A 60948-nucleotide genomic window follows, 5' to 3' on the forward strand; every position below is an offset into this window, starting at 1 on the left:
AGCGTAGCCAGAAAGAAAGATGGCGAAGACTGTCGAAAAAACTTCCCCGAAAGTTCATCTTGTTCAGACGATGGTGTTGCCCTCTAAACCCAAATTATTTAAAAGTTCCAGTTCCTGTTTAACCTAAACAGACAGACTATACAATAAAGAACTGCTCCGGAGAGAAAGGAGAGTAACTGCATCGCAATCTGTAACTGTGTATGGAACTTGCACAGTGAATGAGCTCCATGCTTTTCTCTGCCATCAGTCAATTGCACCAAGTGAATGTATCGCTGTTGCCGCCAATTACACTGGTCAGGGGGGAAACAATTAGCTGCATTTGGTGGGGGTCATTTTCCTTGCGTAAACATAGTCGCTTTCGTTGCAAACTCAAAAAAAAAAGTAAAACTAGAGGTAACCTGAGTGTTTGCCGTAAGTAAGGAGGTTCCCATCTCAGTCCATCCAGATAATTTCACACCCATGCTGAGCATAAGGCTGAGATCTAGGGGGTTACTGAGTTTTCGAACAAAGAGAAAAGGGAAATGCCTGCAACTTGATCCCTGACGCTAATTAGTTTGACCCCAGCAATTGTGTCTTAAAGTAACACTGATGACCTTTAACCTTGAGGTTCTTCAATTATGATCTAATAAAAGTTTCTGAAATGAATTTTGCCTTTGCATGCGGCCCCAGGGTATTTGTGTCTGTTAACTTATTTGAGAGGAACCTGGGAAACCATAGAATCATTACATTAACCTTCATTTCCTTACTTTACAAGTTACAGATTCCTTCTGAGATCTAATGGCTGTTAATAAAAACATCAGTCACCTCTGACCTAGCAGCCTTGTAACAGGAGTAAACACACACACAGAGCATGCTTTACAGGGTGAAGACCGAATGGATAAGGCACATGCTCCATATTGCCCACCCAGGCAAAACTCCCATTGAAGTCCTACGGCTACGTTTTGATACCCTTTACGTTGGTTTAACTCCATTGCCTTCATTCCATTTTGACCATTGACTCCAATGGAGTTGCACTGGGGTAACTGTGAGCAGGATTTAGACCCAATTTGTTTAACTACAAGTGGCCCTTGCTTTAGTATTTATTGGGCACATTCTGAAAATGAATTATGTGTTACGTACTGCATGCTGGATAATAAAATGGGAGGACTCCATACTTCTTAAACTAAACTGGTTCTTTATTAAGAGAACTATAAGGAGGGATGCTGCAACTGCAGTTAGCATTCTAGCCATGTGGTCACAGACTGACTTCCTGGTGCCTCCTCCAAACTCTTCCCTCCTGCCATCTGTGCTCCTTCTGTCAAGTTCCATGCAGCTTGCAACATCTTTCTTTTTAATGGTTGTTGTTGTGCCTTTTCCTTGCTGACTTGCTAGGACCAGGAGTTACTAGTGCATAGCCCACTGTAGGGATATGACCTTGCTTGCCAGACCATTGTGGCTTCTTAGGCCTCATTGTCTTTCAAGTATGCTCATCTCTGAACCAGTCTCCCATTTCTTCTTTCTGTTATCTCTGATATTGGGGGACTTGCTTATACCCTGTTGCTGTCTTCATTCTGTCGGGGAGGCATCCTGTTGTTTCTCTGTGTTGTTCAAATATCCCATTTCTCTAGCCTCTCCTACATCAGTCCAGCTGAAGGCTGAGGCTTTTTCTAAGTCCTCTTTGACATCACAAAAATCCTCCACAAATATTTTGTGCACATACGTGCATTCTGTGCAAAGTAAATAAATAAAATGATACATTTAGCGAGATATGTCAAGGACTGAACATAACCCATTTGTTGCCTCACACGAAAATAGTTTGACTTCAAGAGAGCAGACAAAGAATCAGTGACGCTTGAAGCCATTCTATGATCTACAGCAAGGCCATGTGACTCCTACATTAGAGATCAGGTCCACGCTGTCCCAGTTTGAACACACAAGTCAATGGGGTTAGGGTGTAAACATGAAAATTACAGGCAAAGCCTCCAATAGAGGTTGAAGAACATGGTACATGACCTGACTCGCAATTCTCCTGTGCATGACACCAGGCACTGAGATGAAAAGATTTCAGACAAGGATCCAGAAACTCAGCATCTCTACGGCACAGTCGGGACCTGGTCAGGCACTCACGGAAAGCACTGAAGAGCCCATCATTGACTTCAGTGGGTCTTGGAGAAGGATGTCCATGAGCAGCACCAGCAGAATCACCATTACTTGCAGGACATAGAGGCTAAGGGAAGCAGCAGAACCCAGGCCTGGGAGTATAAGGTCCTTCCTGATTCCACAACAGAAGAGAAGGAAGCAAAGGATCTGACGTGACACCCACACCCCTGTGGTCCCAATCAATGGACTAGACTCTGAAGAAGCCCTCCTATGCTCTCATTCTTTGACACACTGCACCCTGGGGGACAGAATCTTAATCTTTCATGCTGATAATTTATTACCAAATTAAGAGTATTACACAGCGAACGTGCCAGTAACGCTTTTCCAGTGTATGTACAATACTTTGTTAATTAAAAGTATTAGGCGATATAGGGTCCATTGTTGTGAATTAATCAGTTTAATTATGGGGATGATTAAATATCATAATTAAAATAATAGCTTTCAGTCTTATACCAAGATGAAAGCTTTGGAGAATATTTTTTTTCATCCCTAAATGATAAACCATTATTGGTCCTCATCCCCCCATCTCCTTCCCATGGGACAGGAGAGCAGGAGGGGGACCTGGTTTGAAGTGGCTGGATTACAGAAAGAATGAAGCACAGAGATAGTAGCGTAGCAAAGGGAGTGTGAATTAGGTGCCTATTTTCTCCCATGCTGAGCCCATCAGGGAACAAGGTGCATCTCTTCCACGCTCCTGATGCAGCTGTGCCAGCTGTGGCTCCTGATGCAGCTGTGCCAGCTGTGGCACACTGACAGAGATTAGCACAGGTTGGCAGTGGCTCTAAATTATGACACCTGGCTAAGGTCCTACAGGACTTTGCATTAGTTGTGAATTGGCCTAGCATAGCTGCATCTGTCCTGTGCCCATGTTCCCCAAGCCAAGGGTGTGGGGTGGGATAGGCTGTTGGCACAGGAGCCAGTTATGCCACATGATGTCAGCTGAAAGCTTCCCCACACCTGCTGGCCAATGAGAGTTGGATTCTACCATTTTGCACCACCGAAGTGGCACAACATGGTCAGAACGGGGAGGGAAAATCTCACCTTAGATAATGGGTGCTTATGGCAATCAGATAAGATGGGCCAACTGCTATTTTGGACCCAGAGCTGTATTTTGAACTCCTGCAAGTCCTAGGGTATTTGGATCTAAGAGTTTTGCTTAAGACTATTATAGAGGGATGGGCAAAATCTGGATCAGCTGTGGGTTTGGATGTCAGCCCTTTGCCCCAAGCCTAGTGGTGGTTGGACCCAAGGTTTGGGTGAGATCAAAGTCCTGATGGTCCAATATGTTGACATAACATTTAAATGTTTTTTGGTTTTTTTTTCAAATGAAAGGCTAAGTGAGACTCTAGGAAGAAGCATTTGGTTTTCTTGACTATGTTTCCAAGCATGGGTATTCTGCTGAGGAGATTTGCCTTGGTTAGATGCCAGTTTTTAGCGCTCTCTTTTTCCCTTGGCAACTTTTGGCGAAAGCTGCAGGGCAAAAGGAAATATAGTTTAAAAAATGAAAGCGTTAAATATATCACACAGGATTGAGGCTGTCGTCTTCTGAATGTTGTGGTTCTTTTGCGCTAGTCTGGTCTCTTTCAAATCCTGTAATAACAGCCAGAGACTTTTTTAATTGGATATAATGGAAACTTTTTCACTCCAAGATGAAAAGATCTGTCCACTCTCTTCCTTTAAAAAATGATTTCTTCTTCTTTTATTCCCAGTCGTAAATCAAAGCCAGCCAAGGCTGTGTTAGGGGAGGCCACGGTAAGGATAAAATGCTGAAGTCTGGAAATGTAAATAAAAATTGCATCTGAAGCAGATTCAAAGAGTCTCCTGGAACAGAAGATTAATTTCAAAGAACAATAACTGAATGGACTCAATTAAGTGTAATGACAAACTTTCTAGTCTATGGAGGCTACGGTGGAAGGGGCCATGGTGGAAGGCCTGCTCTGACGGGGAGAGGGTCTTGCGCATGTAAAGCTGTAATTTTGCAGCTCCTGTCTGCTAGATCCCACTCACTACAGGGCAACCAGCTCTTCAGCTGGCAGAGCCTGGTGAAGCTGAGCCATATGCCAGTTGAATGATTGTCCCAACACTCACAGGCCTGTATGAACAGAATGGGCTCCATAGGGCCCAATCCAACTTTCACTGAGGTCATTGGAAAGACTCCTGTTGCTTTCAGTGGGAACTGGCTTGGGTCCCTTTTATTCCCTGATTTGGTCTGGAAATAAGCCCTGCCCAGACCATTCAAACCGTGATGATGGTTGCCTGCGCTGAAGTCTGTCACCAGGCTCACCGGAGCAACCCTGCTGGCTCCAGTGGCCATGGCACAGGTGTTAGTGAGGACAGAAATTGGCTCTGCGAAGGGAATGTTGACTCATTCGACAGACATAAGAGCAAGGCAGCATTGTGAAGTAACTAAAGGACCACGTCTCCCTGTAGACACCATTAGGGGAGTGCTATTTAGGGCCAAAAGTTTAGAAATAGGAGGTCTAGTTGCACACGCAGACATATGTGCAATTGCACGACTAGACTTGCATGGGATTTTATCACAGCTGTGCACAGAACTACCTGATTTGTATGAAGAAATGCCTGATCAGGGCACACACATGAGGGCATGCAGCAGCAGAAATATTTCTAGGTGCAAAAGTGGGCCACTAGCAATGGAAGATGATTTAAAAAAAGTCTAGTATAGAAAACTCCAGATTAGCCAATTCAGCCCTGGAGGAACTCCTCTGATGCCAGTAAAGTTGCCACAAAGGTGAATCTGGCATGAGCATGGCTTCCCAGGCAACAGCTGCCGTTAGGAATGAAGGTCAGAAGGCAAAATGAAATTAGGAAGAGGGCTAGGATAATTCATGCGCCAGCAAAACTGAGTTTTATGCATTACCGACCCTCAGCTTTTGTTTTACAACCTGGCTGTGTTTGGCCAAATGCACATGAACCTATCGGACAGGCTTCCCGCAGGTGACACGGCTTTTTGTTGTGAGGCCTCTCGGTTTTGTGTGTGTTTTTTGGGAGGTTTTGTTATTTGTTCTGTTTTGTTTTTTGCTCCCGTAAACAAGAGTGAACCTTCGCAAAGGTTAATTGCTGGGCTTTGCGTTTTTGTCTAGTGCGGCTCCTCTTAAAGCCCAAGCTCATGTTACACCAGCAATGCCATCTGCTCAGTGCAGCCTGGGCCTTGTGCATAATTCACTAGTTTCACATGTTGAAGTTCTTATGAGCAATTGTAGGCTATTCATGAGGAGGTTACCTCTGAGGCAAGGATCAGGTGACTGGTTATCCGACACCCTTCAAGGCTGACTTCTGCTCTGTTGTCCTTTTGCCCTTGTTGTTCCTAACTCAAGGTTGGGTGAGTTAATGGTCACTGAGAAGCCAGGGAGGTGTTGGGTGGTCCTGTCATTCTGCAAAGAAAAGGGGAAGCACCAACCATTTCCCCAAAGTGTGTCTGTTCGGGTTCTGCCTGAGGCTTTGCTATAGGTCAAAACCAAAACTCCTCCTTCCTGGGAAGTTCCCAAAAAGTCTCTTGGTTTGTTCCCCTGGGAAGAGTGGATGAGGAAAGGTGTTGTACACAGGGTGAGAAAAGTTTCAGCTTCAGCCAATGAATGAACCCCACAAAGTTCGGAGGCCTGGAGAACAATAAATAATCACGTTTATAGAGCTGCTTTTTATAAGAAGGATTTTTCCATTCATCAAGTCCCACAGAAATGCAGCCACCTCTAGGGTGGACATGGAGGGTGACAATCAACATTGTACATAGCATTGAGGAGGTGAGAAATTTTTGGTCCGGGAAACCTGGACAAAACTAACAAATTTATGAAAGGGCTGTGGCATCGTATTGATTGGCGTAAACAATCTTCAATCACATCTGAAAAATGCCCTAAATTTTACAGACACGTCCGACCCACCCCTGAACTTCATGAACCTGCAAACCTGGGACTGAGTTTAGTATTCTGCTCATCCAAAACTACAATGAACTTCGAGCTTCACTCTCCATTTCTCCATTCCTAACCTAGGGGCAGGTCCAAAAGTGACTCTAGGATCTCTTAGACTGTGGGGCCAAGCAAAGTGTAGGTTCGAGAAGTCTCAGGCAGAGTTCTAATTTTATCTGAAAGGTTCCCCCACGCCCTCAATTTTCTGCATAGCTGAGTGACCTTTAACATATATTGTATGTAGGTCACTTCTGTAGTGGAGATGGGAGGTAGTGAAGAATTGGGAGGTTCAGTTAGAGAGTTGGAGCCCATGGTGAAATTCAGACACAGCTCAAGGTTCTATTTTTATGTTGTTGCTGTTCCACACGCTCTGTGTCCAATGCACATGCTGGGTGTATCTCATCTTTGATGTCAGAATGTATAGATCAAGAGAGGCCACTGCTGGAGATGAGTGACGATTGCTGAGGTGTGTGGTGAAGAAGGTCATCGGGTGTTTTCAGTCTCTTTCAAATTAGCAGTTGGGTTACAATTGAGTACTCTATTATCAATGAAACAATAAGCTGCAAGTGGGGTCTCTCTTAACAAACCGGCAGATTCAAAGCGATTCACTGGTGAGACCGTCTCACTGTCACATTCTGTGTGTTTGATAAGGACAGTAAACAGTGGTGCTGGAACAATTTGTATAGTGGGGGTGCTGAGAGTCATTGAACCAAACTGTAAACCCTGCATATGATGGAAACCACTTCAAGGCAGGGGATGCTGCAGAACCCCCCGCACCCTGAGTTCCAGCACCAGTAAAGTCTGGTTACAAGAGATCTACATTCCACTCTATGGCAACTATTTACCTTCCTCCTTAAAAATTCCACCTTACCTGGAAAACTGCTCATACTTTTTAAATAGCAACACATTCATGCACAATTTTAAAGGCTTCTGAACCTGCCAAGACTCTCGTTCACATGATGTTACCTAAGTAATTAACAAGAAGCAATGGGCTTAATCTGCAGCAACGGAGATTTAGGTTAGATATTAGGAAAAATGTTTTAACTATAAGGGTAGTTAAGCTCTGGAATAAGTTTGCAAGGGATCTTGCTCCTGGTCCTGCCTCAGCATAGGAGACTGGATTTGATGACTTCTCAAGGTCCCTTCCAACCCAACATTTCTATGATTATATACTTTGAAAGCACTTCAAATGCAATATGATAGGGAATTTTCTTACTACCGCTGAGTGCCTGGGTTTCTTACACTAGGTAAGTCACCTTCCACGTGTTTTTACCTGCCAAAACGTCTGTCTCCACATCTGCAGGCAAGGATCTTTTCCCCTTTTTTCACCCTTTTTAAAATAGATCCCTCTCCATTAATATTTAAGGAAGGATACTACCAAATGACTTCTAGCTAACATTTGGCAAACAGATTTTTGATACACTAGGGTCTACTGAAATGATGATGCATCAAAGAAACAAACACTGGAATTAAATAAGCAAAAGAAGGAAGAGGAGGAGGAGATGAAGGCAGAAGGTCCTTGTAGGTTACATAGCTGATGCATTGGATGTGAAGGTGCGTTAATCTGTAATGATACATGGTACTGTAGCCACTTTAATTAACATATGGCCTTATCTACACACAAACTTGAACCAGTTTAATTAAACCAGTTTAGTTATATAGTCACAAACAGCTGTGTGACACTCTTATAAGAGTGGCTTATTTTGGTTGAGCTTATTTGATTTAGGCTAAAATGGTAAGAGAGCATCCACACTGCCTGTTGCACTGATTTAATATCACCCCTTTAGTTAAAGCAGTGAAACTCTCTGTGTCGATAAACCTTTAAAGTAGCAATTCGTTGCTGGGTCGTCAGCAGGGCCTGAACCCAATTACCCAAGGTCCAAAGGCCAGGCCTCTACAAGTGGAGTTTAAGGACTAGATTGTCAAAGGCACAAAAGAGAACGAGGTGCCCAAGTCCCATTGAACGTCACTGGGAATTGGGTGCCTAACTCCCATGTGCGCCTTGAACATCTTTGCCTCAGTCCATTCACTGGAAGCAGTAGCAGCCTCCTAGTCACACTCGGTCAGTGTGTGCACAGCTTTAGGGGAGAGATGTGTGAAGGGTCAGCAGGTTCCAAGCTCCCCTTGTAAATCAATGGGACGTGAGCCCCCAAATCCCATTTGTGCCTTTAATAATCTCCCCTTAAATCAATATGATTTTTACCCTAATATCAGTGAAAGGTGACCTCCATCGCGGGGTTTATTTAAGTGGATTTGGTTGCAGACGGGCAGCCTCCGGAGAGCAAAAACCTCCTGGACAGTGACACTGCTTCCACACACTCTGCACCTCAGCCCTGTCCCGGAGACATTGAATGGCTCGATTGATTCCGACTGCCCAGTTCACAGCACACTTTTCCGAGTGTCCAGTTCGTGAATGCACTTGCCCAGGGAAATCTAGACTTTTCATGTGAGCCGCCCTGTGGACTTACCGTAACTAAAAGAAGTGTGCAGGAGCACAAGCGTGCAAATGTGCGGATTCATGTTGCATTGAGGCACCTTTGAAAAAGCAGCGCTGGGGTTCATTTTTCATGACTCCGAGTATTCATTGATATTGAAGGATAAATCCTAATCTGGGCATCAGTGCATTAGAAGAAGGATGGTTCCCTCTTGTACCCATGTTTCCCGTGTCCTTTCTCATGCTGAGGCTTCCATTGGTGTGAAAACCAGCCCCATCTAAGCAGGCGCAGGCCTTTGCTCTTCCACTGTGGCTGAATATTAACCCCGCGCGGTCACTCTCCTCCCAACAAAGAATGAGAAGTATTGCTCCTCTCTGAGTTCAAGTGCCTAGACTGCCAAAATAAACTGGATTACCTGGTCCAAATAAAGCTAATAGGTTCATTTGTGCAAGAGCCATGTATGTGGGCAAACCTTAAATGCTCTCCAATCCCACACACAATGGCTGGGAGCCAAGGGTCTTTAAGAGGCTAAAGTCTTCAAGAATTTGTGTGCTGCTGGAATACTGCTTTTTTCAGAGCTCCTGTTTGAGTTTCCCTTGTGAGAAGGATCAACAGTATGTAGAAAAGGCTGATTTGCGAAGAACAATTTCCTTGTCAAGCCCTAAGTTCAGACTTTATGGTTTTTCCTTTCCCCTATTCGAGATCTGCCATGGATTCTTCCATTGCCACTCACGGTCCACACATCCTAAAGAGAGCAAGCTATTCCTCCAGCTACCAGAAGAATTGGCATTGGCTTTCCCTTGTACTCTGGCAAATTCAATTCAGGGAATTTCATTTTAGTTTTCAATTCCTATATGTGTTCACATTTCAAAAAGTAAATCCACCCCCGCAGGGAGCAACGCTGCGGGTCCGAGCTGGATCAGGCTTGGAGGCCTGCTGCAGGATGCTCATTAATAGAACTGGACTTTGGGCCTGTGCTGAAAAATCTCAGCTTTCATATAAAAACAAACTAACCAACCAAGTGTGTAGCCCTTTTCTTAGCAAGAGATAACTTGGAAAATTGAGGCAAACTGATTGCAAAGGTTGGATGCACTTTGACGCAATTTTTGTAGCAAGAGGCTTCCGTGGAGCTAAAGATTTTGCCACCACACATACATGCATGCAGGCTTGCAGCATGTCCATTGTTTGAGGAGTGTTTCCTAAAGAATCGTCCCCCAAATCTGTAGGCTGGACATTCAGGTGAGGATTTTCAAAGGGGTCTAAGGAAGTTAGACTCCTAACTCCCACTGAAAAACAATGGTAATTGGGCACCTAACTTCCTGATTCCTCTACATGGCCATGGAACAAAACCTACTTTCCACCATGCACAGTAAGTAGGGAGCAATGTCATGAGCCTACAAAACACAGGGGGGTACATGCCTGGCAGCAGCTGAATTGTCACATTAGACAGGATTCCTAACTACACCTAGCAGGAAAGTGATGCAGGCCATTCCATGGAGGATTTTCCACTCTGTGCTAAGCACTGCAATTTATTGGTGTTAGCCAGGTTAATGTACTATTACTTTGCATATTTATAATATCTTATTACATCTGTTCTTAAGAGTGGTACCACATTGAGGCAACTAGGATTAATGGTGCCTCTGTCATATTTGCATATTTACATGATTAAAAAGCAATATATCTTTTAGACAGCCCAGTGCATGGGTTTGCATGGCAGATGCAGTTCCCAAACTAGTCTGTAGCCTTCACTTTCCAATACTTGTTCTGAACACTCGTGTTAGTAATTGGTATTGACTAAGTGTAACCTGAATAAGGGTACTGAAGTGGGATCCTTTTTCTAGAGGCAAATCCTACCCTCCCTGAATTGCCTGTGGATGGTATGGAGCTCATCATCATGAAAAATCCTAAAGGGACCTGGTCTTCTTGTACATAGAGGGCCACCTGGATCCATCTCTAGCTATACCCGTGAGGTGCTCTGGTTTAATATTCAGTTATATCCATCACTGGTGATCTTATCACGCCACCGAAGCTTTTCATGCCCACATAATCGCTGGCCTTGTAGTGGCATCCTTTGGCAAACGTACTTCAAAATGTGTTGGTCTTCCATCCTCATAATATGTCCATAACCAAGAAAGCTGCCAAAACCAAACCTGTGCTGATGGAGGTGGTTGCTGAGCTCTGCTATGAATCCTCATTTCTGACCTTGTCCTGTCACTGACTATGGAGCAGAGAGATCCTCTTCAGTCCCCTAGCTCTGATTCAGAACTAGCACTCAAATGAATATTAAGATGGAGACCTACTTGTTTATCACATTTTCTGGGGTACCACAGCCCCTAGATTCTTCTCTGCTCAGTATGGGGCCCTCCATGTGCATGGATGGCTCTAGTGCTGTGCAGTACAATCATCACCGCTCCACACCCCTTCCCCATTCGGCCTAGCATGGCCACCCCAAATTTCTGAAGTGCAAGATTTCACTCTATGCATTTAGAAGAACTAATAACTAGGGTTGGGCAAAAGTGCACCGGGCCTTTTAAGATGTTTAAAAAAGTTGCAAGCCTGGTTTCTTAGAACGGAGTTTCTTGGACTGCATAATGTAGATTGCACCTTAACAAACAAATTTAGACCAAACAGGCTCAGATATCGGGATTAAGCCTGGGGCAGCCTCTGTTCACAATTAACTGCCCCCTAGCAATTTGCCCATTGCTCACATTAATCATGTTATCATCACCACTGCTGACTGGGATTGTCGTATTGCATGGGTAGGACTTCTAATGTCTTCTGAAGCAGAGGGTTTGCAGGGAGGTAGGTTCAGCCAAATCATCTAGACATAGGCCCAAAAAACAACAACTCTAATCTGTTCCTATAATGAGCTGAACCAAATCTCTTGATCCAAAAATCTCCCCTAGCCATGAACTGTGGTGGTGGGGGGTGTTTTTATAAAGGGTTGGCGGTCTGGCTCCAGGTTTTGATGGCATATCACCATGAGGATTAGAGACAACAGAAAATGCATGTTCTTCACTCACAGCTGTTGAAATGTTAAGCACCCAAAAGTGTTGAAGCAGAAATGACCACACAGAGCAAACACAAGAGCTGCTGTGTATTGCACATACTCCTGATCCTGCTATAAAGATGAATGATCTTTAACGGAGTATTTTTGTAATTATCTAACCGTTCCCCCAAGAGGAATGAATTTCACTGCACATTTGTGCATCAGGTATCTAAGAAAATAGGGACTGAACAGATCTGACTTTAGCCGCAGTGTCTAACGCACAGTGGTAAGACCTCATGCAAACAGGTGAATGATGTGGCCTTTGATGGGAATTTTACCAGGGTAAGTAGTACAGGCTTGAATCTCCTCTTACCCCAGTGTAACTCTGTTGACTTAATTGGAATTACTCCTTATTTTCACCGGAGTAGGGGAAGTCAGAATCAGGCCCAATATCCATCATGCATGAAGATCAAGTCTTCAAAGATGAATTAAACATAAATTCCAGCACTCCTGAGGCTGAATTAATATTCAGCACCTATGTTGGGCTTTACATGTTCAAAGCTCTGTAGAGATCTTAATAAAGTATCACTGACAACACCCCGCGAAGGATGGGGGTAAGTATTAGAGTAAAGTGAGGGAGAGCGCTGCTGTAACATCATCCAGCTCACTTAGTGACAGAGCTCGAATTAGAACTCGTAGCTTCCTGGTTCCCATCCCTGTGCCAATTCCACTCATTTTCCTTTATAACGGTCTATTCATTTATACTCTGGACAATTCCACTGTAGACAGTGTGGGCAAAACACAGATCCCTCTTCTCACCGCATTTGTGAATGAAAGGTGCCCAAACATCCAGCTTCCTGCTAAGTCCTCAGCCCTACTTATTGCCACGATATGAACTTCACACAGAACGGTTTAATCTCTCAGGATCTAATGTTGCCTCGTTGATCAGGAGAGTGTTAATAATATTGGCCTAATCCAATTGACCAGTCCCTTGGTCCAACAGAGCAAAAGGCAGCAGCCCTATTTAGCAGAGGTTTCTTTCAAGTCCTTTTACGTGCAGACGGAATGAGACGAGAAGATAATGGATGACACGTTTGATCTGAGGCTGTTCTGTTCTCTGACTTTGCTAAGGCAGTTGAAGGGAAGAAAGTGGAAATGGGCAGATCAAAGTACCTTTGTCCCTCTCCTATAACTCACTTCACTCCCCCACGGACTTAAAAGAAAGTATAGGTTCTAAATCACCTCTACCAGCCCAAACTTAATTAAAACTGCCAGCTTCTAATTAAACCACTTCATTAAGTCCCACATTGATAGTAGGTAGAGAAAAGATAGAACAGACTTAATTATTTAACACGACATAGGGGAAACAAACCAAAACACAGCATGATAGCAGAATACCAGATTTGGTAGCATTGCTTATCCAGGGGCAGGACGTTCCCAAATGTACTTCCAGCTTCCTGCTATTCCCAAGCAGGGCCAGTGTTCCAAGAGTGGAAATGAGCAGCACGGTGGTGATGTGCTTTGGGGAAGATTTTCCCTAGGTTCAGTCTTTAGTCCCTGATCCAATGAAATGCTTAGGCTGGGATTTTTAAAGAAGTGAAATTCATCAAATTTCCATGGGCTTTGGGTGCTTCACAAGCAGGCAAACTGACTTCCAGCACACTTATGGTACACACCTGCTGCAGGAAGCCTAGGACCACTGGGATGCACTGATGCACTCTGGGAAGCTGCAGGGAAGTAGAGTGTGGTAGTGTGTACAGAAGTCACAGCAAAACCAGATAATCTATTGATCTATTTCACAAAGTACCTGAAGTTCCATTTCAAAACAGGTGAAGCAACAATAAAGTTTGTGGAAAAAAGAAGCTAGTTGCAGAGCAAGTAAAACAAGAGAGGAGAAGGAAATCGGGGCTGGTCTGTTGTTCTTGGCAACTTTTGTTTATTATCTGTACAAACATTAAAGCTCCTTGAAATGGAATGTCATGAAATTCCCTCCAGCTCAGGTGGAATTTCCAAAAATGTTAAAAGCGGTGCTTCTCAGCCAGGGGTACGCGTACCCCTGGGGGTCCCATCAACTCATCTAGAGATTTGCCTAGTATTACAACAGACTACATAAAGAGCACCAGCGAATTCAGTACAAACTAAAATTTTATACCGACAATGACTTCTTTATACTGCTCTATGTACTACACACCGAAATGTAAGTACAATATTTATTTTCCAATTGATTTATTTCATAATTATATGGTAAAAATGAGAACGTTACTGAAAAATGGCTTACTATGAGCTGTGACACTTTTGTATTTTTATGTCTGATTTTGTAAGCAAGTAGTTTTTAAGTGAGGTGGAACTGGGGATACACAAGACAAATCAGACTCTTGAAAGGGGGACAGTCATCTGGAAAGGTTGAGCTCCACTAGTTAAAAGCATCTGAGACAGTTAGAGTACAAGTCCCAGGCCTAAGGGGCTTTGGAAAATCCCACTCACCAGTGCTAGTAACGTAGGCCAAGATTTTCTAAAGTGAGCAAATGCCACCTGCATCTGCCCTTTGCAAATCAGGCCCTTCTGAGGTCTCAAATGGGGACCCCAAAAACAACCCCCCCAAATTATAGTGTCTTTGGAAAATCTTGGTCTTATTAATTACATCTATGGAAACTCAATGTCTGTCTATCTCTATCTATCCCCATGTACATTTCTCTGTCTAGCTCTTTATCTGAGGTTTGTTAGAAATGGGCTGATCCCAAAGTTCAGAATGGAACAAATCCCCTGACCTCTTTCAACTCGCAGAAATCCAAATTCCGATCCAGATCTGAATCTTGCAGTTGGACCCTCTATCCAATAGGGGTGGCCGCATTGAAGTCAATAGCAAAACTCCCATTGATTTCAGTGGGGCATCTCACCCCAGATGTGGACAGCCCTGAACTTTGGAGTGTGGAATGTTGCTTAAACTTGTTCAGTCTATAGGTAACTAGATAGGGAGATAATAAAAAATAGAGATAATAGCTAGATGATCATAATCTGTCCTTCACGTCTATCTCTTACCTATTTTCTCTCTGTGTTTTAACTTATCTGGACAAATTCTCATGTATGAACTAGAGCAGTAGTCCTAAGTGACCCAAGGGCCGGCATTCTACTAGTAAGATGAATGGCAAAGTCTTGTCAATAAATCCATAAAGACCCAAAGCCCAGTGATGAACATTCAGAGGGGAAAAGCAATGGTTAATATCTTCAAAATAGGCCCCAGAGCTTTAGAGTACAGAGAAAGAGCAAAGCAACAGTGACCCTTGTTAATCTTTTTATTGGCTCGAGCAGCTATTGGCACCTTTCGTCAGCCTAGAATTTGCAAGCCTTCCGGGAGCAATGATTGCACAGTCAGGGGTCTCTTTAAAAAAAAAAACACACAAACCTTTCACTCTTAAAATGGGACCATTCTTCCAAATGAAAATTGACATTTTGGTTTGAACTTCACGACCTCTAGTAATCACACTAATGGTCGTGGCTGGGTGGAAGAGGGGGAGTTGGCTGTCTCAGATTCCTAAGGGCGAGGCTGGGAAGGAGGTTCGAGAGGTTGCTAACGTGCTCTAACCGGCCGAGGCAGTGTGCATTATTTCTGGATGAAGTAGAGAAGCTCCCCCGGCCTTTCTTCTGAGTCAGACTTGATCAGGGAATTGGCAAAAGCGTTGGGAAAGCAATCGCTGCAAGTTCTCTCCTTCCATCCATCCATCTGTGCCGAGCCGTAAAAGCTAACGAGTAGCGTGTAGATCTGTCTGGTTAGCAGAGAGGGTGTCAGGAGTGGGCAGCTGGCAGCAGCCTTCCGAGGCAGATGCCCTGCATTCATTCGAAGGTGTGGGGAGGAAAAACATAGGGGTCTGGAACCTGCGTTCTTATTCTCTCAGGCCAAAGGCAATATTCTGGCCAGGCAGCTCCAGTTCCGGTGCCAGCAAAGGTCCTTTTTATGGGCAGGTGGATGTCAGCAAGATCATCTTTCTCTTCAGTCTCTCTGATTAGGTCTCCAATCCCCGCTCCTCTTATCTTCTCCCCATCCAGCTCTCTGTGTTCTCCCAAACCTCTGTGAGATTGGGACCTAGCCTGGCTGGTTCTCTCTCAGACCAAACAAACATACAGCAACATGCGGCTGTCCAGGAATACTCCGTGTGTGCAGTGGGAACTGAGGGACGGGGCTATCTCGAATCTTTTACTTGCGACTGGTTACCAACCTGACATTGGATTGTTTGTTTTTTAATTTTTGGCCTCTGAAATTTTACACCACAGTCCAGTCCCTCGGCACAGTGAAGCCAAAATCAGATGCTCAGTTGTGGCCTCTCTGAGGGTAAAATTTGGGACTAGTGGGGAGTTTATGGGCATAGAGTCCTGATGGCGGCAAAAAAACCCAAACTCCTTGTCTACCCAGGAGATTTGATCCAATTCCAGCTGTTGGTGGCCAGCCACTAGGTCAGCTGCAATGGTGCAAACCCTACAGTAAACAGACCGTGCTGCTAGAAGTCACTATTTGGTGCCGTTTACCCTAGTTTCCAGCAGGGCTAAGCTCCATTCATGCAAATTGCAGTTCATACTGTTTTACCCTAACTACACTAGTGGCTGGCGCTGGGGGCAGCTAGGCCAGTGGCCTTGTCATGGACGGTTGAAATCCTCAGTCTAGACGACACCTAGGTGGGTGTGTTGGTGCTAGATCCTGCCTTGCACTGGGATGGCACAAGAGAACATGGTGGTGGGGGAGAGAGACTTTTCTTCTAATTGTCCACAATAACCGTGTCAGCATGTGTACATATGTTCACTAGAACAAAAGGGACAGAACAATAACAGCATTTCCCCTTCCTCAGCACTTTCCACATGAGGATCCCAAAGCATTTTAAACCTTTCATTACTCTAGCCTTGCAACACATTCATGAGGTAGATAGGTATCATGTTATAGAAAGGGAAACTGAGGCACATAGCAGTTCAATGACTTCCTCAGGGTTGCAGAACACCTCTGTGAGGTAGGTAATATTCCCACCCCCCCAGCCATTCTCCAGAGAGCTTGTGAGTATTAAAAAAGCAAGACTACTTCCTTTTAAGCAAATACACTTTTTAAAATATGCTTTTTAGTCTTTTTTAAAATGAAAGACAAACAGCATTGTCATCAATACAAGTTATTTCCTTACATGAGCCATTAACAAGTGAGTGTCAGGTTTACAAAATAGGCGAATACAGCAGAACTGAGACCATAAACATTACTGTATAAGTTATATGTGGACCCCATCAGGGTAACCTTAACTCCTAGGTTTACTAATCATAGTTAATACTGTTTAGCATTTCTGTAGTGCTTTCCAGCTTGAAAAATGTAACTCATGTTATACATCAGTTGCAATACATTACAGGTCTGTCCCAGGCGTTCCCTGACCTTCCGGGGCCAACCAATGAGTCAAGCAGTAAAGACATCACATCTTCTTCAATGTGCGAACTATCACGGGAAATCCAACCCGCTACTCCAGAGCAGAGGACTGATGCATTCTATTTATAACTCTGTGGCCATTCCAGCATGCAGAGATGCTATATTTTTGGTAGTGGGGAAGGCGAGATTTTCCTGTAGGAGAAAGTAGGAGTCTTTCAGACCCAGCATTTTCTCCAGGCAAGAAGTTTTACATTGAGAAACAAGCTAAGCTAATGAATGTTACTGAAGTCTCTCGAGTGCCAGTGTGGTCCAATGGACAGGGTACAGGAGGACTCGCTTCTAGGTCTGGCTTTACTGATTACTTGGTAACATCGCACAAACCACTTCAGCCTGTTTCCCCATCTGTACAATGGGCACAATTGTACCTTCCTTTGTGAGATCTAGACCTGAAAAGAGCTAGGTATTATTACAGGGTAGATGTAAGAGCACTTTGAGAGAAAGACCGGAGACCAAACGGCTGAGAGGTTTCTCCTTGGTTCAGAGAGACAGAGACAAAACTCTGATCAGAAAAGGGACGCCGCAGCTGCAGGTGTTGATATTGTGCAGTGCCTCACATTTAAAATGTAAAATATTAACGTCCCTAAACTGGGAAGCAATATGGGCTGATAACAAGAGCAGGGGACTGGAAGTCAGGACTCCTGGGTTGCATAGTCCCAATTCTGGGACTGATTAACTTTGTGACCTTGTTTGTAAAAGTGCTTTGAATTCCCTGGATGAAAAGTTCTTTATAAGTTCTTTATTGTTATTAGGGAGTTTATATGTTTCAAATGAGTAACCGGATGCACTCCAAATGAAGTGAATTGCACAACCAGTTAATATAACTCCTTCAATATATACTTTGCACAATGTCTGCCATTCCAAGAATCCTCTCAACATCTTATCTTACAATAAGAGAGAAATATCCTGGGCCCAGTACTTTACATTTTCAGAATAATCAGGTTAAAGGAAAAGTTCTTAATTCTTCCAATTTACACAAACCTACCACACATCAGAAGCCCCCGTCAATCAATCCCTTTAATACAAAGGACTGATTTTTAAGTAGTATTGAATAAATTTAAATGAAGTTGCTGCTGTCTAGAGGTGTTATGCATTGCTTCTTAAACCAGTTCCACTAAATCTCCTGATGGACGGCTGCAAAAGCACATGACTCCTTCAGAAGAACTTGCAATTAAGCTTATATGAAGGCACGTCCTTCCTTCTATTAGAGTGAGAGGAAGGAGGGTCTTGTGGGTAAAGCACTGCACTGGGATTCTGGAGATCAGGACTCAATTCCTAGTTCTGCCTTTATGTGCTGGGGAAGTCACTAAATTTCTCTATCCAACAGGGGCCAATAGAAAGGGTTTTCTCCCTGCTTTCTTCTTTGTCTATATAGAATGTAAGTTCTCTGGGGCAGTGACTGTCTCTCACTAGGTGCAAGGACACATGGAGGCTAGTTGGGGTCTTTTGGTGCTGGTGAATATAGTTAAATAATAGCATCCAAATAAAGGGAAACCAGGAATACAGGATTATGGAACAAAGGATCTCTTGAGGGTGCTCTCCTGCAGGAAGCATGGCTTTGAGGATCTGGCCTAGTATTAATTATTGATCCAGTCTGAGAAAAGAACCACCGCTATGGCCAGCATGGAAATGAAGCAAGGCTGACAAAACAAATCCTCCCTTCCTTGCCATTGGCCTCACCACACCGCTGTTGTGTATTTGGTTGTCATGGGTTTTGTTACTATGGCAACTGAGTTAGACTATTAAGGGATAGCTCAGCCGGTTTCAACCGGCTGAGTGAGCTCTCTGTTTCTGTAAATAAAATGGAGGTTTTGGTTAGCTGTCTGCTCTCTGGCCTCAAGTGATTGCTTCCTACACCGGCTGCCCCTAGGACATAACAACCGCATCCATATTAAGTCTGGATGGGCTGGCTGGTCTCAGGAATGCCCTGCTCAGCATGGGGTTTCCTAAAACCAATCCATTCTCCATATCACAGCAGCATAGGAGAACCTCCCTAATGGACCTTGTTAGGTTTCACCTTCTTTTATACGAGCTGGACGGATTCAGAGGAAATGGTGGTGTTTTGCTGCACTCAGAGCAAGCTAATCAGAAATGGGCCTCAGATCTGGATCGAACCTTTTCCAGAATCTGGGGTGGTCCTGATCCGGGGTTTGGATGGAGTCCATCTCTATTTTTAATATGCCTTCAAATTGCAATGGCCTCTGAGCCTTCAACCCCATTGTATGTCAGTTGTTTCTGTCAACCTAATGTCATACAGAGAAATGTATTGTACAAAACCCTCTAGTTTCAGATAATGGGCAAAATTCTGACTTGATATAAGCAGCTGGAAGGAACTCCAGTGACTTCAATGAAGCTGCATTCATGCCAGCTCTGAAGTTAGCCCATTGTCTGGGAAGCAGGGTTGCCTAGCAGTCAGACCACAGAACTGGCTCCTAAACACCCAGGTCTTAGTTGCAGACAGTTCCTCCATGTCACTTAAGGCCAGATTCTTATGAGGGGGAGGGGACTACTCATGCAGTACAATGCTGCTAAACCAGAGTAATGGCACCGGATTCTGACCCTTAACCTCTCTCTGCTTCAGTTTCACTGGTTGTAAAATGGGTTTAACACTTTGTTTTGTAAGAGCACTTTGAGCTCTTCAGATATGAGTGCAAGTGATCATGATTTTTAGTGTATTATTGTAGATGTGTCAGGAATAGGCTGTAGCGAAAGATGCAAGATGGTTATTTTATTATTATTTTTAAATACCTCATTTAGTAGGTTAATATTCTGTGTTATTTTAGGCAGCTTTTTCCATACATCTGCCACCCAAGCCTGTACAGATGTTTTAGGATTCTTTAATCCTGACAAAGGACTTAGTGTTAAGGAAAAATAGGTTACATAAAGATTCTTATCTCCTTAAGAAATAAAGCATGTTTTGTGCATATTGTACACAAAACAAGACTAAACTAGAGACAGAATATTCTGGGGCCACTTACCAGATGTCCACATGTGAGGGCCTTCCTTTTTTCATTTGTATAAAGATCTCTTTGCCAACGTTGCAAACGTGACTGATGCACAAATTCGGGAGAATAGTGAGTGGTCTGTCACCACTCTGATAATTGGGAAAATGAACCAAATGTGACAGACAAGTTGCTAGCAACAAATATTTGGATCAGTTCTACTTATTGGGCTAGATCCTTGGCTGGGATAAATTGGTAAATCTCCATTGACTTCAATGGGACTATGCTGATTTACACCCACTAAGGATCTAACCCTGAATGTTTAATGAAAGAGAAAAAAATAACACTCCTATGGCATTTTTTTGGGGGTTGTTTTTCAGAGCTGCTGAATGTCTATTAGCTTCAATGCACGCAGGGTAGTTGTAGCTGCGTCAGTCCCGGGATATTAGAGAGACAAGGTGGGGTCTCTGTTGGTTTGAGGCCAGCTGTCGAGCCACATGGAGCACTTCTTCGGGTCTCGGAGTACCTCTCCCAAAGCTTGCATCTCTCACCAACAGAAGTTGGTCCAATAAAAGATATTCCCTCACCCACCTTGTGTCTCTATTGGCTTCAGTGGAAGTTATGGGTGTGTAGTTGAGGAATGAATTTATTCCTAACTAATCAATCCCCCACAATACCTTCATAAGACAAAAGATATTATCTCTGTGTTACTGGGGAGTAAACTGAGGCACGGACAGGTTGAGTGGCTTGCCCAAAGCAAACTCAGCAAGTTAATGATGGAGTTGAGAGTAGAATCCCAGAGTCCTGACAACACTTCTTCCCAGCTGAGTAGTTTTATCTAACAGCAGGCAGCAATATTACCAGTTGCAACACAGAATGGATGAGTAATTAAGCACATATGACAATTTACCTGACAACAGATAATGTAACATTAAATGGAACCATCCGGTTTCCCAGTTTTCAGTGTTACTTTCCTCTTGCAGAACAGAACACCGTTTCAAAACTTCTGCTAGCAGCTCATACTCCCAAATTACTGCCACGCTCCCTGGGAAGAATGGCCACTCGTTATTTCTTGCTTGTTGTGAAATATGGCAGTGAGAGCAGGCACAGAAAGGAGGAGGGGCTGATATGTAATCATAGGTGCTACCCAGCAGACACATATTGAGATGGTTAGACAGCTGACTTATTTTAAGACTTTAATAATCAAGGCTATCCAAGGCTTTGTCCCGTCCCATGATCTGCTCTGCTACAGATGCTGCGGGACATTTTAATCTAGCCAGTGACCTCGGATGCATCTCGAGTCCAGCTGAAGGAAACAATGGCAATTTTACGGGCGTGCCGCATATGAGGGAAGTATGCTTCCTGTCTGCGGCTGGGCTGCAGATGATTGGATTTTCTCTTACAGTTGAGCCATCAGAATCTCTTCAGAGAAACAACGAAGCAGGTGTTCCTTCCCGTGAGGAAACAAGCAAATGGAGAGGGAGTCAGGATTTCCCAGGCTCCAGGGAACAGGGCTGGAGAGCCCAACAGAGAAGCCAAGAGAAAAAATGTAACTGTGACCCTGAGGAGCTGGACATTTCCCGGCAGCAGAAGGATATCTCCAGTTCGACCAGTGTGCTCAATAGAGATGAGCCTAGGCCAGAACATTCAGGGGACAGATTTTGAAATACATCCTCCCTCCCCTGCAAAGTTAAAGAGTGCCCAGATTCAGGAGTGGGGTTGGTTTAGGCTCTGCCATATATAAGCAACATATGAACCACAGATCTGTGCTGCTAATGTACTCCTCTCTCTATAAATATGTCCTTAGGATTTATCTTTCATTTACCCTTAACAGGCCTAGTTCTCAGAACAGGGCTTTTTAATAATAAAGTGCAGTATATCAGAGGCACATAAATTCTGCTGGGGTTTTAGTTCAAAGGCTGTGCAGGGGTGGCCTATGCTAAGTCAGATCAACAGGTAACAGAGAAAGGGTTTGACAACATACTCCTTGGAGCTCCTATTCCTTCTTCCATTGGGCATATTGTATCTCGAACAGAGCACCAACTCTGGAGATAAATGGCAAAGAGGATAGGAACTAGCAATTCAACAATGTTATGTTCTGGCCAAGAATGGGATTCACGTATCTCTCTATCATCATTATATTAATAATTTATTTATTATTATTGTTATTATTTTATTGTTCCAGTAGTGTTTAAAGGCGCCAACTGTGTTCAGGACTCCTTTGAGTGAGGTGCTGCACATACACATAATAAGAGACAGTCCTTGTCCCGAAGAGCTTACAATTTAAATAGACGAGACAGACAAAGGACGGAGAAGAGGAATGATTATTATCCCCATTTTACAGATGGAGAACTGAGGTCCAGAGAGAGTAAGCAGCTTGCCCAAGGTCACACAGCGAGTGAATTGAATCCAGATTCCCTGAGCCTGAGTCCAATAGCTTACCCACAAGACCATCTTTCCTCAGCCAGTGGTAGTTTCAAGGCACCTATCACTCTGCTACCTAAACGTCTTCCATAAAATCAGCCACATGATTTGAATTCAGGTATTTTGCTTGGAACATGAATTTTACTTGGTAACTGCCTAGACTGATGAGTTTTGTCTTGGCTTGTTGAGGGCAGCAAAGGTCACCCCAATCTATACTGCTCTTTCAACAATGAATTGTTAGTGGCCCAGGATTGACGTACAGTATTTCATCCTGTAAAATTGACAAACTCCTCACATTTTTGTGACTCCCTGATTGATCCAGCCCCATGTAAATTACAAAAAGGAATCACGAGCCTCCTGAGCCTGATGCAGAACATCAAACGAGCACAGGCTCTTGCTGCTTTAATTAAAACTTAGTTTAATTAAAAACCTTGAAAGCTTTATTAGACTCAGTAATTGATTTAATTTTCTTGTGGAATTCTATTACAAAATACTTCCAGCTCACTCCCTTCTGAAGCCCAGCACCAAGAAAACTCCCCACTTTGAGCATCTACTCTTCCTTTTCGAAGGCGTGTTGTTTAAAGTGCAATCAAACAAATACTTGGCCAGACATAGGCTTATTCCCAGAATGATGAAGACACAAAGATTATTTATCAGTTTGGAGTGGCTGGCTGGCTTCATTACTGACCTTCATGTGTTGAGCATGATGGACCAGTCTGTGCCTGGGTTGGCCAATGGAGTCAATGGACTGGAACTAGATTTGAAGGACCTCATAGATTTCAGCTTCAGTTTTCATTTCATTCACGTCTGGCTTGAGGAGTTTTATCGGATGTCCACAAAGGTGCTGAGTCTGTGTGATCTGGACATGCAGGGCCCTTCTGTTGATGTGGAGCAACAGAGGCATATACTCAAGGAGCCTGCCAAGGATCAGAGGCCCATCTCCCCACCCTGAGAGACCCGAGATGGGTTTATCCCTGAGCTTTCCCTTTATGGGGAATGGTCCCTGAGGATGTTTCAGATGAGCCAGTGAACTGTGCTCCTCTCCGCGGTCAGTGGATTAGCTCCTCTGTCCAGAGGGGTGAACAGCAGCCAGAAGTTTCCTCTCTGCTTTTACATGCTAAGCAGGGCTTGCGCTGGGACAATATTTGGATGGGAGCCCTCCAAAGAGCACATACTCTGGTGCTTTCACCAGAATATGATGGTGATGTTTAGTGAGTGGCCATTTCCCTAGTGAAACAGATCCCAGTTCACCATGTGCCTAACTTTAACTCATTAATAGACCCATTAAAGTCAACGGGGCTGCTCACAGAATTACAGTTAGCGTCTCCTTAAGTACCTCGCTGAATCTGGGCCTTCAGGTTCCACCAGTGTCCCAGCCAGATGTTAGGTGGCTCTGTGCTGCTGAATCTGGTGTCTTTTGGATGAGATCCGTAACCACTGATTCCACAGTGCTTTCTGAAGGAGCAGAGAGGTGCATACCTTGGCCTTCAAGGCAAATATTGTGATGCTTTAATCTTCTGTCTCCCTATACAATGCTGCAGCTTCAAGAGGATTTGCTGCTTGCTGCTTTAACTAATGTGTAGTGTTGCTGTGCACTGTTAAACAGCTGCCAGATTTCACCACAGCAAAGGTTTCATTTGCATGGTAGGTAAAACGGTTCCTGAGAAGCGTTTAGAAATAAACTGCTTTGACATGCTTTAGGATGAAAGGTGCTGTGGAAAGGTCAGGGATTGCTCTTCTTCATAGGGGCTGTATTAGTTGTATACTGTAAAATCTCATTATGCCCCACCATTCAGCAAAGCACTTAAGCATGTGCTTAAATCCCATTGTCTGCTTAAAGTTCAGCACATGCTTAAAGCCCAGTTACAGCCAGTTATTTAAGGTTGTGCATAGCTTTAAGCATGTGAGCACTCAGGGGCTTAAAGTTAAGCATGTGCTTTGCTGAACCCATGTCTAGCTGTAAAACCTTGCCCCAGGCCCCAGCTTCCCCCTGGCACTAGCTGGCTAATGCTTTAGACTGTCAGTGAGATGCTTAGCAATATAAGCTTCCTGGCCAGGATGACAGGAATCAAACGGGTAAAATAAGAATAGTAAAAATAAATAAATAAAGAACCACCCAGCGCACAATGATTGTTTGATCTATATTTATTTCATAACATCCAGAATTAATAGGATACAGGAGTTAAAGCAACCATGGCAACTGAATCCAGAAAGGGGTGTCCTTGTAAATAAGTGAATTCATAAATAACTCACAAGTGCCGATATAAAAAGTCAAGGGAACCTAATGCAATGCTAATGCAATTCAGGTTTTCCCTTTTTTACATGCAGTATTATAATATTAGGTATGCTGTGGTTTGCTCTGTGCTACAAGTGTCAGTCCTGAGATAATAGAACTTGCTAATTGTAACTTGAGCTGGGGGGGATGATTGATGAGGGCTTTGGGGGTTTTGTCTTCTCCAAGCTCTCGCTAACAAAAATGTTGCATCTTAAGAGTTGATCAGCTGTGAACAATTGCAAGAAAATAAGTTAGGCTCGGATGAGTAAACCTTCCATTGCCATGTGTTTAAAATGAGGATGTTATACCAGAAAGGACATTGACAATCTGCAAGCAGGAATCTGCCTGAAGTACCTCAAATAATGAACTGAGCCAACTGAAGGTTGCTGTTTCAGCAGCATGGTGCTTTCTCTCATCTGATTTAGCGGTTTGGTTATTAAGATGACTTGATCTATCACTACATCTCTCTCTTTTGTTTGGATCAACATGGACTTAGAGCCTCAATCACCAGAGAGATGCTTGTGGCATGTGTCCAGATATCGGGGTCAAAATGTCTAGTGGTAAGTACAGGAGTGTCACGTCTAGCGCTGTGTGAAACTCTGTGTTTTCCCTTCACAGGAGTATGTGCAGTCACTTCTACCAGTCTTTATCCATGTAAGGTTTGCTGAGCCCTGGCATTTGCTTTGAGTGTTAAATTCAACAAATCCCACATCAAAACTCAGCCCAAAATGTTACTTTTAATCTGATTTTATGGCAAAATGTGGTAAAACCGTGAATGTGTAATTTCCAGTTAGGGACAGGCCTGAGCATATACCTGGCTCCAAACACCCTGAAAGCATGGGCAGTTGGAACGCCTCACTCAACGTTATAAATGGCACTTGTCTTCATATTGTCCAAATCAGCACCCCAGAGCTGGACACTCGAACCTTTGGGTGTATAAGTGCACAGTCAGGCCTAGCAACTTGGGTGCCAAACCATAAAATCAGGCTCACTTCTTTTCAAACCGGCCCCAGGTTTGGTGTGAAGATCCATGCACCTTCCAATGAGCCTGCTTTGAGTTCTGAGTGTGTAACAAAACCCTGGAGTTCAGGGTAACGCTGCATATGTTTCATACAGCTCAACTCCGGAGACCTGGGTTCTATTCCCTGTCTCTTCATAGCAAATCATTTAACATCTCTGTGTCTGTATCCCTGAGCATAATAACTACCTACTCCATGTGCAAAGCATTTGAGATCCTAAGATCATAGGTCCTGTATAAAATAATACTTACACTTGCAGATGGATTTTCAAAGGTGTCTAAGGGATTTGAGCACCTAACTCCAACCTACATTCATTGGGCCTCTCACTCCTTTAGGCTTCTTTGGAAAACCCAACAGCACAGTATAACTGAAAAAATAGATTTTTAAAAAACCAATTTCAGATTTTTTTAATTCTATTATGATGCACAATCCCTCAGTGCTTGTGGGGGCTGAATGGAAGTGTTTGAAATAAAACGGTTATTTCTTATTTGCAGAACTGCACCCAAGCTGCAGTGTTTGTATCTGGATCTCAACTTTCCCAGAATTTGGAAGTGTTCAGAATCTGGGGTTTTAGACCAGATCTAACTACAGGTCAGGTTTCAGGACAGAGTAAATATTCTCTGCCCAGTTATAAATGCCTAAAAAACTGGGTTAGTAGTGCCAGCACTGACAGTCTTAGCAGCTGAGGTTTAGCACTTAGGGACAGATCTTGTATTGGCTCTCCCATGGGAGTAAATTTACCTATGCGAGTCATTCCACTAAATTCACCTATATTACCGGTACTTGTCCGTAAAGTTGTACATGTGCTTGTGTTTGCAAGATTCAGCCATTGGTATTAAACATAGGTACATTTGGAGAAATTTTTGTCTTATAAATTGGCCCACTGGATCCGCTGTTTCCTTTTTGGGGACCACTTTTATTGTAGGACTTTGAGTATAATGAGGCTGCTAAAATGTTTTTTCCCCCCCATACAAATGTTCTGTGTGTAAATAAAGTCAAAGAGACTCTGAAATCTGTTAAGTGACAGAACTTTATTATGTAATTGCTGTAGCCATGTAAGTCCCACTATATGAGAGAGACAACGCCAGGATCCTGGGCCAAGGTAGGTGGGCTAGTGCAGAAGCTCAGTAGGCAGGAACAACCTGCAGGGTTCGGAGTCAGTATCAGGGTCAATTAGGGTGACCAGATGTCCTGATTTTATTGGGACAGTCCCGATTTTTGGGTCTTCTTATATAGGCTCCTATTACCCTCCACCCCCTGTCCCGATTTTTCACACTTGCTGTCTGGTCACCCTAGAGTCAATAGTCAGGCTGAGGGTCAAGCTGAATGGCAGAGCTGGAGACAGGTCGGGGGTCAGGCTAGGGTGACGAGATTGCAAGTATGAAAAATCAGGAAAGAGTATAGGAGGTAATAGGAGCCTATATAAGAAAAAGCCCCAAATAGCGGGACTGTCCCTATAAAATCGGGACATCTAGTCACCCTAGATCAGGCAGAGGGTCGATATCAAGTATCAGGGTCTGAATGGGTGTCCTAGAGTTTGACCCAGGAGCTCAGGAACAGGGACTGCAGGGTGATCACGGCAGCTAGTTACTCAACTGCATTGCTACCTGGACACTTCCTGGAACGCCCCTTGGGTTTATACCAGGTGGGGAGCAAATCAGGCACCATGAGGCTGCTGTCTGTCAAACCCCTGGAGGTGGGACTTCCTGTGCTCTATGTGCGCAGCGAGTTGTGGGTAGGGGAGCACAAGCTGGTTACAGTTGTGTTTGGGTGGTGGTTGCTGCCTGGCAATGCTGCGAACTGGGTTCAAGATCTGCTGCACTTTACAAACAAGATTGGTGAAGTCATAACTGGCATTGGATCAACTTCCGCTGGTGAAAGAGAGACGTTTTCAAGCTCCATAGCCAGTCCAATAAAAGAGATCACCTCACCCATCTTGTCTCTCAGAAATGTATTAGGTAAGGTTCCTTATACCAACCAGCATAGCATTTTCCTAAGCTGCAGGTTGAATTCTGCCTGTAGCCAGTGCAGATTTCACCTGTGTACACAAAATGTAGCCTGCCAAAGGGGCCAAGGATTAAAAATAATTTTCCCAGCAAGAGCCGGGGAAAGCTCTTTTCATCTTCCTAATATTATCCCCCTGCAAGTGACCTGTATGCAATGTTGTAACAATCAGGTTTAGCACAGTGGTTCTCAAACTTTTGTACTGGTGACCCCTTTCACACAGCAAGCCTCTGAATGCAACCCCCCGCTTATAAATTAAAACACATTTTAAAATATTTAACATTATTATAAATGCTGGAAGTGAAGGGGGGGTTGGGGTGGAGGTTGACAGCTCGCGACCCCCATGTAATAACCTCACGACCACCGAAGGGGTCACAGCCCCCAGTTTGAGAACCCCCGCAAGTCTAAGTTGAACAAACTGATACCAATATATGTTGATAGAAAAGAGAGACAGAGGTTGAGTTTGTATAAATAAAGAGGACTAGTGATATGGCCCAAACACTATGCTCCAGTTGAAATCTGCAGGTTAGGAGGGATCCGGGAGCAAGCAGAACGCACCCAAATGGGGGCAGCAGAAGTGATGTTGGATGGCTGGCTGTGATACTGAGGGGATGGTCACAACAAGCGAGGCTGGAGGGTAAGATACAGGCACCTGGAGTGCTCTCTGGGAAGGCTGACAGGCCTCCACTCTGCTCCAGAGACTCCATCCTTGGTCTAGGAACTGGGAGGAGACTCAGAGATGTCCATGCTTCAACATGCACCGTGAGGACACTAGACCAGCGAGGGTTCTGGCATGCTAAAATGTAAGATATAAGGTTCCTGCTGTGTTTTTCTTCCCTTGTACGCTCCTTTCCTGCCCCCACTATCTTCCTCCTGTCCTCCCTCTCTCTCGGCTTCTGTCGTGATCTCAGAATCAACAACACTGCACAGCACCAGCACTGTGGGTTGAGGAGGGCCAGTGATGAAGGGACGGATCAGATGGAGACCAGTTAGATGGATCCCCAGATCAGGGAAGCAAGACAGGGCTCAGAGATGCACCAGTTTGTGGTCAACCTACCTGCATCAATTCCCATGAACAGCTAACAGAAAGGTGAATTCCCCCACCTCTGCTACCCAATTCCCTCGCCTCCCTCGTGTCCGTCTCCGTCTGTCAAAAGAAGGAATAACCTTAGACAAGGGACTCTGGGTTAAAGATCCAACAACAGTATTAATCTCTTCCCCAAAAAGGACTGTTTAATAAACAAGGGTCTTTAATTAATATCCACTCTCTAAAGAACAGCAAAGAGTCCTGTGGCACCTTATAGACTAACAGATGTATTGGAGCATAAGCTTTCGTGGGTGAATCCCCACTTCGTCGGATGCATGTCATGTTAGTCTATAAGGTGCCACAGAACTCTTTGCTGCTTTTACAGATCCAGACTAACACGGCTCCCCCTCTGATACTCTCTAAAGAACTTTACCAAGCCTTGGATACAATGGTCTGGAACCCCTTTGTCCTTAACCTCCAATGTTTCATGCTTAATTTTCCTTTCTTCCGTCTTTTATGTTTAACAAACATTTAGACTCTTGCAAGAATTTTGCAGCACGTTCACCAAAATGACTGAGCAAATTAAAGTCTCAGTGCTCACAACCCCCCCGAACCATGTTTAACTGCTTACTGCTGTTCAGCAACCTCATCGCTACTGAGCCCCATTTTTAATCTATGTTGGCAGAGCAGCTCAGCCTCGAATGGAACATCTTTTTGGCAGGAGCACCCTCTGGTGGCTCAATGTTAGAATGTCTTCTAACCAAATAATTTCCATAAAGTATCGCACTCACATTTGAAGGGACTTCATTTTTTAAATAAATATGTCTTATACACATGGTAGTGCAGCCTCTTGAAAATATTTCCGGCATTGGTAACATAAAGATCGTGAACTTAGAGAAGTCAAAAGGGGAGAAACTTATACATGGAGGGAGAACTTCTGTAAAGTCATTGGTAGGGTATTTGTTCTGCAGTTCCGATACCCAGGAACAAAGGCAAATGTGGCCTACGGATAGCAAAATGGACCCAAAGCCAGGATCCAAACAACACCAGGTTTGAGAAACCGAACTGCATCTAGATAGAAATTTTGGAATTAGCCCCGACTCTCTAATGGTTTGAACTATAATGGATTGAAAATATCAGACCCAAATACTCCCAAACTTTTCTATTCTATTCTCTATAAGTTCTTATACCATCTTCATCCCCATAGTATCCGAGAACCTCCAGTAGTGCTTTAACCAGTGTGACAAACATCTGCCATGTTTTGTTTGTTAACTCATCCTCTACCCAGGGGGAGAAGCACGTACAGTGAAGCATCTTGTTTTGGTAGTTGAATGTTTGGATATCTGGACCTGAATTTAGCAGCTTGGAACCATCTCTCTTAACATCTCTCCTGAGCAAAACACTGGGAATCAGGAACCTCTCAGTTCTAATCCTGGCTCAGCCACTGATCCACTGTGTAGCCTTGGGTAACGCACTTCATCATTCCCTGCCTCAGTTTCCTCAGCTGTAAAGTGGAAATAGCAACATCAGCCTATCTGGATTCATTAGTTAATGAGCTAAATTCACTGCTGGCTTGAGCACAACTTCACTGACCTCAGCTAAGTTGCGCTGGCTTCTGCCAACAGTGAGCTGGGTCTGAAGTTTGTTAAATGCTTTTGGAGATGCAAAGTACATGCTGAATTGTGTATTACTGATCAAGTAACAGTGACCTTTTACACCAATGGACAAAAAAACTTCAGTCAATGCAAAGTAGGGTTGAAAGAACATTTTCCCATGACAATTTTTTTCAGTGGCAAATGGCTTTTCAAATGAAATTTAAAGTTTTGTTTTTTTATTTCATTTGAAAATTTTCAGCAAAAACAAAACAAAAAAGTTCAAACTAAACCGTTCCAAATTTTAGTTTGGGTTTGCCCCTTCCGCCCCATTTTATCCCTCTTTTTCCCACTGGAAAAGTTTCATTTTAAAAAAAAATCTTGTTTGTTTGGGTTTTTTGTTTTGTCGGAAATAATTTTTTTTTCCAAATTTTCCTGGTAGAAAAATAAATTCACTTTTTTGCTCAGCCCTAATCAAAAGCCTCCTTCCAGGATCCTGAGATGCTGAAACCTCCAGTGCTGAAAATGATGCTACCATGAGCAATAACGGCAAGAGGTAAGAGTGAGACCTGACTGATGCTCTCCCATAATGATGCTTAAGAAATATGGGTATATCCTGATTTGTATTGATCTCAGGAAAATTAATGCTATCTCTAAATTTGACATTTATCCAATGCAGAGTAGATTACCTTATTGATTAGTTTTGGGTGGGGGAGAATCAGAGGATCCTTAGATTTTAGCTCATGTGGAAATGCATCTTTTGCAATCCCAGGAGGTTTGTTCTGGCTTTCTTACCAGTCTCTTTATTTTGCAAGGGGTCCTGCCCCTCTGCAAAGGTGACTGGACTAAGCTTTGAAAAGCAGGATGCGCCATCGCATGATGTGATGACACCCCACAGATCCACTAGAAGACCTCAAAATCTGACACACCAAAGCCAGGACTTGTGGTTTATCTCCACCAGGTATAGCTGATGGGAAGAAAACCATATTCAGCTTTGTACATTTGAAAGCAACCACATGGCTCTAAATCTCTACCATTTGAACACCTGAAGTACAAAGGGAGCACAGAGGGAGTATTCCCTGGAGGTGAAGGCTAGAATCAACCTGAATATCTCGGTATCTGGGTTTGTGTTTCTTACTGGCTGTTTTTGCTACAGGGAGACATTTATGAGGACAAAATAAAGTGAGAGCTAGTCTCATCACGAATATTTGCACCATTTAGGGGTTAAAACCACCTGAGAGGATCAGATCTCATGTTATTTCATCCCTATAAGTGACTCCCAATGTGATCCTTAATTATCATCATCATTTAGCTGCTGCTGCTGCTTATGGTGATGATGATGATTTATTTGAGTTCCATTAGCACCTATGAGCTGCACCCATGGACACAGACCCCATTGTGCTGGGTGCTGTATAAGCACAGAACAAAAAGACTATCCCTGCCTCGAAGTGTTTCCCGTGTAAGCACTAGCCCCACGCTGGGCGTGCTCCCCTAGGCGTTACAGAGCGTGTGAAAAACATAAACACAGATAGGAATACTGGAAACACCAATGCAAGTGCATAAGGCCCTGGACATCCCAACTAGTGCAGATGGGGGGAGGCACCAGGTGTCACATCCGAGTTCTGCCACCGGTTCATTGTGCAAGTTCATTTTGCCAAGATGGCATTCAGAGGGCATCTTCGAAATGGATTAAACAGATAGAGCTATGCCAGGGGCCAGGAGCAGTTCCTTTGCAGGGTTCAGGGAGGCTGAATTAATGAATGGATGAGGAGTGAATGGAGCCCCTTTGATGAAAGGTGCTTTAAAGTATTGAAGTATTATTGCTGTGTGTTCTTTTGGAGGAGCCTGTTGCTGTATTTGAGTGTGCTCAGTTCACTCGTGGGGAACTATTTTCTAGAGAGAAATATGCACTAATAAAAGGATATTTCCCAGTGCAATCATCCTGGCTCACTCCTGCTATGTCTACACACAGTGGTTCTCAAACTTTTGCACTGGTGACCCCTTTCACACAGCAAGCCGCTGAGTGCGACACTTTCTTGTATATTTAACACCATTATAAATGCTTGAGGCAAAGTGGGGTTTGGGGTGGAGGCTGACAGCTCATGACCCCCCATGTAATAACCTCGTGGCCCCCTGAGGGGTCCCGACCCCCAGTCTGAGAACCACTGGTCTATAGTGAATCTTCCCAAATTCTCCCCCTGTTGCCCTACTGCCAGGTTATCTCCACCAATGGTACATGAAAATTGCTGGGCAGACAAGGTGGACGGGTGCAGGGTTAAATCGATCTAACACTGCTAAATTCGACCTAAACTCGTAGTGTAGACCAGGGCTAAGAAGCGTGATGCTATTCCAGGAATAAGGGGCACCACAGAAGACAATGCAAAAGCAAGAGTGGAGAAGGATGCAAAGGGAGCGGCTGGCCAGAGGTGTGGGCAGAGTGAAGGAGTAGTAAGGAAAGGAAGCAGAGATGTGGGCAAGATGAGCGGGAATGGGACCTGGACTGTGAAGACAGGCAGCTTGTGACTCTGAGGCAGGCTACATTAATGGAGAGAAAAAACGCCCAATGACTTCAACTGGAGCTGTTGGATTTCAGCACTACTGAAAATCAGTCTCAGGTCTGGACATCCAAAAATCAGAGGCCGCTAGGGAAAATGTTCGTTTTAACATCTCTCTCTCTCAGCCTCCAGCAGGGCCGACAAGAGTAGGGGGAAGCCGGTACAAATTACGGGGGCCCAGCGGTCTGGAAAGGGGCCCGGGGCCCGGCTTCCCCGGCCCTGTTTAGCCGGTCCGCACTTGCTGAGGGGCCCGAAAAAATGTTTTCACCGGGGCCCAAACCCGCTCTCGGTGGCTCTGGCCCCCCACTCTGTAAAACAAAGATAATAATCCCAGCTTCACGGGGTGCTGGGAGACCTAGTTCATTACTGTTACTAATGCACTTTTAGAGCCATGGAGGAAAGCCTCATGCTGAGCACAGGAATGATGTCTGGCTGGCGAGCTGTGCTTTTCATTACACTATTTTTTGGAGGAGGTAAAACTGAACTTTGCCCCTTCATAAGCTCAGGGATCTGGAGCAAAAACTGACAGTTGCTAGATATACTAACCAGAATGCAGCCAAACTTGGCTAAGAAAAAACCCAGCCCCAGAGATCAAGTGTGGATTGGACACTCTGGTCAGTCAATAATTGCAACAGCAAATGAAAACCCTTGGAGCAAAGGAGCATTCTCATTAGCTAACAGCTGTAAACCCACCCTAATGCCTTGGGGTCTGTAGTCCAGGAGTGTTACAAATGGAGCCCTTTGCAAGCTTGCTTAGCCACAGACAGTAGCAGCAGCCTTCGAAAAGCCACAAATTGCTGTTAGGGTTGCCAGGTGTCCGTTTTTTGACCGGAACACCCGGTCAAAAAAGGACCCTGGTGGCTCTGGTCAGCACTGCTAACTGGGCCGTTAAAAGTCCAGTCGGTGCCGCAGCGGGGCTAAGGCAGGCTCCTTGCCTGCCATTGCTCCTCATGGCTCCTGGAAGCAGCAGCATGTCCCCTCTCCGGCTCCTACACGTAGGGGCAGCCAGGGTGTTCTGCACACTGCCCCCACCCCAAGTGCCAGTTCCGCAGTTCCCATTGGTCAGGAACCGCAGCCAATGGGAGCTACAGGGACAGCACCTGTGGATAGGAAGTGCACAGAGCTGCCTGGCTGCGCCACCGTGTAGGAACCAGAGGGGAGACATGCTGCTGCTTCTGGGGGCTGCTTGAGGTAAGTGCTGCTCAGAACCTGTACCCCTCACCCTCTCCCATACCCCACCCCCTGCCCCAGCTCTGATCCCCCTCCCACCCTCCGAACCCCTCGGACCTAGCCCAGAGCACCCTCCTGCACCCCAAACACCTCATCCCCAGCCCCACACCAGAGCCCGCACCCCCAGCCGGAGTCTTTTACCCCCCTCCGGCATCCCAACCTCCTGCCCCAGCCCAGAGTCCCCTCCCACACCCTGGGCCCCTCATTTCTGCCCCCCCGAACCTGCCCCCCCAGCTCAGAGCCTGTACCCCCTTCCACACCCTAACCCCTGCCTCAGCCCAGAGCCCCTCCCACACCCTGAGCCCCTCATTTCTGCCCCCCCAGCTCAGAGCCTGTACCCCCTTCCACACCCTAATCCCTGCCTCAGCCCAGAGCCCCTCCCATACTCTGAACCCCTCTGCTCCAGCCCACAGCCCCCTTCCGCATCCCTGCCCCAGCCTGGACCCCCATCCCACACCCTGAACTCCTCATTTCTGGCCTCACTCGAGTCCACACCCCCAGCCAGAGCCCTCAGCCCCCCCCATACCCCAACCCCCAAGCCAGCCCGGTGAAAATGAGCGAGTGAGGGTGGGGCGAGCAAGCGACAGAGGAAGGGGGGAATGGAGTGAGTGAGAGCAGGGGCTCATAGGGGGCAGGGCAGGGGCAGGGCAAGGGTGTTCGGTTTTAATAGCACTGTTAAACAATAGAATACCAATTGACATTTATTAAATATTTTGGATGTTTTTCTACATTTTCAAATATATTGATTTCAATTACAACACAAAATGCAAAGTGTACAGTACTCACTTTATATTATTTTTATCATAAATATTTGCACTGTAAAAATTATAAACCAAAGAAATAGTATTTTTCAATTCACCTCATACAAGTACTGTAGTGCAATCTCTTTATCGTGAAAGCGCAACTTACAAATGTAGATTTTTTTGTTACATAACTGCACTCAAAAACAAAACAATGTAAAACTTTAGAGCCTACAAGTCCACTCAGTCCTACTTCTTGTTCAGCCAATCCCTAAGAGAAACAATTTCGTTTACATTTACAGGAGATAATGCTGCCTGCTTCTATTTACAATGTCACCTGAAAGTGAGAACAGACGTTCACATGGCACTTTTGTAAACAGCATTACAAGGTATTTGCGTGCCAGATATGCTAAACATTCATATGCCCTTTCGTGCTTTGGCCACCATCCCAGAGGACATGCTTCCATGCTGATGATGCTCATTTAAAAAATAATGTGTTAATTAAATTTGTAACTGAACTCCTTGGGGGATAATTTTATGTCTCCTGCTTTGTGTTTTACCCATATTCTGCAATATATTTCATATTATAGCTGTCTCAGATGACGACCCAGCACACGTTGTTCGTTTTAAGAACACTTTCACTGCAGATCTGACAAAACGCAAAGAAGATACCAATGTGAGATTTCTAAAGATAGCTACAGCACTCAACCCAAGGTTTAAGAATCTGAAGTGCCTTCCAAAATCTGATCAGGACGGGGTATGGAGCATGCTTTCAGATGTCTTAAAAGAGCAACACTTCAATGCGGAAAATCAATCTTCTGCTGGTGGCATCTGACTCAGGGCTGGTCTACACTAGGGGGAGGGGATCGATCTAAGATACGCAACTTCAGCTACGTGAATAGTGTAGCTGAAGTCGAAGTATCTTAGATCGATTTACCTGTTGTCCTCGCAGCGCGGGATCGACGTCCACAGCTCCCCCTGTCGACTCCGCTACCGCTGTTCGCGCTGGTGGAGTTCCGGAGTTGACGGGAGCACTTTTGGGGATCGATATATCACGTCTAGATGAGATGCGATATATCGATCCCCGAGAAATCGATTGCTACCCGCCGATATGGCAGGTAGTCTAGACGTACCCTCAGATGATGAAAATGAATATGCGTTGGTCTGAACTGCTTTGGATCGTTATTGAGCAGAACCCATCATCACCATTGATGCATGTCCTCTGGAATGGTGGTTGAAGCATGAAGGGGCACATGAATCTTTAGCACATCTGGCACATAAATATCTTGCAACGCCGGCTACAACAATGCCATGCAAATGCCTGTTCTCACTTTCAGGTGACATTGTAAACAAGAAGCAGGCAGCAGTATTGCCTGGAAATGTAAACGAACTTGTTTGTCTGAGCGATTGGCTGAACAAGAAATAGGGCTGAGTGGACTTGTAGGCGCTAAAGTTTTACATTGTTTTATTTTTTAATGCAGTTATTTTTTGTACATAATTCTACATTTGTAAGTTCAACTTGTATGATAAAGGGATTGCACTACAGTACTTGTATTAAGTGAATTGAAAAATACAATTTCTCTTATTTTTACAGTGCAAATATTTATAATAAAAATAAATATAAAGTGAGCACTGTACACTTTGTATTGTATTGTAACTGAAATCAATATATTGAAAATGTAGAAAACATCCAAAATATTTATATAAATAGTATTCTATTATTAACAGCACAATTAATCACATTTTTTTAAATTGCTTAACAGCCCTAAATAAAAGGAAACATATTTTGCAGACTCTTACATTTTAGATTTGCAGGGAGCATCGATTACATCTAACACGTAAGGTCCAGACTTGACCCTAAATCTCTTTAATACAAATTCCTTCATTTGTATTTTAGCTTCATAGATGATGTCTTTTCAATACAATGAAGTTTAGATGAGGTGCTGTTGGGTTGAAGAGTAATTTAGGTTGCTGCTGGCAATCTGCAGGGAGAACTGGTTTGGAACATGCTATGATGACTAGGTTGTTGTTGTTTTAATCCTTCGGAACTTTGTCCAACTTTTAAGAATAGCCCCTTGGGTCTCTGAGTCAAATTCTGAAGCCCTCACTCTGGATTCAATTTGTGGTACAGTAGATACAGTGGTAGTATATTATTATTTAGTTAGTATTTGTTATTAATTTCCAGTAGTGCCCACAATGTGCTAGGTGCTGTGCAAATGTAAGAAGGCATGATCCTTGCTCCAAAGGAAAGATGAAAACATTTGAGGGTGACCACTGGAGAGAGTATATTTCATATTAAAGCACTTTACAAAGATTAATTAAGTCTCAGAACACCTCTGGGAGGAAGGTATTTTACAGCTAGGGAAACAGGAAAGCGGTTAAGGACCTGATTTTCAGAGGCATGAGCAGCCACAGCTCTTCCTTCCTTCACCCGGAGCTATGAATGCTTAGAACCTCGGAAAAACAGGGCCTTATAGGAGCAGAAATCAGACACATCTCTCATCAGCTGTAACAAGGGTGGAAGCTATTACACAGACAGGGGTCAGGCCTGTTGCTACATGGCTGCAGTAGAGCTCCTCCAATCGAGAATTACAGGTTCCAATTTTGCCATTGTAGATGCAGCCTAAATGACATGACCAAGGCCAAAGAGAGACAGTAGCAGAACCAGAATTTGAACTCCAAAGTTCTTGGTGCCTAGTCTGGTGCTCAGCCCACCAGGCCACACCCATAAAATCATTCAAAAACAGAGCAGATGCCAACACTAACACATGAAACATTTCACTTTTTAATTCATCCTTAAATAAAATAAAGGAGATTACCATATAGATTAACATACCAGACAGTAATTTATCTAAGTAGTGTGCCTCCTTGATAGACATTTGAAATCTTCAGTAGAAACAATTTTCCAGAAAAAATTATAGCAAAGAAATTGTTTCCATTACAAAAGGGTTGTGGCATCTTAGCTGTTACTTTCTTTCCTCTCAACCTAGAAAGCATTTCTTGCATTCTTGTCTCAGTGCACTACCTTAACGTCCCTTAATGTGCAGTACCATAGTAATTCATCATTACCCAGCCTCCAAATTATTCTAGTGTTGATTAAATTAGTAAATGCAATCACAATCTGAAGCAAGTTAATTGAGAGAATTTATTTGGCCCTGACAGTTTTATGCATGTTTGATTAAGTATTATAAGGTTTGTTTTTGATTTTGCATAATTTAACTTTAAATCCTGCACTTGAGGGGAGGGGGTATCAACTATTAATGACCAAAATAAACTCTTTTAAGATGCATATATTTATGATTTATTTCTAAATGCAATATCTTCCAGATTTTTTTTGTTCTGTTGCCAAAGTGACAAATATGTTTAAAGTAATATTTTGAGCCATTCGGTTCACGCTATAAATCTTCGGAAATGTATACAATTCATTAAAAGTTTTGAAAGAAGTACAAGTTAGCATTTATATTGCAACAAGTGACATATAAATGTGTATGTTTGTCTTCTAAGCATGCCATAAAATATATCAGTGCTAGCCGGCCACTTTGACTAGTACTAATGGCCTGCTCTCGGGGCTGATGATAAGTTTCATCACAAATCTTCAATCCTGTCAACACAAAACTGTTCAATCAACAGGAATATGAGTTGTGTCTTTAGTAAAATTAGCACAGGAAAGAAATACAACCAATAGCCTCACCAAAGTGCATGTGGATGGGTTCTCTTTGGACTGAACTTACCAGTGTTTAAGATCTGATCTCTTATCTCTTTGAATATCAAAGCTTCAATTCCCACTTGGCCCTAGGACATTATATTTATGAGGACACTCATTCGTTTAAACAGCAAAGTGGCCAAAATACCACAAGCAGAAAAGTGGATCCTATTGTCCGCTTTTTGTAACTGAGACCTGAAACATAAAAAGTTGCATTTGAAATACATCACTGATGTGGCTACTGCCAGGAGTTACCCCTTCTGCTTTCATTCCATTTTGGTTCCTGTAGTTGCTCAGTAGAACTGGCTGAGGACTGGACATTTCTAGAACGTATCAAAGGCATTTCTTAATCAGTCAGAGGGGCTGCTATTGGATATCAGGACTGCCATCTCCCACCCCCCTTACAGCACCCGGATTCAGCAGCAGCCCCAGCATTTTCCAAATCAGAAGATGGGAAACCAAGACTGGGATGGGACAAATCTGTTTTCATAATTTTGTTATTATGCACTTGCTTGGCTGAATTTTACTTCTCTCGTTCCCTCATTGTGGGCTCCAGTTCCTGAGAGTTAATTCCAGGGAATGACCGAGGGAGATAAATGGAAGGCTGCTGTCTTGCTAATCTTAGTCATTGAGCAGATGTTTCCAGTTTTGTGCTATTGAGAAAATCTATGGACTTTTCACCTCCTCTTCTCCCGCCCACCAGAAGGTATTGGGAGAAATAGAAAGGGCAATTTGCTAGAAGCATAAGGCTGCCCTATTACCCTTGCTATAATTTTCCTCACCGCATACATCAGGAACCCTTCTCTCTCTTCCTATATGCAGAATAAAAATACTCTCCAGTGCAAACATAAGCTAGAGAGAATGTTGCAATAACCCATAAGACAGTATGTGCATAAGTAAGTTATTGTACACTGCTACAAAGGGTATGGTCCTGTGCTTTCAAATGCCCACGTAGTGTGGCTGTAACCTCTAATGATTGGCCTGGCTTCTTGGTATTATCAGGTGGCTCAAACTTTTCTTGTTTCTTGCCTTGTCCCATTAATTGGGGTCAGTGGCTGTTGTTCTTTATCTCCAAGTGTTCTTGTCGTGTGTGTCTTCCAAGCTGACACCAACCTTCTTCATGTACTCCTTCACCATCTCAAACCACCTTTTTCTTGGTCTTCCCATGACTACTAGATCTTGTACTCTCTGGCCAACAGGTCTGCATCTCGTTGTCTCACATGACCCAGCCATCTTAGTTGATACTCCCTCAGCTTTTCCAGGACCATGGCTTGCACAGGCTCAAATTATTATTATTAGATGTTTACATTGTGGTAGAGCCTAGAGGATAACCAGAGCAGGGGACTGATGTGAGTTTTGTATCCTTCCATACTGGAAAGTAGTTCCTTTTTCAAGACTAGAGAAAATAGTAGGGAAGACATTTCCTTTTCCTACTGTATTTAATATAGAAACTTCTTCTGACCATTCCAGTTGCACATAGACACCATCTGGAACCAGGCCAAAGCACAGCCCTACTTCTGAAGGCCTTCTTCCAGGCCACAGCATGTTGGTTGGTTCTTGAAATCACACGATAAACTGGACTGAATCTGTGCTTAAATGTATTGTGGTTTAATGTAGGTCAAATCCTGGGCTTAATCTACTAGAAAATGGCTTTTCAATCATGATCTTTGTAATGCTTGACTTTTCTGAGTGGCTCTATATGCTAGGACAACTTAAGCAGTAGCATCCCACTTAATATTCTATCTAGTTTGCTCCTGATAGAGCTGTGTTTGCTATATAAAAGGTTGTTACAAGGAGGAGGGAGAAAAACTGTTCTCCTTAATCTCTGAGGACAGGACAAGAAGCAATGGGCTTAAACTGCAGCAAAGGCAGTTTAGGTTGGACATTAGGCAAAACCTCCTAACTGTCAGGGTGGTTAAGCACTGGAATAAATTGCCTACGGAAATTATGGAATCTCCATCATTGGAGATTTTTAAGAGCAGGTTATACAAACACCTGTCAGGGATAGTCTAGATAATACTTAGTCTTGCCATGAGTGCAGGGGACTACACTAGATGACCTCTCAAAGTCCCTTCCGGTCCTATGATTCGAAGGGGCCAGGCAGATATCAATTTACTGGAAAGGCTACACCTATGGCTCTCTTTGAACATGGGCAATTCCCTCTCTGCCCCTTCTCTCCCCGACAGCACTACATGTTAGAAACTCCATTAATTTAAATTTGAGTTATTTGTTGCCTCTTACGGGTTGTCATAGGGCACATCATGTCTACATTTTTTCCCCCTAAAAATGTCATGGGGTTGCTACCACTGGTACAGAATCATCAAAGACAGAAATAGTGGGAGTGCTAATGTATTATTACTACTACTATTGATTTGTATTGCAGTAACACCTAGTAGCTCCAGTCATGAACCAAGACCCCACTGTGCTGGGTGCTCTACAAACACAGACAATGAGATGACCCCTGCCCCAAAGCATTAGCATCCACTATCATTTTAACCACCATGTTGTGCAGACATGCACTGAGCAGCTTGAACACAACACACTGCTTAAAATGGCAGCAGTCTTCGGCGCATTGCCTACACTAGCATTCCTACCACTGTTATGGCAGCAACAGTAACTGTAGCAACACTGTGAAACTTTAATTTAAAAAATATTGTGGCACAGACAGCTGAAGAGCATGATCTGGCCCTTTCATACTAAGAGGAGGAATGTTTTTTTCCCCATTTCCATACATTAATTTTAAAACTCCTAATTGTAAGAAGTGTTATACAGTGCAGATGGGGGGATAGCGGGCACCCTTTGGCCCTCTACAAGTTGTATTGTGAATAAAAGACCTATTTGTGAAAGTATGAAAGGTCAGAACAGAGCCCATAGGACAGAGTTCCACCACTCTTTGAAAAATCAAATCTACCAGTTTTGGTTGGGTAGGAATATATTTTTTCTATCATGCTGTGGTATTGTATGTTTTAAGAAATTACATTTAATCTAAATTTAGCCAAATATGTTGTCCAGTGGAAACATTCTAGAAAAAAAAATGTTTTGCTGTTGTTTGACAAATACAATACATCCGATGAAGTGGGTTTTAGCCCACGAAAGCTTATGTCCAAATACATTTGTTAGTCTCTAAGGTGCCACAAGTATTCCTGTTCTTTTTGCTGATACAGACTAACACGGCTATCACTCTGAAACAAACTTTACTGTTTTGCTTGGCCCTGCTCCACCAAATGCCTACACAAACACATGAGAAATACAAGCATGATAAGGAAAGACCCTGGGAAGTCAAAATACATTTTATTCTAGTAGCCACTGATGAGGTACATACTTTTATCTATGTAAGAATGGGGTCCGAAAGAGCATTGCATATATCTTATTTTGAGCAGGAGCATGGGTAGTTTTATTTAAAAGAACTTCCGAAATAACACTGCACACAAATCCATATTAGGAAACATATTACAATTATTGTTGAAATTTCATTTGACAATTCTCCACTGTATGGTTTTGACTAAATAAGAATTTAGTAATAAAACATTTCAAATGTGAATGTATAGAAAACTGAAAGTTCATTTCAAATTGTTCACTGAATGAGGCGGAAAGTCTGGGTTGTGTGAAACTGAAAAAAGGTATCAAGTATCAGAGGGGTAGCTGTGTTAGTCTGGTTCTGTAGAGGCAGCAAAGAATCCTGTGGCACCTTATAGACTAACAGATGTTTTGCAGCATGAGCTTTCGTGGGTGAATACCCACTTCTTCGGATGCAAGACTTCGTATTCACCCACGAAAGCTCATGCTGCAAAACGTCTGTTAGTCTATAAGGTGCCACAGGATTCTTTGCTGCTTTGAAAAAAGGTAGCGGGCTAAATGCATCCCTGGTGTAACTAAACTGATTTAAATGGGAAAGATGCCCATTATTTTTGTATATATGTATTTGTAAATATATGTATATATTTAGGAAAATACAAAAATTCAGAGTTATAACCAACAAACAATTGCAAAGATTGGGAAAAGTCCGCTTTCTCTGCGGATTTCTAAAAAGACCACTAAATTAGTGACTTCACCTCCTTGTAAGCGGTGCCTTTCGAGTTCTTACAAATGGGAATTTACAAAACATGAACACCGCTTGTAAGTTTCAAACGGTTCTGTTCCTGTACCAACTGCGCCGACCTTGGAGCGGATGCAGTACGCTGGGGGGGGGGGGGCAGCAGGTGGTGCCGACGAGCTTCCCCGGCGCTGTCCCCTAACGGGAAGGGAGCCCGGGAGAGGGGAGGCGAGCCTGGCTGGGCTGCGCTTTGCTCGCTCGGTCCGGGCCCGGGGTGCAGCCCGCCGGCCCCCGAGCTCGTGGGCTGCGCGCTCATCAGCCAGCGCGGCGCCCCCGAAACGCCGCAGCTCTGGGCGGCCGCTCATTAACCCTCGCCGCTCGCCTGCGGGGGGGCGGGGGGAGGCAGCAGTCCTCTGCCCAGGGGAAACTGAGGGGCAGCCCCGGAATCGGATAGCGAGAAACGGGGGCAACAGAACTAGCACCTCCGCTGGCGCCAACACTGCCCCCACTGCCCTTTCTACTGCCGCCCCCTCTGTCCCCCCAATTATTCCCCTCCCCCCGCTATTCCCCCCACTCCCCTCCCCCTTACCCACTCCCCGTCCCATGTCCCCCAGCCCCCTCCCCCCGCTATTCCCCCCCATTCCCCCTGTTATTCCCCCCACTCTCCTCCCCATGTTATTCCCCCCAATCCTCTCGCTCTTACCCACTCCTCATTGCCCCAGTCCCTCCCCCCCATTATTACCCCCTCGCCGCCTGTTCTTGTCCCTCCCCCGTTACCCGGGCGACAGGCTCCCCCCCACCCGGGCGGCTCCTCTTTTGCTGTCCGAGGGGCGGCGAGGCGCTCGATGATGACGTCATCATTCGGCGCCACACCCCCACCCTCTCCTCGTTCGCCTCTGCCGGTACCGGTTGGAGCCCGAGCGCCGCTGGCCCGCACATGCGCATAGCAGCGCTTGAGCTCAGGCCCGGGCCCCGCTCGGGCCCGGGACACCTGTCCCCGGTAGCGGCGGCCACTCGGGCCGGGACCATGGGCAGCGCGGTGAGTGTCAGCCCCAGTGTGCGGCTGCTGGGGCGGGGCAAGGGGGGGAGCGAGCCCTGCGGCCGGTGCCCCCGAGGGAGGGAGGCAGGGAATGGGGCGATCGCCCTGCCCCAGCTCCTGGCAGTCCGGGGCCAGGGACCCCGAGCGTGGGGCTGCGTCCCTGCCCCTCTCCGCTCAGAGCCCCGATGGGCCTGGGCAGCGTTGTTAGCTGACCACTCCGCCTTGAACGGTCCCGTAGAGTGACGCCAAACCGCCTCTTCCCCCTGGGAGCAGCTGGGGCGGGCCCAGTGCCTTCCCCAGACCCGCAGAAGAGCTCCGCCTATCTCTGTCACCGAGAGACGGGCCCCTAAAACGTACTGCCTCACCCACCTGGTGGACCAGTCCTCTATGTATGCCCTGGTGTTGTAGCTGCGTCTGGCCCAGGGTGTCAGCGAGACACAGTGGGTGAGGTAATACCCCTGACTGGCCCAACTTCTCATACCTCTGGTCTACACTGGGGGGGGGAGGTCGATCTAAGCTACGCAACTTCAGCTGAATAATGTAGCTGAAGTCAACGTACTTAGATCGACTTACCTTCACCGCGGTGAGTCGACTGCTGCCGCTCCCCCGTCGACTCTGCTTGCGCCTCTCGCAGTGGTGGAGTACAGGAATCAAAGGGAGAGGGCTCGGGGGTTGATCCGGTGGGTAGTGTGGACGTACCCTTAGTGAGAGAGGTAGGCTCTCAAGCTACACACAGCTCCTTTTCATGAATTTATCAAATTCTCTTCTTGAACCCTGTTATGCTTCTGGCCTTGTCAACGTTCCCTGGCAAGGAGTTCCACAGGTTGACTGTGCGTTGTGTAAAGAAGTACTTCCTTATGTTTGTTTTAAACCTGCGGCCTCTTTATTTCATCTGGTGACCCCTGGTTCTTACGTTACGTGAAGGGGTAAATAACACTTCCCCATTCACTTTCTCCACCCCACTTACAGTTTTATAGACCTCAGTCATATCTCCCCATAGTCAGGAGGAGGGCAAGGGCCACAGAGAGAACGAAAAAGAGCGGGGAGGAAGAGATGGGCGCAAAGGGATGTGGAGGAAGGTAATGTGTTGGGCCTTGGGGTAGTAGATTTGGCAAGGGGTGTATGTTGGGGGGGGTAATTGTGTGTAAACCTTCTCTAAGGGAGGTGGCCCTGCCCACATCTGCTTGTTCTCTGGATGGATATTGCGGTAGCTTCTTGCTCCTGTGCCACTCTGATATCAGGCTACTGCTAGGAAATGTCGTTCTGTCCAGTGCTATGTTGTGGTTTGTGGCTGCAACAAACTGTTTGCTCATCTCGCAGAACCTTCTTTGATGGTGTGTGTGTGCTCTGCCAAATGTGTGTGTGCGTATAATGTGTTATTTGGTGTCCGTGTGTACATATAATGGTGTATGTCTATATATGTATATATTTATAGGAATATAGGCATTGCCAGACTGGATCAGCCACAGCCCATCTAGTCTAGTATCCTGTCTGATAGTGGCCAGCAGCAGTTGCTTCAGAGGAAGGTGCAAGAAACCTCATATTAGGTACATGTGGGAATATCTGCCCCTCTCCCACCATTAGATCTCCTAATCTCTTAAATTAGAAAAAGCATGAGGTTTAATATCTCTGCAAAATTTTGTTAACGCCTGATCTACCGTCATTTTATACATTTTTTATCATGTCCCCTCTTTATTTGTAAGGTAAATAATCCAAGTCTTGTAAATCTCTTTTCAGTTGATAGTTTTTCCATGCCACTGATCATTCTCATCACTCTTATCTGAACTCCTTCTAATTCTGGATTATCCTTTTTTTGGGGGGCGGAGGGGGGTGTTACCAATACTGCATATGGTATTGTAGATGAGACCACATCACTGATTTACAGAATGACATTGTAATACGCTTTGTATTCTCCATCTCAATCTTTATGCATCCTAACATAGTGTTTGATTTTTGGCCATAGCTGCACACTGAGCCAAGGTCTTCATTGGCCACAGTGTCACCCAGATCCCTTTCCTGAATTGATAGTCTTAATTTAGAATCTTGCAAGGTGTATGAGGAGTATAATTTTTGCCTCCAATGTGCATTACTTTTCATTTATCTACATTGAACTTCATTTGCTGTTGTGTTCCCCATTCACCAAGCTTGTTTGGGTCCCTCTGAAGTCCCTCACAAGCCTCTCTGGACCTGACTAACTTAAATAATTGACATTTTGCTACCTCACTGTTTACCTCCCTTTCCAGATCACAAATAAATATATTAAACAACACTGGACCGAATCTAGTGTGATTCTAGTAGAATTGGTGTTATAGGAGGTAATTGTAGCATTTTCATCATGAGCACCCTTTATATAAAGAGAGAAGAAAATGTTCCAGCTTGATTGTCTTGGAGACCAATGCCTCCATTTACCCACAGAATGGGATCATCATGGGCAGCACTTTATATGTGTGCACATGCATTCCCTCATCTACCTTAGCTAGCAGGGAAATGTCTGAAAGGGCAGAAGGGGACTCAGTTTTCAATGACATTCAGATCTTTAGCCTGACAGCATGGTAAAGGGTGCCAATGGTGGTGGGGATTTTTGTGTTGTAAGAGCCTGGATCCAGACTGGCACTGAGCCAGCCAGATGGGATGGTCTAAGCCTTTGAGTTGAAATTCCTAGAACCACAGTATCAAATTCAGAAAGGGTTGACTCAGCTTTTCATCCTTCTGAGATAGATACTTCCTTGCAGCAACAGATCTTTAAAAGGAAAAAGAAAAAAAAAAAGCCAAAATCTTCAAAATACGGTGCATAAAGTTAGGTATCCAAATCCATAGTTAGGAACTTTAGGTGCCTAAATACAGATTTAAGTGCTTAGCATTAAACACTGAGATTAACAATTTTCACTCTATGTCCTTTAGGGTATGTAATGGGCCTTAAACATACTATAGTAAGAGGGGGAAGTTGCCTAACAGTTTCTGGGGAAAATTTCCTTTCTCCCTCTTTCGTGCAAGGTATTGTGCATCAGCTGGTTGACCTTTTCTATCCCTGTGGCAGTTGTAATTTGTGGAGGTGGATGAATTAGGCCCATATTAGTTAGATCCGTGTGAATAGAACCTTGCACCTGTTCTGAACTTTAATGATTTCAGTGGACCTTCCTCCACACAGATCCAGTAGGTTTTGGGAAGAAAGATGCTGTAGATATGTTAAACATAATTTGTTATATCCTTGCAGAAAACTAGCATTAATACAATGTTAAGACTGAGTCCAGGTCTCCACTATAAACTTACATCACTTTAACTATGTCATTCAGGGATGTGAAAAATCTAAACCATGGTGTAGACAGTGCTATGTTGATGGGAGGGCTTCTCCCGTTGACATAGCTACTGCCTCTTGCAGAGGTTGATAGACTATGCCGACGGGAGAAGCTCTCCCATTGGCATAGTAGTGTCTTCACTGAAGCGCTACAGCAGCACCATTGCTGTGTTTTAAGTGTAGACCTTCCCTGAGAGATCAAGCACCTGAAAGTCTACAATTTCAGAGTTAAGCCCTAGTCATGAAATCACTTATGCACTTGCTGAACTTTAAGAGTGAGTGGTTCCTTTGAAGCTACAGCTGGAAGCGTGACATTAACTCTGTTCCTTGAGCTTATACCTTAATAGAGGTCTCTTTTTATAACATTATAAATTATTTGTCGAATTGCTACTATGTACAGTATAATATAAGACAGCCATGTATGCAATAAACTACAATATATTATGTGCTTCAGACTTGGCTTGATATTTTTTGAAGTCTTAGTGAGATAATTCAGAAGACAATTGTTTCAGTAGTTTGGAAGTTTCAAGTCAGCAAGATGAAACTTATTTTTTTATTTTTTAGATCAGCTCCAACCTAGAAAGTTGTGGAGCTGTGAAACGCCCTAGCAATCTTTTTCACTGTACCTTACAAGTCAGGTGGCACTGGAAAATGTCAAATATTATTTCATTGCAAGAGTAAAATGGCATCCAGAAAAACCAACGGATTATTGACCTTTTGCTGAATGGATGGTTATGCCATTAAAAATGTAATATTCTTAAAAGTTTACATTTCATCTTACAACACCCCCTCCCACAGCTGCTCCAGTGTCAGTGTTAATCTTATCTAAGAGCATAGACCCATTAAAAGTCATTTATGTTTACATGATGGGCACAGCAGCATGCAAATGAGAACAAGCTGTTGCTGTTAAATGACCTGGTCAGCTCAGCTGTTGAAGCATATCTCAGATTAACCTGCTGATTGTTTCATGGGAGAGAATAACAACTCTCCCTCTATGACAAGGCTCCGACATAAAGCCAGTATCTTAACTACACCCCAGCATAATACCATGAAAAGGGGGAGTATTCATGGGCAGGGTAGAACAGAGCAGATTCAGAAATCAGGTTTTAATGCTCTGACACTTATACTTACTAATGTACTTACTCTTAAGTAGTTCAGTTGACTTCAGTGGGGCTAGTCGTCTGAGTAAAATTAAGTAGGTGCATAAGAGTTTGCAGGAACAGGGTCTTAGGGAAGGATTTTAGAATATTCAGTAATGTTCCAATTAAAGGTATTCAAGAAGAGATTGTATTTTTAAAAATACAATAAAAATAATATATAAAATGTTGTTGATACTGCCATATCTAATACATGAATATACCAAGTTCTAAGTTTTGTAATTTGTCCATTCACAATATTTTTATTTTAAAAAATCACTTAAAAGCAGTATAGTATGTGGAAGCACATTGTTACATATACTGCCATGTCTAAATTTATCTAGAACCTCTTCTGTTAGAAAGATACTTCATTTTCTTAATCACAAGATTAAGAATAATTCATAATAAGATTAGAATAATAATAATGCTTTGCATCTATGTATTGTCTTTCACTCAAGGATCTCAAAGCACTTCAGAAACGAATTAATTGTATGTTTTGGGCTTTTTCTGTAATGTTTGTCATGATAGTAGCTGAGCACTTTACTAAATTTGTTCCTATAAAACTCTTGTGAAGTAGGGAATTATTATTCCCATTTTACAGATGGGAGGCTGTAGCAAAGACTGGGGAGGTGACTTGTTTAGGGTCATATAGGATGCACCTGATAGACCCAGGAGCAGATCCCCAGATCTCTCAAATAACTTAACCAAAACACCATTAATTTTCCTCTCTGTTAAGCCTCTGGGTCATACTGTGCATTGATTATTAGGCAGAATTTACTTGGGGATTTCACCTTCAACAGTGCACCAATACATGGCCCTATGCAATAGGTCAGGATTATTATCTCTACACAGTTAACTGAGGCAGAGAGTGGTTGTGACTTCCCCAAAGTCACACATTGAGTTAATGAGGCTGTTGTGAGGTTTGTAAAGTACTTTACTATACTGGCATATAAGGTATTATAACCTTATAATTAACTAATAGTAGCCTTGGTAATAATAGGAATTAGTTTCAAAGAATGGTCTAATAATAAAGTGAAATTTCTTGTTAGTCCTAGCAATGATAGTATTTCTCCTTCAGCAAAAGAAAGAACTTTCCAGGGCTGTGTGTCTGAACTTTCTCCAGCTGTAAGATGCAAAGTAATAACAAGAAACAATGTTATGGGGTGTGGAAGGAGGCTAGGGAAGTTCCCCATTATTTCATAGCATTGTCTGATTAGTGTATTGTCATCTGATAATTCCTGGAAGCTGGCACTTTAGAAGCATGAGGTGAAACAGAGAGTAGCTAACAGACTAATGCTCATCACTGTCAAATAATAACAAAGGTTACATGGAAACATGCTAAGATTATAAATCATAAACACTGTGTAAGACTATGGATATTTCATTTATCTTTGTAGAATATGAAGGGAGAAATAAGGTAGGTAAATACCTTTTAAAACTATGGAGCACAGGGAATTGCGATGACAGTGAGCCCTCCAGGCTCAACCAAGCGAAGGGAGGTACATCCTGTACAGTGTGAGAAAAAAACACATTGCTTTGTTTTTCTTGCAAAATGTTCCATTGTTTTCATTTTGTTTGTTGGAAACATCATTCTGGGCTGTATTAGCAGGACTGTTGTAAGCAAGACACAAGAAGTAATTCCTCCGCTCTACTCCACGTTGATTAGGGCTCATTTGGAGTATCGTGTCCGGTTCTGGACACCACATTGCGGGAAAGATATGGACGAATTGGAGAGAATCCAGAGAAGAGCAACAAAAATGATTAAAGGGCTAGTAAACGTGACCTGTGAGGGAAGATTGGAAAAAAAATGGGTTTGTTTAGTTTGGAGAAGAGAAGACCTAGGGGGGCATGATAACAGTTTTCGAGTACATAAAAGATTGTTATAAGGAGGAGGGAGAAAACTTGTTCTCATTAACCTCTGAGGATAGGCCAAGAAGAAATGGGCTTAAATTGCAGCAAGTTTAGCAGTTTAGGTTGGACATTAAGAGAAACTTCCTAATTGTCAGGGTGGTTAAGCACTGAAATAAATTGCCTAGGAACATTGTGGAATCTCCATCATTGGAGATTTTTAAGAGCAGGTTAGACAAACACCTGTCAGGGATGGTCTAGAGAATATTTAGTCCTGCCCTGAATGCAGGGGACTGGACTAGAAAACATCTCAAGGTCCCTTCTAGTCCTTCGATTCTGTGATTCTATAATGCTTAGCAAGGTTTAAAACTTAGCAGGAGCCAAGAATTGCTGTTGTCTGTACTATGTCATAGGTAATAATTGGAGCTATACCAATCTCCTAGAACTGGAAGGGACCTTGAAAGGTCATCGAGTCCAGCCCCCCGCCTTCACTAGCAGGACCAATTTTTGCCCCAGATCCCTAAGTGGCCCCCTCAAGGATTGAACTCACAATCCTGGGTTTAGCAGGCCAATGCTCAAACCACTGAGCTATCCCTCCCTCTGTCCTGTATTTATTTGCACAGTATGTTGAAAGCCTCACTTGAATAGAGTGTTACGTATAAGTGAATAAGGATCAAATGAAAACCCATGGATCAGTGGGACTACTGACATGGGTAAAGACTGCTCATGTTGCAGTATCATGCCCTGTTGATTAAGGGGATATGCTATATGTTAATCAACCTCGTAAAATTGTCATGAAAATATACCAGCTCAGAGACACTGTCCTCTTGTTTCCATTCCATTACTGTAGTGAGGTTGATGATAGGTTAATATTATAACCTAGATACCACGCTGATTGGGTGTTTTGTAATCATCCAGTTAGGCAGTAATGGAAAAAATTCTATTTTACTTGCCCATCAAAAAATACATTACCCCAGGCAACAGAGTGAGTAGAGTTTTGCAAGGTGGCTGTAAATAGCACCAGGTTGGAATAGATCCACCAGACTCTCTTTATCTCCCTCTGGAGTTTTTAAAATGTGTTTTCCTTCTGTTCCCTCCTGCAGGCCTGTTCCTTCCTGGAAATTCAGCAGAAAGTTTGCATTCATAGGTTGCTGAATCTTTTCCATATTAATGGATGACATTTGGTATGTGCACTGCAAATCCTGCTCTGGGACTCTGTGAACTGTGGGGTGCCTGATGCCTGTAATCCCCATTCCCCGCCGTGTCCGTTCTTTCCACGGCCCCCACACAACATGTCTGCATTCAGCCTGTGGCCCAGTAAGGACCACTCACTTGGTGCGCACCAAATACAACAACTTCGACATCTATCTGAAATCCCGATGGATGTATGGATTCATTCGTTTCCTGCTGTACTTCAGCTGCAGCCTGTTTACCTCCATCCTCTGGGTGGCGCTCTCTATCTTGTTTTGCCTTCAGTACCTGGGCATCCGGATCTTTCTGCGTTTCCAGTACAAACTCTCCATCATCCTCCTCTTGTTGGGGCGAAGGCGGGTGGACTTCAGCCTCATGAATGAACTGCTCATCTATGGAATTCACGTGACCATGCTGCTAGTGGGGGGGCTGGGCTGGTGTTTCATGGTGTTTGTGGATATGTAAATAAAGTGAGCGCATGTGGGCTCAGGAGGCGACTCTTACTCTACCCCAAAACCAATGGATCTCTCCTTTGCCTTTTTTTAAATATACATTTATTTATCAGTGCTAGATTTTGATAAATTCATGTACCTGTCTCTGGAATTGGGTTTATTTTTTGGAGGGCTGGGTTGCTGCTTAATTACAATCCCTGATTGCAAGTGGGCTACATTCAATTTTTGTTTGCACAGTGAAAACGACATACGTTTCCTTTCAGTCCATAGGAGTCTAGCCTGCTGAACTATTCCAGTGGGCATGGAAAGGGCAGTGATTTAACTGGAGGAAGGAAGCCAAATAATTTTGCACCCTGCCCCTTTAATCATCGGTATCCTCTTTCTAAAAATGTTCAGTGATGTCCTATGCAAGTAATATATATTCCTATCTACCCAGTCTTGTCCCTCGGTGTATTCTGGACTTGCATTATCCTTTGCTAAACATATTGGGCCAAATTCATCAATGATTTCAGTAGACTTACACCAGCGATGTATTTAGACCATTTTGATATTGTATTTACCTCAGTCTGCAGCTTTGATAGCTTTGAGCGGCTTACCCCTCTTTAGGCATTTAGGGTGGGATCTTCCAGAATCACTTGGCACTGACATATCATTCCCATTTGAAGTAATGGAAGCAGAGTTAGGCCCAGTGCTAAGTGCTTTTGAAAATTCCACCCTCAGCAAATAAACCACTGGAAAATGATAGGCCTAGAGTAACTCATCTCCATCTCTTCCTTAATGCCTAACATATCTGGACCCGATTCTGATCTTTCTTACTTTGGGTTTACTCTAGTGTCTTCATGGAAGTTACTCCTGAATTGCACCAGTGCAAGTGAGATCAGATTATGGTGTCCTTCATCTAGGGGAACTTGAAAACTAACCAAAATCTGAAAGTGCAGCATTGTGAATTCTTAAATATTATAGAGGAAATATTCTGGCTTTGCCACCAGTTGTGGCAGTGGAAGATCAAGTCATTAGAAACTTTTTCTGATGATTTAATAATCGAGAGACAAGTTCTGATCTCAGTCACACCGATCTTAATCTGGGGTGTTTCCCCTGAAATCAATTTACGCATAACTGCAAGTGAGTTCAGAGCCTGGCCCAAAGTGTCTATTCAGAGTTACCAGCATTTACTCAAAACAAACTTAGAATGTTGTCCCTTCCCCCATTTTTCTGTAAGGAATTGCAGATTGATTTCTTACAAGAAGGTTGGCTACAAAGACCAAGACCTGTTTCTGTTTTCAAACCATTGTAATTCAGTCCATTGAAGTCAATGGAGTCATGCTGATATAAAGTTAATGTAAGTGAGATGAGAATTAGGTCACTAATGTATTGAAAAGAACATTTTTTGTGGTCCAGTATTTGTATTTCCTTCAGTAGGGTTACTTTATAGGGTCCAATACATACTCATATGCAGAGGGGAAGGGTGCTTTTACATTGCAGCTTGTGGGGACAGTGCCTTTTGGTGGTAGACATTTGGTTTTGCAGATTTGTAGATGCAGAGTAGGGATGCTTCTCTCTGAAGCCTTAATCTAGAGCAAAACCAGAAATTATCTATACAGTCTGATAATCCAATAATACAGTCTGACCACAGGGTGCTGATTAAGGCTGGGTCCTGGCAGAATAAATCTTAGATCAGCACTGCAGGAGCTGAGAGATGTTTCTATGGGAGCAAAGTGGTTAATCAGTGTTGTGCCATGAGCCATGTTCTCTTGATGCTCCTTGGTAGTTGCCAGAACTGTGCATGTAACTGCTCCCCTTGGGCTTTGTTCTAGGAGAGTTCACCCAGCTGCTGTTTATTACATCTGCCGACCCAACCTGCCTCATCACCCTTGCGTCTGAGCACCTTACACATTCTTATTTTGTTTTACTAATATCTTACATTTAAGGCTAAGATTTTGTCATGGGTATTTTTAGTAAAAGTCACAGACGGCCACAACTCACAGTGCTGTTGGGATTTGCAGCTGCTCCAGCTCCGCCACTGCTCCTGGGAGGCTGACCCAACTCCGGCTGGCTGCCGGTCAGCTGTTCCGGCGGCCCTGGGGTTAGCCACTGGTCAACTGTTCCGGCAGCTGCGGTTTGAGCAGCCCCAAGGCTGACAGCTGCTCCAGCCCTGCCCCAGAAGAAGTCCTGGAGGTCCCGGAAAGTAATGGAATTTGCGACCTCCATGACAGTATCACTGCCTTAGTTATATTTCTTATATATGAGTTTCTAGAATTGCTGGGAGGGAGGGAGATCTTCTGTGATACTTCCATTCCCCAATCTTCCCACCCAAAACGGTGAGGCCCAGATTCTAGGTTCCAGTGGGCAGACCCTTTCTAGCAAAGCTACATCAGGTCTCTGGGGAGGGTGGGTCCCCAAATGAGATAACAATGCCCTGTTATCTCCATTCTCCATGCAGCTCCCAGCCTAAGGGTTGGAGCACTCTGGGCACTGACTATCCTAGCCTCCCTGATAATTCATAGGGAGCCACTGCAGGCAATGGAAGTTACAGCAGCCATGGAGCTGCTCTGACTAACGCTGGAGGCCCCAGCAGCCCCCAAACCATCCAAAATCCAAGAGGTGCAAAAGTCAGGTAAAGCCACTTGTGCTCCTATGCCTGGCTGGCACATCACAGAATCTGGCTTTAAGTCAGGTGGAAACTCTTGGCAGAGGGGATCTCTTTCAGAGCTTATTTAAATAACAGCCAAAAAGAGGTGTCAATGGAGAGTTTAGTGGTGTGCTCTCTTGATTTCCCCTCACCTGTTCCAACTTCCGCATGAGCTATCTACAGCGGTCCCAGTCCTTGTTGATCTAGGGAGCCAGGCACCAAACATGCACCCCTGTGTTTCAGTGCATTGCAGTGTTCCTAAAGCACCTCTCTGGCCCTTTGTGTCCAAAATTGGATATTACGTATCAAGTGAATGTCCTTCTAAAGTCAAGTTAAAAGGGTAATGTTTATCAAATCAAGGAAAGGAGCAGGCCAACCAAGGATAAAAGGTCACATAAAAGATTAAATGTAGATGAAAATGGTGCCCTATATATGAAAATGATCCCTCAATTTGTTTCCTATGCCCAAATGTCTGCTGTCACAATGCTCTAAAGCTTCACTTACCAAGACCTGACTTCAGGACTCTGTGATTCTCCTGGAAAGGTGGATAACTCAGAAGGCTGTAAATGCATGGTATTATTACAGCAGGCAAACAAGTAGCAATATTCCTGGGTTCTATTCCCAGATGTATCACTGTATTGCTGTGAGCTTGGGTAAGTCACTTAAACTGACTCATTTTCCATATCTGTAAAATGGGGATAATACCTACCTTCCTTTGTAAAGTGCTAGTGATCTTTGGTTGAAAAGTACTAAATACACAAAGGGAAAAATATTATGTCACGGGCACTAAGCCAGTGCAAGACTTGTATTCCTTACAATGCATAGGTGATAGTGATGTTATCCGCTGCAGCTGGGGAAACAATGACCTTTGAACACCAATGTGGGCAGGTAAGAGGAAGATGGAGTGGTTTTCAAATAATTTGTTTTAAAATGTGTCAACTTGAACATGAATAGAATAATATTTGGCACCTATATAGCACTTTTCATCTTCAAAGTGTTTTACAATCACTAGCTAATTAATCCTCACAACATCCCTAGAAGGTTGCTGAATAAGTAAGATCTTGGTAACGATTTGGGATTGTAATCAGTTTTTTTAATACAGGGATTTTGTTTTTAAGCTTTTAAGTTTACTTTTAATTAAAGGTTTTTCTCGAGAAGTTGAGATGTTCAAAGTGACCTACAAGTTCAAGGAGGTGAAGGCGGGATGTGAGGGAGAAACCTGTTAACCAAGCCAAAGCTATATGATGGACAGAGTGAACAACACAGTAAAGCGTGTGCTTTCAATAAGCAATTTGTTCTCATAAAGCTTTCTTCATTGCAAAAGTCCTTTCTTTAAAAAAAAAAAATGGTCAGAACAGACCAAATAATAAAACGGGTAGAAGCTGGAATTCATTCCTATGTCTTTAGGAGTCAGACAAATAGCAAATTAATGTTAGTTGCCAGAAATATTTTAGCCTGAGCAGGTATGTGCAAACCCTACTCCACTGTGGAAATCAATTTTCCCTTGGATTTATTCCTGTTTCCCAAACTCACTCAGAGATGAGAGAGACATGGTCAGATTAAAATAATTAGACAAAATTCATTATATTACAAATAACTATAGATAATAAAACTGAAATGATTTGAAAAATTTAATCAACTTTTCACCATTGGTGCTGTTTGCTTCACTTTTTCAATTTCATCTTGGACAATGAGAATAAACTGGTCACTTTCATTTTTGTTTTTAGTTAGTTTTTCCTTAATCCTGTCATACTGCTTCTTTGGGCTATAAATACTGCAGATTAATGTTTATTTGGTTTTAAAAATGCTTCCAGGGGAATTTTAATAGAAACCATAGAAGCAAGACAAATAGAAATACGTTTTAATAGAGAGAGATTATTTTTACCAGACCTACATATTGGGCTGTATTTGATCTGACAATGTCCCTTTGGGGCCCAATCCTGCAGTCTTTGCACATCCCAAACTCCCTTTGATATCTCCTTTTCAAGTCATTGCAGGGTTCAGATATGCAGGGAATGGAAGACCTTTATGTTTTTGAAGCTGGAACTCCCAATCTGTTACAGGAGACTTAAGGGCAAGGATGATTGCATGTGTGGTAACAAAGTCGCATTAGCTCTGCCCTTTAACTGATGAATGTACAAACTACAATGCAAAGGGTTTGATATGCACCATGTTAACCTTTTGAAACCCGGATACAACTCAGCGTCTCAAGTGCCTGTTGAGTTCTTTATGAAACGTGCCACCTTCATTAAACATTTTTTTTAAATGTCTGAATGGATTGGTTGTTTAAACCAATGGGAAAACGTTAGAGATACCGTTTTACAAAGATGCTACCACTCTGCTCTGGTATTGTTTGACACCCACATTGCACAGATGTAAATTACTACAGCAGGTGCGAGGCAGTAGAGAATCAGGCCCAATGTAATTAAGCCTCACAGACATCCTTGTGAGTGTAATTGTATCAATGTTTATAGCTGGGTAAATTAATGATTAGGAAAGTTAGTCACCAAGGAGTTACTGGGAGAGCCAGGAGTCCTGACCCCCAGTCCCTTGCTCTAATATGACTTATGTCTTGCCATATCCCCTTGCAGGTGTGGAGTAACTGCACAGGTTGCTGTCTGCTGTCCCTCTCCCGTGTGGAGATGAGACTATACTACAGCATTGTAATCACGATTCAGCAGTCAGTGAAGGTCGTGACCAATTGTGGGGTTAATCGCAGTTGATGCAAAAAATGAGAAGTGCCAGAGACTCCATAGCATCTACTAGGGATGTTGTTATTGTTACTGATTTTACATAGAAGGTACTCAGATGGGAGGGTGATTGGCAGCAGCATACACAGATCCAAGTTAGATGCTGAACATGATTTGTCTTGGTCTACACTGATTGGTCAGCTTTGTGGAATGTTTTATAGCCAATGAAGCCATGGGCTCCAGAGAGGCCAGGCATGGAGAGGGCGATTGCAAGCAGGAAAAGATAAACTTCTGGAGCAGCATTCATGAAACCCAAAACCTTCCCATAAAGGGCACAAAGAGGCCGTAGCCACTAATTACTGCCCAAAGCCTAGAATATCAGCCACAGAACTTGGGGGGAGGGTGACTAGATGAGAGGGAGAAAATATCGGGACACATGGGGAGGGGAGGTCCTATCATCCTAAAGCATTTGACAAACTTAACTAGTTGATATTCAAACTGTACACGGGGAACAACATCTTCAGCTGGTGTAAATTGGTGTAGCTCAAATGAAGTAAGTGGAGCTAAACCAATTTGCACCAGTGGAGGATCTAGCCCTGGGATTACTTCAATCATCTCCTTGCTGCATCCAGCTGCTACATTGTATTAGAAGACAGCTAAAAATACATCAACTATTTTCCTAATGTTGTTCATCTATGCAAGCAAGTGCTGTAGTTGCCATAGCTTAGTTACATGATGACAGATGGAAGAGCGGGTGTCGTGCCCAGTCATTAATGGCTGAGGAGGTGCCACAGTGGCTTCTGTTGAGACATGGTCCACACTGTGAAAAAGTTTGAGAATCCCTTCTCTGAAGCACCAGGTGTTGGCCACTTCTGGAGGCAGGATACTGGAGTTGGTGGATCTTGTGTCTGATCTGGTACAGTAAATCCTTTCGTTTCTAGTTAGTAGATAGGGCAAGATGTAGTGTGGTGCAAGCCATACAATGGGATAGAGAAAAGGAGGCATTTGATCGACTAATGCGTTTGGAGCCCTGTGGGTGTGCTACGTTTATAAGACTACTTGTGCTTGAAAGCATGTTATCCATGGCCTTGTGACTCCCAAAGCACTTGAGAGATACAACTGTCTTAGTAACAACCCATTCCTTGTCATGTGGGATTGCTTACGAAAGCCCTGTATATGCTAAGGAAATTCAAACCATTGCAACCATGTTGATGTTAAGTTTACATGTTGCAAGATCAAGCAGCACTTGTGCAAGCCATGCCTTGCAATAGTGTCTACATTACGGATTTGCACTGGGGTAATTACATCAGTGTATGAATTTCCTTTTTGTAGACACGGCCCGAGAGCCAGATTTATCTTGTAGGCCTAAACCTGAGTCAGGGGCTGCATGGACCCATGCCAATCAAGCAGAAACACTAGGAGGTATTGCCACAACTGCTTCTGGAGCTCTTCAGCACGCGGGGGTGGATGGTGAGGGAGGTGTTTCTACTGCACATTCCCTTAGAAAGATGCAGTGTGGATGAAGCAGGGCAAAGCCCTGCTTTTTCCCTGCCATGTTGTGGGTGGTGGAGCCCTTGGGAGTGCTAACAAGGAACAGTCCCTGTGCTTAGAAGAGCTGTGATTGGGGCTGACCCCTGTGCCAGGAAATGCAAGGGGGTAAGGTTCCTTGTGCTCTCTCCTACTTGTTCATCCCAAGCAGGGACAGTCTGGCCTGTAGCTCACCTCTGAGCTATCATTCCCAATGCAGTTAACCCCCAGGGAGCAGCAAGGTTTTGGGGTGTTTTTTTCTGGAAGCTGTTAAAAGTAACAAGGTGTGTTTACTCCCAGGAAAGCTTTTAGGGAGGCTCTTGCATACTGAGGCAGCAGTTAGAGTGAAGACACTGCTGGGAAAAATGAAGCCTTGTTATCTTTTAACATCTTTGTTTAGCCAAAGTTTCCATAACCCCTGAACAGCTATGTTACCACGGGGAAAAAAAACCCCTCTCATCTCATTTCTTCACCAGCCAACTCACCGTGTTAATTTTCTCTTCCTGCTTCAAAGCAGTCGTCATGCCCAGAAAATGTCAGTTCAAAGCAAAGTTTTTGTCTAGTAATAAGCCAATGAAAATTGCTAAGTACAGTATATTTTTATTCAGCTATTAAAAACTGTGCTTAAGGGATATCACGGGCTGGGGTTATCAGGGTTTGTTCTGAATTTTTGCTGCTTTGGTGGCTCTAAGTCCTGGTCTACACTTGGGGGGTGGGAGGGGTATCAATCTAAGAGACGCAACTTCAGCTATGAGAATAGCATAGCTGAAGCCGATGTATCTTAGATCGACTTAGATTGACTTACTTTGTGTCCTCGTGGCGCGGGATCGATGGGCGCCGCTCCCCCCATCGACTCAGCTTCTGCCTCTCGCTCTGGTGGAGTTCCAGAGTCGACGGGGAGCACGTTTGGGGGTCGATGTATTGCGTCTAGATGAGACACGATACATCGATCCCCGATAGATCGATCACTACCCGCCAATCCAGCGGGTAGTGTAGACATACCCTAAATCAGAGTTTAATCCCTGATGCACACTAATTTGGGGCTTATCTCCATGCAAAATTGTACCAATTTAACTAAAAGTGTGGTTTTAAAGTAATTTAGATAAACTGGTGCAAACCCCTGTGCGGACACTCTTAAATCAATATAAATCTGATGTGTCAATTTATCTTAAATTGATTAGGAGTCAATTTAAAATAAGACACTCTTAAACCAAAATAAAAACATCCATCCAGGGGTTTATCAACTAAATTGATTTTAAAAACGTTTTAACTTAAACTAGTGCAGCTTTCTTGAGTAGAGAAGTCACAAATCAAACCAATGCAACTTCTACATGTAAACAAGGCCTTATCTCAGAGTTTGCCTAGTGCCTTATAGAGTAGGGATGGCCTCTCAATGGTTTAACTTGTAACCTTCCTTCCATTATGAACAGTCATGGTGCTACTACTCTTTCAATCCTCAGAAAAGACCTTTCAGACAAGATCTTTGTTGATGAAGGGAACAGGGGAGAAGAGGGGGTGATTCAGAGCCAAGTAAATAGTTGAACTGAACTAGCTTCGATAGATACCACATAAACCACTGGAGACAAATACTGAAGTCTTTGCCCAGTTCTTACTCAGGCAAATCTACCATTGGCTCCAGTGAGAGTTTTTCCTGAGGAAGGATGTCAAGGTTGTGCATGTTAATGAAATGAACAACTCTGCCCTTCAGATTTCCTGCTTTTTTTGGGAATGTTCCTACTGAGTAAATTGCTCTCAAGGAGTGAAGACATTTTTATGAAAATTTTGCCAAAAATTAAGAAATTGAAGAAAATCACAATCTGTTTGTGGCCATCTAAAAAAGAAGTGACGGTCATGAAATAAATGATTTGTTACAAATTATTTGCTCAGCAAGAGGGAGAATTTGCAGTTGGGTGGGCAGGGGCTTCCTTGTTATTTGCCAAAAGCAAAAGAACAGAATCAGTGCAAAATGGAATTTCATTTCCAAGCTTCTAAAACTATTAAAAAAAAAAAAAAAGCTTAACACTGCCCCTCAAATATGGTATCACAATCATTTCTTCCAGTATCAAAGATACAAGAAACATCATAGGAGGAGACAGTAGTCACACACTCGGGCCCTTAACGGATCCATCATTACTTCTATCCTAACCCAAACTCCCACTGACTTCACCCCTGTTATTACTTGCATATTATTTCAGTGCACCCTGGTGATTCTTCATGTGTTTGGGGCAGAAAAGCCTGTGGTGGTGTCCTTTATACATTCTCACAAATGGACGCTGGAAGGGCTGGACAAAAAGATTAGAAAGACTCTTTAATCTGAGATGGAAACTTTATTGGGAGACATCTAGGGGACTGGATAATCTGCTGCACATTCACTGGGCCTTCAGTGGGGAAACGGTTTTGCTATTCAAAGTGAAAAATGAACCCACAGGGTTGAATTCAACTTTGGTGTACACAAATGCAATTCCACTGTGGAGACCAAAGTCAAGATATAATAAAAGGCAGGAGTGACCCAAACCTTCAAGAAGCAGCCCCAGTGCCCCACCATGGAGAAGTGAAAAGTAAAACTCCCATATTCCCCTCCCCTTTATTATATGGCACAATATAAGGAAGTTACTGAGGAGACAGAGAGAGAGAGATGGGGAAATTGTAGGGCTCATTCACAATTTGA

General features: G+C 43.7%; 1 protein-coding gene and 1 long non-coding RNA gene across 3 annotated transcripts; one reads left to right on the forward strand and one right to left on the reverse strand.

Annotated features, from left to right (window-relative positions):
• Window positions 1–24711: 24711 nt before the first annotated feature.
• On the reverse strand, window positions 24712–28764 carry LOC123352408. The gene is made up of 3 exons (XR_006574170.1): window positions 28651–28764; window positions 25841–25956; window positions 24712–24796 (listed from the first exon to the last, which is right to left on the reverse strand). It is a non-coding gene; the product is annotated as an uncharacterized LOC123352408 (long non-coding RNA).
• A 14545-nt stretch (window positions 28765–43309) lies between these two features.
• TMEM250 (transmembrane protein 250) lies at window positions 43310–56333 on the forward strand. 2 transcript variants are annotated; one of them, XM_044993178.1, is made up of 2 exons: window positions 43310–43512; window positions 50895–56333. In XM_044993178.1, exon 2 carries the CDS (start codon window positions 51028–51030, stop codon window positions 51445–51447), a length of 420 nt encoding a protein of 139 aa, XP_044849113.1. In that variant the 5' UTR covers window positions 43310–43512; window positions 50895–51027; the 3' UTR covers window positions 51448–56333. The 2 variants fall into 2 exon arrangements, with proteins under 2 accessions (XP_044849113.1, XP_044849114.1); XM_044993179.1 differs by lacking the exon at window positions 43310–43512 and adding an exon at window positions 47863–47910.
• Window positions 56334–60948: the final 4615 nt, after the last annotated feature.

The sequence above is a fragment of the Mauremys mutica genome, chromosome 18 (assembly GCF_020497125.1).
Source record: "Mauremys mutica isolate MM-2020 ecotype Southern chromosome 18, ASM2049712v1, whole genome shotgun sequence".
NCBI classification, from domain to species: domain Eukaryota; kingdom Metazoa; phylum Chordata; order Testudines; family Geoemydidae; genus Mauremys; species Mauremys mutica.

Bases quoted from the DNA above. Each gene is read 5' to 3' on its own strand.
- TMEM250 (XM_044993178.1), top strand. From the start codon at position 51,028: ATGCCTGTAATCCCCATTCCCCGCCGTGTCCGTTCTTTCCACGGCCCC.